Genomic DNA, 72,089 nt, shown 5'->3' with positions numbered 1-72,089 from the left:
GGCAAATGCAAAATGAAGAACATTATCAGGCTTCTATTAGTGATTTTCTCTTTTTTGCCATCTTCCATATGTTGCTCTGTGTAAATCGAAACACATTTCACTCACAATTTGTTCTGTATTTTCCCCCCTCCCTTTTGAACAGAGTATGTTTTTTGCCTACTTTCTCTTACACCAGCGGTGATGGGATTCTGCCTGCAAAGTGAGACTTATAAGTTCCCCTGAATGAATTGCAAAATTGAAAAATATATTTTGTGTAAAACTCCCTCTCCTCACAAAAGCCAACATTTCTAAGTGTCACTTTACCTACCTTCGTGAAACGACTTATACATTCGTAAAAACTTCACTGAAGGCAGCTCTGCAGTTTTATGGAAAACAACATTCCAGGGATGCAAAGATCTTGCCAGTTCTGTGAAAAATGACACCAATTAAAGCTTAAATTGCTTGTTTTCTCATAAGGTACATATTTTCATAACTTTGAAATCAAATAATTGCTGCTTTTATATTAAATACAATAAAACAAAAAAGATGCTAGTTTAGAGGAACTGCTACAAGCATTTTAATATAATTTTCCCACCATTTAAAGTCACAAAATATGGAAAGCAAGTCAAGTATGCAAAGTTTCAAGGAGGTGAAGAAACTCCTTCAGATTATTACATCATTTGTCTTTCGTGTCAGAAAATGTGCATGTGATTTCACTGTTTGATTAAATGCCAGAAAAGGCATATTGTGCTTATCAAAGTGATTACAGATTTTATTCATCTGAAAAAAGGTATTTGCTAATACTTTGACAGTTGATTATTCCAAAATGTGCCAAATTATTTTAAAAACCACAGAAGTGTAGTATGTAGCAACAAAGATACCCATAACAACAACAATTTTTTATTGAAACACCATATTAATTGATTTATAGGCTATAAACTAATTAAACAGCCCTTTTCTTACTGAGTGCCTCTGTAAGAACCTCTTGTCTCTGAAATCTATCATATTAATTCTCCATAAATCTATATTATTTTTTTCTTCACCTCTTATACATGGGTATAACTTGCTGATGGCAGTCACAACAAAAGTGCCCCGGTTTATTAGCCAGTTGGAATAATGTGTTTCATTTTTATTCTGTTTTATTTAAAATATTGACTGCGATGCAGACTTATTTTATTTTATGTTTAGATGTGCATGCTGTAAGAATAGAAAAATCCAAAGCATAACATATTTTCAATTAGCATATTTTGGATTGTACAAATGTAATTTTTATATCAAAATTCTTATTTGATATATCAAAGCTCTTTTAAATTGGGCGTATGCAGGTGCCTCTGAAATAAATGAGTGATTTTAGCTCTCCAGGAGCTCATTCACAAAATACAAATTTAAAGGTCTGTTTGCATGGGACGAGATTTGTTTATGAATTGCCATGAGAGTATTGTACAATTCAGATGTGATACATACATTCCATATTTCTATTCCAAGTAGTATCCTACAGAAATACCTGTAAATGTACATATACTTATATATATTTCTTAATTTTGAAGCACACAGGAGATCCAAATCAATGAAGCAATGGTTTATCATTCCGGGGCAATGATAAACATGATGGGAAGTTACTAAGCTATTAAAAGAGCTTATACCACCTTGTTATGGTGAACTGCCATTTATTTTCCCCTCTAGAAAACATATTTTCTTTACTGCATTTCAATTGAAATAGGATTTAAAAAATTGGGGCATAACAAAATTGACAAAGATGCTATCGTTTAAAAAAGATGGTTTTAGCTTCTCTATTCTGTCAATTTGAGGAAAGGCAAAGGAATGCATTAAATTACGAATATATTGAATACTAAGATATCAAACGCATTTTCAGTCACTGGGGGGACATAAACTTATATGTTATAATGAGATCCCCACAGTCCTGTGATCAACTCAGAGTAAATAGAATGAAATGCCAACGGGTGTGCTAATTATAAGTATCAGTTTTAAAAGCAACTCAGTGATCTGTGGAGCTGTGAAAAGTATCAGTTGTGTACTTGATTATTAACCCATTAGTGATGATTCCATGGATTATGAATTGTTTTTTTAAATGATGATTATTAATGGGAGGAGAGAAAAAAAAGTGTGGCATTAAAATACAATGTTAAAGTGGATTTTTTGATCAGTTTGAGCTGATCATCATTTTAGTACTATTTAAACTAACATTGTAATTCAACATCTTACTTTTTAGACATAGTCTAGTAATGCAAGTAACTGTGTCTCTCTGCAAAGGGACAAAAATTAATGCCATGTGTACCGAGGATTCCCTACCACAATTTAGAATTCTGATGGCGCCATGACGCCCCTGTTTTATATGGTGGCTTGCCAAAAGAAAATTACATAAGCCAATTCTGAATGCATTCCTGCTGTACTTAAAATAATAATAATAATACAGTCACATTGATGCAAGTAAATAAATAGCTTGATGAATGTTTCTGAAATGATCTCTTAATCTGAATTCACCTAATATGCAATATACTTGGACTTAGGTGTGTTTATTTTCTTTAAATAATGAAGGAAACAAAGTTATCTCAGGGGTAGATTTTCCTCCCTCCCTCCCTCCCTCCCTCCCATCTTCCTTCCTTCCTTCCTTCCTTCCTTCCTTCCTTCCTTCCTTCCTTCCTTCCTTCCTTCCTTCCTTCTTTTTCTCTCTCTTGTTCTCTCTCTTTCTTTTCTTTCTTCCTTCTCTCTCTTCCTTCTTTCTTTCTCTTTCTCTCTCTTGTTCTCTTTCTTTCTCTTTCTTTCTCTCTTTCTTACCCTCTCTTTCCTTCCTTGCTTCCTTCCTTGCTTGCTTCCTTCCTTCCTTCCTTCCTTCCTTTTCTCTCTCTCTCATTCTTTTTCTTTCTTCCTTCTCTCTTCTTCTTCTTCTTCTTCTTTCTCTTTCTCTCTCTTCATCTCTTTCTTTCTCTCTCATTCCTCTCTTTCTTACCCTCTCTTCCTTCCTTCCTTCCTTCCTTCCTTCCTTCCTTCCTTCCTTCCTTCCTTCCTTCCTTCCTTCCTTTCTTTCTTTCTTTCTTTCTTTCTTTCCTTCCTTCCTTTCTTACTTTCTAGGCAACTAACCACAACAGAAATAGGTCCCTTTTAACATATTGTAATGGGAGAATTCCTTTCAGCTGGCAGGCATCTTATTATTTAAATTGGAAGCTGTTGTTTCTCAAGCACATGCACCGTTATAGCCTATGATGTGTGATATACTCCCCATACACATTCATTGTGTGCTTAAATACAGACTGGAAATGTTTACATACATTGTAGCATATAATATGAACTTATAAAGTCATACAATATTTGTGGCTTCATGTTATTGCCATTGAATGCACATGGATTGTTAGCATCTGGAGACAGTTACGTAGACCATCAATGTTAGTCAGTGTGATTATTCTCCAGGCTTACATGGGTACAGCATGCATTTATGGCACAACTTCTGCTAAAGAATTCTCTCTCAAGTATTTCAGAACAAAAAATGTTGTCCATTGTAGCAAAACCAAAACTAAACAGGGTTAGGGAAGCTGGCCCTTCATGGCCAGTGAAATTTGTCACATTACAATCATAGTTCCACCAGTGGTGGTATTCTACTGGTTCGGCCTTGTTTGAGTGAACTGGTAGTAAAAAAAAATGCTACCATTCAGCTGAACCGGTAGTAAAAAAAAAAACAGCTCTTGGCTCAGGTGAACTGGTATTTCTTTTTCTTTTCTCCTCCTGATGATCAGCTTTGCCCCCCTCCCTATCTTACTGCTTTGCCCAGGAGGCTTCCCTGAGGCAAAAAAATGGAGTGCAGGGGGGGGAAGCCACACCCACCCAGTCACATAGCCACTCTCACCTAGCCACACCCACAGAACCAGTAGTAAAAATATTTGCATCCCACCCCTGAGTTCCACTCTGGGTCATGTGAGCAGGAGAGAAGGGGATTAGAATGGAATTGAGCCACTACCCCTTTGCCTCTCTAACAGGGAAGTATTGGTGATTTTTATTCCTAGATTTTTTTTTTTTCTTTTGGAGGCCCAAGTTGGATTTTGCTTCATTTTTCAACTTCATTTTACTTAGCCAGTTTTTCTTACCAAAATAATATTTGGTCCTATGTTGAGTAATCCTGCTGATGGGTCCAGTAGAGAGTGAACCCCTTCATGACCGATTTCCAAAAATCCATTGGGTTGGAAAGAATGAACACTTTATGGTAAGCGTCTATGGAGATTGTCTATCAACCAGATCATTTCCAAAAAGCAACTGAGCTTTCTTGGCTTTTCTTTTCTTTCTGTGTTCTTGAGTTAGAACTGAAGAAGCTTCTTGGATGAGAAGCGATGTTTTCAAAGGAAAAACAACAACAAGAAAATCCAGTTGCCTTTTGCATGGGGGAAAATAGCCTCTTTGGGACTTTACAGATAAGAGATAGTCAGAGTTGGAAGGGACCTTGTAGGTCATCCAGTCCAAACCCCCGCCCAAGCGGGAGAACCTACACCATTTCTGACAAATGGCAGTCCAATCTCTTCCAGGAGTTTGCCTATAGCTCTGTAGGCTTTTTAAGGAAAACCTACAGAGCACAGCTTCTAAAATTCTTCCCTACCTTTTCATCATCAGCAACCCAAGGAAGGATCTGTAATTTCTTCCATGTGACAAAGTCAGGCTGATTGCGTTTTTGTGTATGTGCATGTTTCTAGTTTCCTCTTGTGTCATGTCTTGGCGCATTCGCGTGTATGTGTGTATTAGAAAGTTCAAGGCGATATGAATATACTCCACTCTGGAGGGAGGGCAGAAAGACTTAGAATAGAGTAGTCAATAGCATTCTGAAGAGTTGGCAGCTGTTTCTCCCATAGGGGTGCATTTTTCCCCACCTGACTTGATCGGAGTTATTTTTCAGAACATGACCATTTGGTTGCCACCATCTCCACCACGACCTCCACCATCACCATCAAATTTGGTCCTATATTGTCCATGTTTGGGGGGACATCTCCTACTTATAGACAGAGAGCTAGCTAACAATTGAGCCTCTCAATTCCTTTTCCTTCCTTTTTTTTTGCACTGGAAAGAATGAAAAATAAAGAGTTGAATAGTATGTTAATAGAACAATTTATGCTGGAATCCATCACATATTATGACCTATAAAACATCTATCACTTTTAAGATCTAAAGATGTTTGTGGATAGAATGTCTGTTTGTGTTTCCAACTTTCTTCCTGCTTTCTTTGTTACTGTTTCTCCCACCTTCATTTCAGCCCATAAGATCAAGAAGAGTCATTCTACGTACAGGTAATCCTCAACTTACGACCACAATTGAGTCCAAAATTTCTGTTGCCAAGCGAAACATTTGTCAAGTGAGTTTTGCCCTCCTTTACTCTCTTTGTTGCTATAGTTGTTAAGTGAATCTTTGCAGTTGTTAAGTTAGAAACATGGCTGTTCAGTCAATCTGGCTTTCTCGCTGACCTTGCTTGTCCGAAGGTCGCAAAAGGTGATCGCACGACACTGGGATACTGCAACCGTCATAAATGCGAGCCAGTTGCCAAGCGTCTGAATTTTGATCACATGACTATAGGACTGCTGCACTGGTCCTAAGTGTGGAAAATGATCATGTCACATTTTAGTGCCATTGTAACTTTCAACTGTCACTAAATGAACTATAGTAAGCTGAGAACCACCTATGTTAGGATTACAATTTAACTCTCTGAAATGAAAAGTATATATATCCATCTAATCATTTGAAATATTCAACCATAAGCTCAGTTGGTTCTTTTTCATGTCTGGATACGTTGCTTAGCTTCCTTTAAAAAAAGGAAGGTCTACGGAGAGTGTCATATTTTACATGGATGCAGAATCTTTTCAAGCATTGCTCAGGAACAGGTTACTTGGAACAACATCAATCAAATCTCTCCTTCTGAATGAAGGAGCATCATGATATCTGACTGACAAGCCCAGCCTCTAAAACCAGAGTCGCTTGAGAAATCGGTCCAATAAAGGATGTGAAACTGTGAGAACACAAATATGGAAAAAATACATGGGGTGGAATTCTTTGTAGGCATTCTTGGGATCCTGGCTGTGTTTCATACATAAAAGCTAAAGTTGTTGGTTTTTTTAATAATATAAGAAACATTTATAATAACAAATTATGAATTGAATTAAAGTGGTTGCAACAAAAACCCTATCCACAAAGCAGGATGCAATAATCCAGTTGCTATTTAATTACATATTTTTCCAGTTGCTATTTAATTACGTGTTATTCTATTTTCTTTAAAAAATATTTCTATGAACTTTGAAGCCCTATCAGTATAATTAATTTATGTCAATTTAAGATGACATTTCTGCTGTCTCACAAAATGTGATTTTTCTTAGAGAATTATAGGAACTGGAGCTACTGTAAATGAATATTCCTTGAAAAGGCAAAATGTCACTTTTTCCCTACCAACTCTGCTTGCCTTTACAATTCTATTGAGCTGATTTATAATATCTTGTTTATTTATTTAAAATAAGTATAAATTTAAGTATTTCCATTTATTAATTACATTTATGAGAATTTTAATTTAATTATTTATCAATCATTTACTCCTAACTTGTTACGTTCCCTTTCCATTTTGGATGGCATTGTAGGAAGAGAATTCCAGCTTATAAAGTGCTAAGTCAAGAAATATTGAAATATAATAACAATTCTTTCAAAAAGAATTGAACATTTGAATTTACTGGGAAGAAATATTTTTTTGAAGGAATATAATTCTTAATTGCCATGTATTGTGTTTATTCAAAAGGTAATCCGCATTCTAATAAGTCAAATATCAGGATTCTTTTGGATATATTTATTTTACTATTGCTATAGTTTAAAATGGGTTTGGGACTTATTTATATACATGTGCCTAGAATAGGCATACTTTTGGCAATTTGCCCTAAATTCTGGTAAATGTTGGCATCCCTTGAGACAAAAGTCTGTCGGAATAAAGAGTTTAGCAATTGAAGGAGAAAAAAGGGGGACTCCTGGCAACCTTGATCAAGTAAATGGCCATGGAAATTGTGAAGACAACAAAGGAGACAAGACTTTTGCAAGAGAGATTTTGGCCAAGTTTACAAGAGAGAAAGAGGCCAAGAAGAAGACTAGCAAGGGAGCCAAGAAGTTGGCCTCCAGAGAGACAAAGAAAGAAAAAAGTTTTTAAAATAGAAACATTTAGAGAGGATCATCAAAGAATTCGGCTGTGGGAAACCTGTCCAGCAAGAGAGGATAAAAAGCTGAGATGTTTATTATTTTAATTTTTTGGAATGTTACAAATGCATGTACCAGAGGACGTCATTAGAAAAACATGCTTCTATCCAGGTTATGAATTTCAAAGTTTCTTTTGAGATAGCCTATCATTCTTCTCCTCTTCCAAAACCAAACCAAGAGATGTTCATCTCTTGTTTGCCTGCAGTATCACTGATTAGATACAGAAAACAGTGTTTTTCATTTCATTTCTACTCCTACGTGACACACTTATAATAATTAGGGACAGGGTGTGATCTATTGAAGAATAATATTTTATCTTCGGTGGAAGAGTCTCTAATGCCTGGAAGGTAATTTAATTAGAAACATTGCATATACAGAGAAATGTAAACAACACCCATACACAGATGCACAAATTTGCCAAAATATCTACGCATATTTCTGTGCATACTTTTCCAAATATACATTTTCCTCTATTTTATCCAACACAATCCATTCTGACAGCAGGGTTTTTTTTTTTTTTGACTTGCATCCTTTTTCTCTCTGTGATTTTAGGCAAAATGATACTACGTATATGCACATTTAGTTTTACTTGTAACTTTTACTTTAAGGAAAGCAAGATTTTTACACACATGTACATTCTGATTCTCCTATGCATTTGGGATTTAGGAATATTTTGAAAAGTATACAAAAATCTAATTCATCTTTTTTTTTGAGCATAGCTAACCACAATAGATAGAAATGAAAGCTAAATGACAAGAAATGTTTTGTTTTATTGCTTTCATACATAAACTTTGCATTATAAGTGAAGAATTATTTCAGACATTGTATATTTGATATTAAAAAACTGAATGAATGATCTAAAACTATAATTTAAAGGGCTTAGAAATAATATTTGAGATTGTACCATTGAAATTTACTGGTACTAAAAGTCAAATGCAACCCAGCATTAATGGTTCCTTTGTTCAATTAATTGATCGATCAATCGATCGATCTTGAAGAAGGTGTGTTCGTCAATTCCCAGAATTCCGGGAACTTTGCTGACAGGGGAATTCTGGGAATTGAAGTCCACACCTTTTCAAGTGGTCAAGGTTGAGAAACACTGATCCAGATCTTCCAGTACATGTCTCTGTAATAGAATAGTGATAAGAGATACCCAGTGCTAGTTTTCCCCTCTCGTATATAGTGTATATATAGTGGTCATGATTATTTAAGAACCCATTTAAATAAGGGAATAAATAAACCACCCTCCCTAAGGCCTCAAGGATGCTCCTGATTCTGGTTTTCTATCATGTTGAGGTAACTGTAAATTAAAATATTGTGCAGGCTTGATACATTAAACAAATTCACAGAAAATTGTTCCCCCAAATTTGGGAACAGAAAAAAAAAATCAGGATCACCCCGATTTTATGTCTACTATGCAAAATGGTTGCAAACAGAAATAAGGCACTTACAAGTGTGAGAGCTTTTATTCATGTGTTGTAAATCTTCTTTTGCCAGCCAAGGTAGAAGTAAGGGTCAGTAATTTGGAGTAACAAAGACTTGGGAGTTTGAAGAGAGGTTGCTTACTTTGTAAATTATGAGGCTTCTGCAAGCTGTTTGCCTGGAGTTTGGAGGCAGGGATTTTGAGAGAAATCCAATCAAGGCTGTAGGCTGACGGCCAGAGAATTCCACAGAAGCCAGTCCAAAAGTCAAGTCAAAGACCTGATGGCAGGCAAAAGGCAAGAGGAAGAAACTTGCAAGGGGACATTTCAGAAAGAGAGGTCAAGAAACAGGAGAAATGTTCCCAAGGAGAAGAGATCTGAAACATGCTTTGATATGACCAGAGCTTCTGGCCTTGCTTAATTAGAGGAGTTAATTTCTACTTCCTTCAAGAAGCTGAGCCAGCCGCTACCATTCAGCCTACTTTAGCTGGTGCATGTTCCAGGCTTGGTACTGGATAGATTATAATGCCTTGTGGTCAGAATCTGTGGCCATTCATTCTGAATCAGAACCCACTTTCAAGTTACATATTGCTTCAGCCTCAAAATCAGAGGAATTCAAATAATAAGATGGCCCTTCTCATTTTGAATCGTTCATTTCCTCCCCACTTCATCCCAGCCCCTGTGGGGGTCTCAGTCTTCTCCTAAATACAAGGACAAACACGCAACAAGCTTATAAAACCAAACCAAATTATTAACTCATCATTAGTACTTAAGGGGTATTGCATCTTGATGAGTTATAATTGACTATTCTGTCTCAATTATTTTGGACATGCACTAGGCCAGGGATATCACAGAGGCATCACATGTTGTATCATGACTCCCCCCCTTTGCTAAATTGGATGTGGGTGTGGTCAGCAGGTGACATATCTGGCCTGCGAGCCACAAGTTTGACACGCTGCACTAGGCTAAACCAAGTGGCACATCCTTTTCTCTCCATTGCAATTCTTTTGGGTGGGGTGTTTCACTCACATTTTCTTTGTCGCAAAATTTCAGTTTGAAGGTTCTGTGAAGTCCAACTAAAGGGGATCTTTGCATGCATGGTATACAGCTTTAGTACCACTAGTAGTATTTGGGTGTGAAGTGCAGCAGTGTGTTGTATACACACAAATGCACATCTCTGAATTTGCATTCTTTTATCTTTATCTTCTTTCTTCTGAAAAATGCGCAAGCACAATGTTCAAAAAACAGCCTGGAAAATTCAAAACAATGCTGATAAAAATGGCCAAGCATTTAATTCCAAGCCCAAAATAAAATGCTTGGATCATGTGTATTTTTGAGTGCCAAACTCTCAAAAACAACTGTTTCAAGTTTGGAAAGTTTTGATGTTTTACACACTCTCTAAAGTCTAGTATGCTGTCTGTAATAATGTTTTTATGTTTTTAATTTTATCCCTGAGCAATAGCATCTTAACCCACAATGCAGTGTAAATGCCATGCTACCCCATTATGAGGAATGAGAGAGAAAGAGATTCTCCAGTGATGGTGGGGGGAGGGGGTGGCAGGAGAATAACCCAATATCCAAAGCTATAGCTGCAGTAATTGTAGATTTGTGTGTATGATATGTATGCTATTTTTCTGCATATTTATGTATGTGTGTTTTGAAAGCCACCTTAGGCTGAGGAAGCTTAAATATAAACAGGCAAATAAGTCTAAATGCCTTCAAGATCCAAAAAAGATAAATAAATCTGCACATTGCTTCCTCTCCTATATTTATTTCCATCTTCAACACTGAACAGATCCTAAGTAAGGATAGATTTTTGTCCCTAAAACGGTTAAACGTTTACAGAACTCAGACTCTTTTTAGCTCAGGCTTATGAGTATCTCAGCATCCCAAAGCAATGTTTAGGTGGGTGAATGGACAAGGAAGGAAAGTCATGGAGGAACGGACTGGAAGATTTCTTTGACAATATTTATACCTTTTAATATTTGAACATTAAACCTGGTGTTTTGAGGATTCTATAAGTGGATTTCATAGAGGGATGAGATTGCTGGGTTTGAATGACAGTGCTGGGAGGGAGACAGATGTTTTGAAAGGAGGCAAATTCTGTATCTTTCAAATAACTGGCAACATACCCATGTTTGCATTTTGAAAGCAATGGTTTTTATTTGTATTTTGCAGAAAGCACATATTGGAATTGATGACACAATATGGAATAAACTGAAGGATTAACTAATTGCTGTACCTGAATGTGTAACTATAACTTAAATTTAGCTTTATAAGGAAACAATTGGTAAAAGTTGCTAACTTGTCTCCACCTATTATTCTCCATTCGAGCTCCTACCTTCATCGGACTTTCTTTTCGCTGGATCTCCAACATATATGAGAACCAGAAGTGGCATTCAGCAGGAAATTTTGAGTAGTTCGCAAAACTGGCAAATACCACCTCTAACTGGCCCCACCCTCATCTATTCTCTGCCTCCTGAGTCCCAGCTGATCGGCTGGGTCTTCTTTTGTTGCCCTGCACAGGAGAATGGAGCTGGAAAGCAGGTTGGGGGGGGGGTTGGTTAGGGTTAGGGTTAGGGTGTGGGGTGGGAATGGAGATTTTACAGTATCCTTCCCCTGCCACGCCCACCAAGCCATACCCTCCAAACCAAGCCAAGCCCAACAAGCCACGCCCACAGAACCAGAAGTAAAAAAAATTGAATCCCACCACTGATGAGAACCCATATATAGGATAAGGAAGGTGACTGAGACTCTGGATAGGATTGCACCCTCGCAACCTCTCCTCACCCATAGACCTCTCTGTGCCCTGTGGTATACAGAGGAACTGAGAGGGATGAAATGCATGAGGAGACATCTAGAGCGCTGCTGACGGAAGACAGGAGATGAACTCGATTGAACATGGGTAAAAACTGCTACTAAGGCCCACCTCGTGGCAATTCGTGAGGCGAAGTGTAAATACTTCTCCACACTAATTGCATCTACAGATAATTGCCCAGCCACCCTCTTTAAGGTGAGCTGTCTCCTCCTAGGGAAGAGGGAGATTGAGGTCCACCTGAAGGGATGCGCTGAGGAATTTGCAGATTTTTCTGGAAGACAAAATCGCTCAACTTCATTCCCAGTTAGATGACGGCGTGGTTGCTGGTCCGGTGGAAACTCCTGAAGCAGGTTCTTGGCCTGTTCTCTGGGAATGGTTTGACCCTGTTGCTCCTGAGGAAATGGACAGGATCCTAGGGAGAATGTGCATAAGCACTTGTATTTTAGAACCATGCCCCTCCTGGCTTGTGAAAGCTTCCCAGGAAGTAACAGGTGGGTGGACTCTGGTGGTGATTATCTACAGGAGGGGATGGTGCCCCAGCATTTTAAGGAGGCTGTAGTCTGTCCTCTTCTTAAGAAACCATTGCTGGACTCCACCTGGTTGGATAATTTCCAACCTGTCTCCGATCTTCCCTTTTTGGGCAAGGTTATTGAGAAGGTGGTCACACAGCAGCTCCAGAGGTTTCTGGATGAAATGGATTATCTTGACCCCTACCCCTACCAGTCAGGATTCAGGCCTGGATTTGGGACAGAAACGGCATTGGTCGCACTTTTGGATGAACTCTGGTGGGAGTGGGATGGGGGTACTACATCCATCCTTGCTCTACTTGACTCTCAGCGGCTTTTGATACCATTGACTAGGGGGTTCTCCTGGGATGGCTTCGGGGGATGGGAATGGAAGGCCTTATGCTGTCTTGGTTCACTTCCTTCCTCTGAGGCCACTCTCTGTTGATAGAAGGGGAGAGATCCAGCCCTCACCCACTTCTTTAAGGGGTTCTGCAGGGCTCGGTACTCTCTCCACTCCTGTTCAACATTTATATGAAGCTGCTGGGTGAGATCATCAGTCACCATAGACTGAGGTATCACCAATATGCTGATGATACTCAGCTGTATGTCTTGGCCCATGGTGAGTTAAAGTCAATGGCGGGGAGGGAAGCTAGATTTGCTTAATGATCATGTGATTCATTTAAGCAAAAGAAGATTGTAAAATCAAGTACAATTTGCTTAACGATTGCATCACTTAGTGATGGACGTTTGTACCCAATTGTGATTGTAAATTGAAGAGTACCTGTATGTGGCATCCTCAACTCTTATTTGCTTATAGCAACAGCACTTAGACTTATGTATTGCTTCACAGCACTTTATAGCCTTTTCTAAGTGGTTTTACAGAGTCAGCATATTACCCCCAACAATCTGGATCCTCATTTTACAGATTTCGGAAGGATGGAAGGCTGTGTCAACCTTGAGCCAGTGAGACTTGAACTGCCAAACTGCTGGCAATCAGCAGTCAACAGAATTAGCCTGCAATACTGCATTCTAACCACTGCGCCACTGCAGCTCTTATCAGACTTATCAGATGCTAGCTACTGAGAGAGAACAAAAGATGCTTGATTGAATTAAAAAAGTTCTTCCAGACACAACTCTGTATTTTGAGTAAATTGCAGCATGGGATGAGAACTGTAACGCCTCAAACATCCAAACACTCAAACCTAATTTTGATTCCTGGTGACTGCATACACAAGTCCATGTAGATTTCTTGACAATATTGGTTTTAGGGGAGAAGTGGTTTGTCCTTGCCTTCTACTTGGGACTGAGAAAGAATGACTGGCTCAAAGTCACTCAGCTGGCTTTCTGCCTCCAGCAGGATTACAGCTTGCTGTTTTCTGGTCTCTAGCTTCGTGCCTTTAACCACCGCACCAAACTGGTTTTAAAATGTACTGCTACAAATAAACCATTGCTGCCATATTCGATGTTTTTAATCTTCATATATTGTCCATTTGTGTTGTGTGTTTGTGTTTGCATGTGTGCACAGTTTTCATTTTAAAACAATCCCCAATCTCTTCCATTCACAAAGGCTGGCAGAAAAGATAGAAGAAAGGCACCCAGCCTGGTTATGTCAGAAACATAATTTTAACAGAACAAGACAAATATAACCAGGAATGGCATGTTGGCAAATGCTGACATATCAGGCTGTGTATTTAAAACCAGAGTAATTTTTTGGAAAATAATCTAGTTCATTTTCCCCCACCAACATGTTTATTTTTTGAAATACACAGAACAGTCTTCTACATGCCTATTGATGTACCAGTTTGGACAGTGGTGGGATTCAATTTTTTTTTACTGCCAGTTCTGTGGGCATGTCTTGGTGGGCGTGGCATGGCTGGGTGGGTGTGGCTTGGTGGGTGTGGCAGGGGAAGGATACTGTAAAATCCCCATTCCCTCCCCACCCCACTAACCTGCTTTCCAGCTCTGTTCTCCTGTGCAAGGCAACAAAAGAAGACCCAGCCGATTAGCTGGGACTCGGGAGGCAGAGAATAGATGGGAGCAGGGCCAGTCAGAGGTAGTATTCCGAACTACTCAAAATTTCTGATAGTTGTTCTCTGAACTACTCAAAATTTCCACTACCAGTTCTCTAAAACTGGTCAGAACCTGCTTACCACCTCTGAGTTTGGATCCAAAATTTTGTGCATTTATTCTGAATCAAACGGATGGGGACTTCAATAACATGGGATGGTAGCAGGGTTCCAATGTATAATTTTACCACATCTTCTCCTTCTAGTCACTCAGGTATTTTATTCCTCTCTTAAATATTCATACATTTACACCGGGAACATGATTTAAGTCCAAGAGTAAGGATGCAAAATTAATAAATATAGTATTTATATTTTAAATTTGATTTTTGCCCATGAGTCCAAATTGAGGGAAGATTTTTGAAATATTGACTTAAATCAAATAATGGTTCCACCACACATCTCATTGCATACAACTGATAACAAGCCTCTCTGGATCAAAGAAAACCAAGTTAAAAACTGTCCACACCATGAAGCTTCCAGTCTAATTCATCTCCAAGTGGTGTGAGGCCAAACAGCCACATTTCTGACCTACTAGAATCATGATGGCGAACCTATGGCACACATGCCATAAGTGGCATGTAGAGCCACTTGTGCTGGCACAGGCAAACTTACCTCACTGTGCTTGTCCTCACCTCACAGCTGATTTTTTTCCCCCCGGTTGGTTTGAGGCCTTTTTTGGCTTCCCAGAGGCTTGGAAAATGCCTCTGCAAGGTTTTTCAGGCCAAATTATAGTCCTGTTTCATCACTTCCAGTACTACAGGAAGTGATGAAACAGGCCTATAATTCGTCCTAAAAAGCCTTGCAGAGGCATGTTCCAAGCTTTGGGATGCCAAAAAGGCCTCAAACCAACCGGGAAAAAATCAGCTGTGAGGCGCAGTGCAGGTAAGGAGGTGGGGATTGTGCACACATGCGCAGGGGGTGTGGGGAGGGGGGCCCATGCATTGCATTCTGGGTGATGGCATGTGATTGCGTGTGCGCTGGTGCATGCACATTTTTTGGCACAGGAGCCCAAAAAGGTTAGCCACCACTGTACTAGAAGAAAATATAATGAATAGATGTAGGCCTCAGTTGTTGCTTGCTTTCAGTTGTGCAGCAAAGTAGAAGCTTCACGTAGAATATCATGAACTTAAGAATTCTGGGCATGGAGAACCTGCTGCTGTAAGATTATGTAACCCTCATCAGTTTCAAAGTTTTTGGAAAACTGATATGAAAATCTGAAAGATCACCAATATAAGGGAAGGTTAATGAAAAACCTTAAGTTGTCATCCCTAAATGATAGTGCAGATTTTCACAGTCCAGTTATAATAGCCCTGTCAAAGGATGACTAGCACTGTGAGGTCCTTGGTGCTTTCTGATCTTTGTTGTTTTCTCGCAGGTGTTTCATTGTGTCTAGCAGATTGGCTTTTTCTTACATCCTCTTGTATTATTTTAGTTGAGCAGGGAATCTCAGTCTTTGGGGGCTGGTGGGCATAATTAGAATTTTGAGAATATATGGTGGTGATTCTCTTAAAACAGCTTCTCAAATGATCACAAAGGACAGGTTTGGCTGAATACAATCAACCAATTTTTTTTTTCGATTCTCCCCTTAGTATTTTTCCTACTTCCTTGTATACATTTTGTCTACCCTGTGTTCTGGCTAGGTGGCCACATAGTGGTAAATAAAGTTGAGATTTCCACTGTATTCTGCAATATGCAAAGTGAATAATAGGTGCATCATACATTTTAAGGAGATACTTGGTTGATACCTAGCTTGCTGACAGAACCCGTATCAACCATCACCACCAGTCAATGATATTTGTGATACATTTTTAAATGTTCAGTTGACTGAGTTTCAAGTTTAATGAATAAAATATAATAATAGTAGAATAAAGTCTTAGAAAATCTGTGCATTGACAATTTTTTCATCTGTCAGTTACAAAAGGCTGCACTTCTTGGATCCATGCAATATGCTGATGTTCTGTCTCACCTGTGACCACGAGGTGAGAGTCCAAATTTCCAAAGGAATATAAATAAACAGACAGGACCAGGAATGACAGAGTTAAACTCCTTTGGCTGGAGAAGTCCTTGGCAGTCTTCCAAAAGCTGCCTGCCAAGTCCGATAACAAGACAAGACCATAAATCAAAGGCAAACGCTGCACGGAGAATTTGTCAAAGCTTCTATCCCAAATAAACAAGTTGTCCCGAATGAGAATTCAGAGCTAACATGCCCCCTTTTATTTCCTGAGGGGCGTGTCAGTCTCTCATCTCAGTCCCTGATTTGACATTTCCTTTTATGTTGCATTTCACGTCTATGTCTACGTCTTTGCCTTGCATCAAACCAACATTCCTCAGTCAGAGGCTCCGCTATGCTCTCCTGATTATCTGCTGACACCTGAGGCACAACCAGGGAGGAAGGTCCTGGGGAGGAAGATGATTCCGAATCCTCCAGCAAAGCAGGCTCAAACCTCAGAGCCAAATCCTCCTCTTCCTCCTGGTTCAAGTCTCTGTCCTCCAGCAAAGCAGGCTCAAACCTTGAGGCCAAATCCCTCTCTTCCTCATTGCTTAAGTCTGTATCTTCTAACAAGGCAGGCTCAGACCTCCGAGTCACAACATGCTGATATATTACAAAATCCTAGATTTCTGAAAACAACTCAATGCACATGGAAGCCAAAACCAGCTAAAGAACCGGCAGCTATGATTTCAGATTTTTGTGTATGTAATAATAAAAATCAACAAAATACAGAAATCTGTAAATAGAAGTAGGATGACTGTGGCGAGACTAAAGTAAAACTAGTACCAATAATAATAATAGGTGCCTTGGGGATCCTGTCTCTGGAGCACCACTTGAGTACCATTGGCATTAACAAAATCATCATCAATCAGTTGAAAAAAGTAGATTTCTTTGGAACAGCTTACATCCTACAGTGGTTACCTTCATCACTGTCAAACAAGAAAATCTGTCTATCCCATTTCCTTGGGAAAAACTTGATAAAAGTATAAAAACACCAAATCCAGTGTAAACTTCTGTCTGACTGTGTGACCAAGCATAATAACAGTAGCAATGAAGGCAGGAATTCTGTTGAGTTCCAAGAAGTTGTCCACAGAAGTATAAGCACCCAGAGGCCCCTTTGATAATCCCAGTATTTGAAAGAAGGAGAAGACGTGGCTAATTGCAATATCCCATCCCCAATATATCCTCATAATTAAATATTTAGATTTGCTAATGCCTAGTGGTAGCTTAACTAGTTTTGAATTTGTCTCCACAAAGAAGATGCACTATTGATTTTCCCCCACTGTGTCATTCTCATGTTTTTTACTACATAAAAATGAAAATGACAAAAAAAGCGGAAACTAATAAGTGATTAAAGAGATTACTTAGAGGCAATTAATAAACTACATGTCCTTAATTCCTTTGCTCTACCCTAGAGGAAGAAATAAAAGAGGAAAAACAATGTACTCAGTTAGAATTTCTTCTGGGTAAATGATATAGAAGGATCATGGCTGATGTTAATACATTGTTAGATATGGAAATGTTATTTTAATTCTACTTTTAAATGATTGCAGAAATGCAGAACCTCAGCATTGCTATATTGTTACAGTTTTAACTTAAATATAACGAAATTGTTTGCTAAGATTTAAAAATAAGTATTGGGTGGAATAATAATGAGTAAGAGAAAGCTATGCACATGGTAACTTTGCAGATGTTTGCAGATGGATATTCTGAGAAATCCCATTTATTTTCAAAGAAGAGCTATGGTAATTCGACTGCAACAATCCAGAAAACCACTAGAGAGCATCAAAGAGGCTAGAGGCTTTCTGAATCTCTTTTATCTTCTCTAGTACTCATCCAGTTGTTTGCTGGCTAGATATACCTTATTGGAAGCTCTAGCCAACATCATAATAATATTACAAATGAATTTCCAAATATCATTGAACATAGAAGCACTAGATTTTTATTTAATGTTAAATGGAGAGATATTTCAAAGAAAATCTTTCTCTCCTCCCTGCCTCTGAACTGAAGAGTTGTACAAGTCTGAATTGAAGCCAGAAGGTGGATACACCGAAACCAAAACCTTTTGAGACAAGTATAGACTTCCTATACACATGATTACATACTTTTAACTTTCCACTTGACTGAGTGATGGAAATAGTTATGTGGAAAGATCTTTCCCTTAAAAAAAAAATCAAAGTAAATTGACTCTTTCTTGGAAAGATCCCACTACACATGCAGTATTTATTAATGCAGGATTATTTCTTTAAAAATCTGATTCTGATTACATGTTTTTCAAACACGGACAGATATAACAGTATGTGCACGTCATGTGTTGAAAATTGTTTTAGATGTCTATGATTCATTTGTAAAATCTACTTCTATGGCACATCCCATGATATTAATTTCATATTGTATTGGCTGCCATTCAATGCTTTTAAGAGGATTCATTGTGTTAGCTACTTAGCATTTAACAAGTCAAATGCTTGGGGATTGTACCTTTGGTATACACCATGTTTTGATCAAATCACAAGCCCTGCCTGGTGCTAGGAGTAGGAGGGGTTCATGGGCACATTCACAGATCTTCACCACCCTCTTAGCCCTGGACCTCTTTTATGGAAGGGTAGCTCAAAACTCCATTAATGATCTACAGCCCACAAAGATGTTCATGGAGATTCTTAATCATCCTTCCAGGTCATGGTTGTCCCAAAAGTGCTTCTTCCTTGGTTTTTTTTTTCCCCTTTAAAAGGGTTTCATTTCTAATCCAAGAAGCTTCTTTAGAATTTTCAGAAATGAAAGATGTTTCCATTTACAAACCTTGGTGGGCAGGTCTACATTCCCTGTCAAAATGGGACAAATATGTAAATAACTTCTAGCATGAACAAATGTACATCTCAAGAAGATACAAGGATGAAATCTTGCAGCAGATCTAGACACCAGCTATGTCCCCAAGTTATCCTGCCAATGCTACTAAAAGACAAAATGCCATTATTTATAATGGTCCTGTATTTGTGTCTCCCCCCCCCGCCCCCCAGTGTAAAATATGTCATCGTTAGTCTGCAAGGACATAGATAAGACAAATCAGCCTATTCCTATACAAATGATTAGTTAGAGAGAAATTAGATTTCAAAAATAACAGAAGTGGGAAAAAAACCTGGGAAATATTTCATCCCCAGAAGACACTGCCACTGACTGCAGGATGGCTATTCTTAAATAAGAGAATCACAAAAATAATGAAAGGGCTGAATGTTTATTAATTAGGAGATTTTATATCATTTCCAATGGATTTGTTTTAATGTTAATAACTGGTATGTCCAAAGTGGCTTTATGGTATCTCACAAGTATTAGTGTTTGGACACATTTCCTCTCCTTTCTCATCTATGGATCTGATGCAGTGAATTGTCCATAAAATCTCTGCTATAATCCATCTGCTAATGTGCTAGAAATAAACTTTATGATGTCTCCTGATTCTTAGCTACAGAGGGCTTTCCATGAAAGGGTGTTGTACAGACAGACCAGAAACTTTGCCAAACATCTAAGCTTGATATGCTGTATTTCTCTTTCAGTGTGACACTGAATCATTACTACTGTGACTACTGCGTCACAGAACAGCGTCTTTCTGAAGCTTTGTTTGTATCCCCTCTGCTATTTTCTCACTTTTCAAGAAAATGTGTATTTGTATTTTTTATTTTTTAAAAAATATATTATATTGATTTTACAATTAAAATAGACCAACAACACATACATAAATGCAAGAGAGAAAAAGAAAACAAGAAAAAAAAGAATAGAAAGAAAAAGATAGAAAACAGTTAAAAACATTTTCATCTCCAACAGTTTGTGAGTTTTTTTATCCTTATTTTATGCCATATACACAATTAATCCTTACATATATCTGTATATCACTACTATGATTCTATCATATCTTCTTTTGCCTTTTAGTGTGAAACCTATCTTTGGTCTATCCATTTGTACCAGCAGTTCCAGCTGTTGTAATATATTGAAGTAATAATAGTGGCAATAGATAACGCCAAGGTTAATTTGTCCATTTCTGCACAACTTGAAATTTTTTGAATAATCATCTCCTCTGATGGAACAAGAGGCTGTTTCCAACATTGAGCAAAAGCCAATCTGGCCACTGTCAAAATATGTATTATTAGATATTTCATTTTTTTTTGGTAGTTCTTTATCAAAGATCCCTAATAGAAAGGACTCTGGTTTAAATGCGACCTGTTCTCTTGTCATTTCCTAGAAAATGTGTATTTGCAAACTAATGTTGACCATTAGCATAATGATGACAAGAGAGATTTTGTACACCAGGTGCTGATCATATTTTGTGACATTTTACTTCTGGGTGCTGGGGACTTGTAGTTTATCATACACACCTGTACAGTTCACTGAACCAGAAGTCATAGGAAACTGCAGTAGCAAATCATGAAGTGTGGTAGTACTTTATTCTCCTGCTGCTGAGACTGTTCAAAAGCCAAACAAAACAAAACAAAACAAAAAACAGTGGTAAGGAGACCACCTGGTATAATAGGACCATGCAATAGGACCATCCATCTGACTAATTGGTATATCTTAATAATTTAGGAAAGAACAAGCTCATTTGGTAAATTTGCTCAAAGCAACAAGCAGAGATATTATATCACACCTCTCTCAGTAAAATTGGTTACTCATCTGGGGATTGCTTCATTGCATCCCAGGTCTATGACTTTGAATTCCAGGATTAAAACCATAATCCCTTTTTAAATTCGATACTTTCATTTTTTTATTTTTTATTTTGGAAAACCATTCACACATTAATTGTAGATTGCAAAGCAAAGCATTATCAGGTCAGTAATACAGATGGTACATATACTGTATAGGCTCTAGATTCAGGGCTGTTAAACTCACGGCCCCTGGGTTGGATGCGGCAAATGCCAGCCACAGCCACGCCCGGTTTAGTGAAGGGGGAAAAAGTCATGATATGTCACATGAAATTATCTTGATGAAATTGGTAACTCGACTAAGTCAATTGTTCTGGATTAACACCAGTTTTGTGATGACACGAGTTTGACACCTCTAACCTAGATCAACTCTGAGAAGGTAGTAATTACACTGCATTTGCAGGAAGATATAACAGAGTGGAATTTGGCACAACACATAATGTGATTTTTTTTGTTTGAGGCTGCTTAATTAAATTATTCTTTGTTTGCAGTCTATTCTGAGACTTGTATAGTAAGCTATGTGATGGTCATCGCACTGCATGGATGTAAATTGAAACGAAGGAAGAGATTAGTTTCATGTGACTGCTGCAACCTACCACAATCCCCAGGATTCTATAAATGAAAACAAAAAGTTAAGGAAAAAAAAGGCATTGGAATAAAACCTGCTTGTTAATAGAACAATATAAAACCATAAACTTCCCTGCTGTTAATATCGGCTGATTCTTGATATTGGTCTGGGATTCAAAACAGACTATAACTCCCAGGTGCAGGGCAGGGGGGAGAAGATTGCCTTAAGACATCTACACTATCAAAAAATTATTCATATTTGGAAATAATTTTAGTTTAGCCTCTAGAAGTCCTAAAACTTTTAGGGCACATTTAGAGGCCAGGGGTTCATATCTTTTCTCCAATCGCTAAAAATAAAGTTGCTTCTAATAATTTTATTCAAAAACTTTTTTTCTCGCTTTCTCATGTAAAGTTGTACATTATCTTGATGAAATTGGTAACTGGCCTAGGTCAGTTGTTCTGGATTAATACCAGTTTTATTAGTTTATCAAAATGTGAAATGGAAAGAAAAGTGAAAATAATGGGAAAACAGGGGAGGAAAAAGGGAAGAGGAAAAAGTGTAGGGTAAAATGGAAAAGAAAAAGAAAAGCATTAACTTCTGACTCTTTTTAGCCAATACAACAAGGTAATATCATACAATCTCAGTTTTTTACTATCACATAGTAATATATACTAGGCATTTTTATAACGGTAAGCCTAGCTAATCAGCAAAACCCAAAATCAAATTTTCATTTTTTTTCTCCCGTCTCAAAGTCTAGAAGCAGTTTCCATGTGGAAACAAAGTTAGTTGTATTCTTCTCTTTCATTAGAGCAATCAGTTTAGCCATCTCTGCTAACTTCATCAGCTTTTGCAGCCAATTGCCCATTGTGGGATGACTTAAAGCAGGGGTCTTCAAACTTGACAGCTTTAAGATTTGTGGACTTCAACTCCCAGAATTCCTCCTCCAACTCAGGAATTTTGGGAGTTGAAGTCCACAAGTCTTAAACTTGCCAAGTTTGAAGACCCTTGGCTTAAGGTATCTTTCCATTTTTGTGCATAGAGCATTCTTGCTGCTGTCGGCATCTATAACAGTTGTTCTTCAAGAACATCAAGTGCCACGGTAGCACAGAGATTAGAGTGCAGTACTGCAGGCTACTTCTGCTTACTGCCGGCTGACTGCAATTTGGCAGTTCGAATCTCACCAGGCTCAAGGTTAACTCATCCTTCCATCCTTCCGAGGTGGGTAAAATGAGGACGCAGATTGTTGGGGGGCAATAGGCTGACTCTGTAAACCGCTTAAAGAGGGCTGTAAAAGGCTGTAAACTGCTTAGAGAAGGCTGCACTGTGAAATGGTACATACGTCTAAGTGCTATTGCTATTTCTGTTTGCTTGTTCTTCATAATAGAACTCCTTATAGTGTGTCTCTCATGTAAAAAGATATTTGAAAGCTTTTAAACTGAGGCTTCATGTTTGTCCTCAATGGAATATCTTAATCCAAGTATGGAGGTGGGGACGGTGGGAAAAAAACACATGTAAGCGTGAGGAGTCCCAAACCAGCTGAAAGTTTTGATCATTCACTGAGTCACTAAGTCAGACACTTGGTCCATCCAACTCACGGTCTTCTCCAGTCGGCAGCAGTTTTTCAAGAGAGTATTTTCATTTTTTTGGTTCCCCACTGTTATGATTTTTTTTTATTTACAGATGCAAAATGAAAAACTGTGTCCTTGTGGATAGAAAATATGCGTTTCAAGTCCTTCCAGTTTATTTTTTTAAAATCACATTTCTTTTTGTTCAGTGAAGTCTGAATGAACTGGTCTGTAAACAGATTTCAGAACATGAATTAAATGATATCTACATTAAATGCAAATCACCTTCATGTGGCTGTCACTTTTCTTTCTCCAACAATTTTTTCTCTCTCTTAAAATACCATGGGAAAGAAAACAGCCTTGTTTAATTCCTTAAGTGCAATAAGTGATATGTCCAGCAAAGAGTAAAGACATCAAAGGAAGATGGGATGGCTTTTCATTAAGGCCTTCAAGATCACCTTAAAATGTTAGCTAGATTGAATCGTATGAACTTATCTGGATACATTTTTCTTTCACCTCTCTGAGCAAAGAGTTGGCAGATAGTTTCTTCGCCTTTGAATTAGTGTCAAAGGGAAATTTCTCTTAGAAAGGTAAGCAGCTTTGCTCACTGCTTCGACTTACCCTTTAATTTGTTCCCTAATGAAGATTTTATTTAAGAGCCATGCTGTAAAAAAAGAAAAAAAAGAAAGAAAGAAGATGATAATAATGAAGATGATGACTTGGGCTGAGCTCCACTAAATCTATCAGCGAAGTCTTGCTTTCATAAAACGCATCTTTGAAATGGAAACATTTTGTCGTGAATAAAAAAAAAAAAAGGCAATATTTTTATACTATGCTCCATTCACAGACCACATCAGAGGTAGTCTAAGAATAGAATAGATCAAGTATATTTTATGGAAATATAATGAGAAAAGGATGTGTTCCCAAAACTCACTCTGAACAAAGGAATGCAACATAGTCAGGGATACTTTAATGTGCTTAACAATTTTCTCATGTGAAAGGCTGAAGGAATGGCCTTTGGTATGAATCTTCTCAATTCTCCCCTGGCATCCACAAGCTCTGAAATCAGAAATAGTAAAGCAATACGTTACAGGGTGGTGGGGAGCAAGAGAGAGTGAAGAAGAAAGAAAACAATAACAAAAAGAAAAGAAAAAAAAAGTATGGATAAGCCAGCCTAGAGTATCATATTAAAAAGGCACTGAAAAAAATAAAATAAAAAATAAAACAGAGGACAAATGAATCATCTTGACGTTTTGTTGATCAAGAGACCGTTGATAAATTCCAAAATCTCAACGTGGAGATGTTTCAAAAACATATTATGTTTGCTTTTCAGTTTGCATTTGACAAAATATTCTGAGATGTTCTGACTAGTTAAAGATGGGCAGGTCTGCTAGGTGAGTCAAACGGCTGACTTGAAATCATAGTCCAGGAATGTTCTTCCGTGGGTCCTCACCAAACTAGAGGAGGGTATTAAAGGGATTGTGAGGAGTTTGGGACATTTCCATTACTTATAGAGAGGGAGAGCACAGGTTCTGGTTGTTTTTTAGGCATGGAAGCCAGCTGGGGTGGCCTTGAGCCAGTCACTTTCTCTCAGTGTCAGATTCTGCAAAAAAAGCCAGCTGATAAATAAACCTCTCCTTGCATCATGCATTGGTAAGCTTTACTTTTGGAATTCGGGCGAGCACAGTGCAAAAAATAAGCGGACCCTGCAAACATGCGGAACAAATGCTAAGAAGAACAACAGCATGTGGTTGAGGAGCTGGAGGGAACGCTTATCAAAATAGCAGTTGACACAAAACTGGATGGCATCGCTAAAATCTGGAAGATAAACAAAATTCAATATTATCTTGAGAGGTTAGAGAAATGCGCTTGAAAATAAGAGGAATTGAGACAAATAGGAGACTCATTCAGTTATGACAAGAAATGGAGTGAACAGGTATGAGACACCTGGCTTGGGGATTCTATGTGGGGGAAAAATATATTGTATTATAATTTCTTATAAGCTGAAGATGAAGCAGTAGTTTTCAGAGAGACTGTTTCAGTATGTTTTGTAGTGGATAGCCCCCATTTTGAAGATTACATGTAGCTCTGGAACCCACACTTTAAGCAAGGTTCACAGAATCCCAAATATCTTTAAAAAAAGGGGGGCGGTGAAAATGACCAGAGTACTGGAAACTAAATCATACTAGAAAACAATGAGAGAACTGGATTTGGAGCTTGAGGAGAAACAAGACATAGTTCAAGTGCCTGAAATTGTATCTTACAGAAGAAAGTAAAGATCTATTTCCTGTTGGTGTCGAGTGTACAATGAGAAAGGAAAATAGATTACAGTTTAATAGTATGAAGTGAACCCTAATGGTACTAGTAGTCTGATAAAAGAGTCAATTACCCACAGAAGTGGTGGATGCCCCTTCAGTTGACATGTTAAAGCAGAATCTGGTCAGCCATCTATTGGTTTCTTATATACCATTTTATGGTGGGCACATCCAGGTGTCTGCTTCAAAAACTTACCTACTAATAAAGGAGAATATTTAAGCTCAGGATTTAAATGAGGGGGTCCTTGGTACTCTCTGAGTTTGCTTATATTCTTGCAGATGTTTCATTACCCAAACTAGGTAACATCATCGATGATGTTATCTAGTTTGGGTAATGAAATGTCTCAGAAAGCACCAAGGACCTGTTACTTATCTACCACTCCTTAAGATAGCTGAAAAATATGGCTGATGTGAAATTTGATGTCCAATTGCCAAGCCATCTGTTGCCTTAGTAATATGGCCAGCAACAGGTTGTGCCTTTACTGTTTTAAAGAGAGGAAGTTAAAAAAAATGGAGTGTTCCTCCTCCCTCCATCACTGATTCCAAAACTGGAGCAAATACAGGGAGGTACTTGGAATGACCTGTTCACCTACCTGGCAGTGGCCCAACTTACATGCTACAGGAAGGAAGGTTTTCTGCCCCTGTGACCTGACAGTCAGACTATTTCTGAATATTAATAAGAACATTAGACCAGTATCAGAATTAGACCCCTGGCATGGGCTGGCAGGGAGGGACTGGTAATAAGTAAGCTCCATCCTCAACTGAATACCAAAAAGGAATAGCAGTGCTAGTAGGAGCCCATTCATGGCTAGCAGTAGTCCTCAGTCAAAATAGCAATAGCAGTAGTACTTAGACATATGTAGAGTTCGATCATGTTTTACAGCTCTGTCTAAGCAGGTTACATAGTCAGTATCTTGCCCCCAACAATCTGAGTCCTCATTTTACCGATCTCGAAAGGATGGAAGGCTGAGTCAAGCATCAGCCGGTCAGGATCGAACTGCTGGCAGTGGAGTGCAGAGTTTGCCTGCAATGCTGCATCTAACTACTGCGCCATCATGGCTCTTAAATACCACTAACTTTCTAACCCAACATTTTTAAAGAAGGCGAAAGTAAAGCTACCTACAATCATTAGTCAGCAAGCAGCAAACCTGTAAAGGCAGTGATGGCAGAACCAGCAGCATAGAGTTGGCAGAAGCCAGCTCACTTATTGAATTTAAGTCAACCAACTAAGCAGCACAGGATGAATGCTCTCCCATAACAGTGCTAGTCCCCCCTTCTCTCTCGCTCTCTCCCTCCCTCTCTCTCTTGTTTACAACACAAATCAAGCATTCTTTCAAAAGAACACATGTTTAATAATCCAGCACTCTTTCAAAAACACATTCAATACATGTCATAAATAAACCATGTATTGTACACCCATCAAATTATCTGATCAGGCATTAGGTGGGTAGATTCCTCTCTCATATTTAGATTCAGTGGAGATGGTACCTTGACTTTTAAGGGCAGACTTTTCAAACAAGATATTATCTTCCATATTACATCATTCTGGAAAAAATAATAATCACATAGGTACTTGTAAATCTAAAACTCCTGATGTTGATTAAATAAACTCTGTAGGAAGGTTATGTTTATGTACTGCATAATTAAATTTGTTTTAGTCAATTGAATTTGTACAGATCTAAAGTTTTCAGTATAATAAGGTTTCCTAGTGCCTGTATATAAATAATATTAAAGCTAGTAAGTAAATAAAATAAATAAAGCAACTATATTGCAAGTAGGGGAAAGGAAGAAAAAGAAGTGTGTGTGGATCCCTGTATTATGTCTTTTTGCAGAGGCAGTGCCTATGAAACTGAGATCCATTGAACACTACAAAATAGATTAAGGACAGCAGCATGTTTAGTAGAAAGCAGTAAATTCATTCGCATTATGAATTAACCATTAATGTGTGCTTCTTATAGGAATTGGACATCAGTTGGATACACAGAATGCGCTCAGCCACCTACCAAGCATCTGTCTTTGTGTGTTTTGTTAATTCAGCAAAGGGAGACAGTTTAAGATTTAGCATATCATGTGAACTCCAAACACCAGGTTGAATAAATTGTGGGTAAATGAAACATCAGCAAATATGTCGTGCAGGTGGAGCTATTTTCATACAATCTGCTTTGAACTCCAGAAAACTTTTTAATGGTGATCATCTAGATCTTTAACTTAGTCGACAGACTGAAATTCTTTGGGATACTGTCTTTGCTTTATTGCATCCTTACTCCTGGATTCACTGTATTTAGACTGACCTAAAGGCAATAATAGAAATAGTAATAGCACTTAGACTTATATATCACTTCGTAGTGCTTTATGTATACCATTTTGTAGTACTGCATGGCCCTCTCTAAGTGGTTTACAGAGTTAACATATTTCCCTCAGTGATCTGGATCCTCATTTTACTGACCTCAGAAAGATGGAAGACTGAATCAACCTTGAGCCAGTCAGGATCCAACTCCTGGCTGTGGCCCAGGAGAATAAGTGGTTAGAATGAAGTATTCTAACCTGCTCCACCAGGGCCCAGTGCTTTCTGTTATATGATTTCAGTAACTAATTTATACCTCATGGGTTTTTAAAAAAGAATCATACTTTTTCCCCAAAAGATATAGAGGTAAAGCCTAATAATTTGTTAAATGTTTGCAATTGTAGGACACAACTAGTGCGCTACTGAAATGGCATAGCAGAAATATGCCTCTCATTCCCATTGTCCATTCTTACATTTCACAGAATATACCTCACTATGTTGCATGAGAGTACTTACTAGCAGTTACCTTCCACACCACTGTGCTCTCAAAATCTAAATGAGAAACATAATTAATTCTACAATAGACTACTGTAGTCTATCAATCAATCTCAATTTTTAATTCATGAAATGTTAGGCTGTATTATACATTATTAAGCAGATCAGTTTGGAATATATGAATCTGTTGTGTTTAACTACTGTTACTTTAACTACTTTTAGCACAGCTAAAAGGTGTCCTTTGAAGGTGTCCTTCAGCTGCCATGTGCAGAGAAACTGGTGAGTCTAAACTGTTTTTCCTTCTTCATTTAATTTGGAAAACTTCAACCAGAAAATGAAGTTATTAGCAGGTTGCCACTTTCAGAGATGAGATGATGTCACAGGAAAGCAATCAAGTGGGATGAGGCCAGAACATAATATATGTATCTGTCAGGATCAAATAATAGATCAGGAAATAAGACAGAAAGAACAATACAAATGTTGAAAGTAGTCATTTGGAATTATATGTTCTTAGCTTAGACTTGTCTTTTAGGAATACTGAGTATGAAACACTTTCATTTTTAGCTTTGTCAACATTCTACATTTATGTAATATTCAGAACATTAAAAAGACGGAATTCAGGGACAATTCCTTGCACAATAGAACATAGAACAGGATAATATACAGCATCTAGAATTATCCAAGAATTCTGATTCTTTAATAGGGAAACGAAAATGCAATTGTTGTAAATTGTCATGTAACAATTTTGAAAACAGCTGATTGATTGATTACATACTATCAGTTTAATGTCCAACCACATAGATAGACTTCCTCCAGGAAAATCCTCAAATCTGTCCCTTTAAGAGTCTCAGTGGTACGTTAATCACTGTTATTCTTAGTCCCATCCACCTTGCTGTTAGACACCTCTTCTTTTTTTTTTTTTCACTTCCCAAACATTAAGGACTTCTCAAGGAGCTGGGTCTAATGTGTCAAAGTATAAGATAATGTGTCAAAGATAATTTGAGCCTGGTCATTGTTGCTCAAGTGAGAACCCAAAATGTATTTGTTTCATGGTCCATTTGGTTTTCTTGACTATCTGTAGCATTCTCAAAATAGTTTCCAACACCAAAATTCAAAAGCATTAATTCTCTTTCCCTCCTGCTTCTTCAAAGTCCAACTTTTTCTTCCATAGAGTGTCACAAGGAAAACCAAACCCTGCACAATTCTAAGATAGAAGCTATCTAACAGTTATCATTTCTAAGGTTGATTGCCATACCTGTTGCCTTTAATTTTGCCTTCTTCATATTTTATCATATAATTCCAGTTTTTTCACTGATCTGAAGTTTCCTTGTTTTTCTGTGTTGGTTTCTTTTTTTTTACTTCAGTGTTTGTAGACATGTCACCAGAATACTGCTTCTTGTCTCTTTTAACAGCTCTTTGAAATTTGTTATTAATTTCCTTTTCAAGATTGTCTTTCTTGGACTTGACTTCTCTCATATTTTTGGTAATTGTAAGCATTTGTCCTGACACCCAGCCCATTTTTTTATATCTTGGTCTTTGGCAGTGTCTATTTATACTTATCCTTAACAATTTCTCTGATTGTGTTCTACAGTTTCTTTGGTTATTTGTCAATGAGATTTAGGACATAATATTCTGAAAGCAGTTCTTAATGTTTTCTTTGAAAATTGTGCTCAAGATTATATTGTGGAAAATGATTGGCTTTGTCCTTTTTACTGTAGCTTGACCTGGAATTTATACATGGACAATTCATAATCTGTTCTACAATCAGCCCTTACCCTTATTTTATTGTTATCTCTTCCATCTCCTTGTACTAGTATAGTTAGTTTGATATTATATGTTTCACCCAGTGATGTATAATTACATAGGAGTTGTTTCGGTTGTTCAAAGCATGAGTTAGCAATGAAGAAGTCATTGGATTGGAAGAAATGTATGTCATTCTCCTGCATCATTTCTGTTTCCTAGGCTATCCTGTTCAGTTATGTTTTTCTCCTTACTACTTCCAACTTTGACACACCAATCCAACCACAAAAAATACATCTTGCTTGGATCAGATTCAACCTGACTATAAAACCTGTCGATGTGCTTTCATCTGTATCAGTGGCTGTGGCATAAACTTGAATACTATCACATTGAAGAGCTGTCCGTGAAGACTAATTGATATAGGTTGCTGACTGCATTGTATCCATGCACTGTTTTGCTGTATCATTCTTGACTATAAAAGAAACACTGTTCTTTCTTCATTTCTCTTATCTACTATCTGTTTACTATACATGTTGTAGTAGGTAATATGATGTTCTGACTGAAAATCTGCAGTTCCAATTTCAATTCACTGAGATCCAAATGTCAATATATAGTTGATTCATTTCATCCATCACTGGGTTGAGCTTGTCCATATTCACGTCTCTTATAATTCTATGTTGTTACTGTAATTTTTCTTTGACAGCTTTGGATTTTCTTTTTCTACATGTCAACATCTGCAATTAGATGTCCATCACACTTTGTTTTAGCCACCATTGGTATTCCCAAAACATGTCCAGGTTTTCCCCAGTAGCAAAACACATAGAATAACATTCAATTTGAGGGGCTCATCATTTGGCAGTATATTTTCAATCACTTCACCCTGTCTACCATGTGGTTTTCTTGGTAAAATATAGGGGTGATTTATCTTTGTATTTTCTCACACAGTATGAAATTATGCCTTTCTCATTGTCACTAAAGTGATCGTATATCTCCAATGCTTTCCCATGTCACTTCCGCTAATGATGGCTATAGTTGGTAGCTAGGATGGTCTTCCTGCCTTGCATAACCCTACTGGGGTATATACATTCTTGGTATATGCTTCTGGTGAGCTTTTCTCATCTACCCAGGAAGACACTTTCCTCATAATGGGGGCAGCACATGATGATAAACCATAAACATGTTTAGAAAAAGAAGAGCAGAAGCTCATCTGTAACTCAAGTCAAAACATTGGAGCACCAAGATCATGCTCTCTTTTTCTGCTACTGTTTAGTATGCTCCAAACCTGAGAGAAGATCCAGATATGCAGATTCCTCAGGATCAGCTTTAATCATCTCTAGGGCATATTAGGGAAGATCCCCAAACTTTAGGGTAACTTGAAGAATGATTTCCCATCCAGAACTGTGGAGTTCTTCTTCATGAGGATTGGGGTGCACTAAAGATTAGTTGACTGACTAGCTTTTCTTTTTCTTTTTATTGTTAGTGTCCTTGACTGCATGAGATCCAGTGAGACTTGGTACAAGTACACTGCAATACCAGTGCAAGCAGGTGAGGGACTGTGTAGAAGTTTCCACAGGGCCAGGCAAGGGAAGAGCAAATGGTAAAAGTGGTTTGTCATTTAAAATACACGTCCTGCTCCTTTTGCACATGCATGATGACATTGAATTCACCTACCAAAAGGGCAGAGCTTGTCTCATGAAGGCAGGATGCTGCTTTATTATTCTGATAAATGCCTTCAATCCTGCAGATAATGGAACAGAGATTAGATAAATAGAAACTTGTGAACATGAAGCCAGGGAAAGTTTTCCTTCCTTCCTTCCTTCCTTCCTTCCTTCCTTCCTTCCTTCCTTCCTTCCTTCCTTCCTCTTTCTTTCTTTCTTTCTTTCTTTCTTTCTTTCTTTCTTTCTTTCTTTCTTTCTTTCTTTCTTTCTTTCTTTCTCTTGTTCTCTTTCTCTCTCTCTCTCTCTCTTTCCTTCTTTCTTTCTTTCCTTCCTTCTTTCTTTCTTTCCTTCTTTCTCTCTCTCTCTCTCCTTCTTCATTCCTTCCCTCTCTCCGTCTTCCTCTTTCCCTCCCTCTGTATGTCTATCCCCTTTTTTCCTCCATCCCTCCCTCCCTCCCTAACAGGGAGGAGAAAACATTCTTCCTTTTAATTAAGTAGTATATAGGCTGTGTACTATTGTACCTTGCCAGTAGTTCTTCTGGTCTTTCTACTGACTACATGTGTGACCATTTCTTACCTATTGGACTGTACTAAAAATAGCACAGTCACAAGCACAATGTAAATAAGCTTCTGCTTTACTAAAAAACAGTGATCCTAAATCAGTTTTATGACATGTTTAATTAACAATGCCTTCATTTCAGTGTCATTGAACTGCATGGAATCTTACCTGTGTGTAAACACAGTTGACTACAGTATGAATAATATATTGCCATGTTGCAAAGTATAGCTATATGACAACAGTCTGATCTTTTTTATCTACATAATGAAAATGGCTTGATCCTGGACTAGATGTTATCTAATAAATGCCAAGGGGAACAAGAATAAGTTTGGTGTATTGGTGAAAATGGAAGTCTAGAAACTGAAGACTTAAGAGTTCTAGTCATGCCTTAGCCATAAAAACCAGCTGGATAACTTTGGACCAGTCATTCTCTCTCTCAGCCCAATCTACCTCACAGGGTTGTTGTGGTAGGGAAAATAGGAGGAGGAAAGAATATTATGTATGTTCATCATTTTTAGTTATTTAAAAGATGGGATAAAAGCCTAAAAAATAAATAGTTATGAGCAGAAAGGAAAAAAGAATTCTGAATTTTCAATGGATGCAATATTGGGATTCAAAGTTGCTTCAGCTGATTTGGGGATAACTGCAAAATGAACATTTTACATAAATAGATATTAGAGAGGGGTCAAAACTCTCATGTATCTCCATTGCCTTCTCTTTCTCTCAAAGGAAACACTTTAAAAATGCCCTGAATAGATGTTTAAGCTTTAATAAAGCTAGAAAAAAAATAGTCAGGGGGGAAGAGACATTATTCTTATCCGTTCTGAGTCAGCAAAAAACACAACAGATTAAACTGAAACAAAGCAAAGTTCTTGTTCTCATTCTTGTTCTCTCTCTCTCTCATGTTACGATCATTTAAACAAATCATTTTTAATTTTAAGTAGCAAAACAGGACAGAGAAGAATTGTGGGTGGTTAATTAGTCCACATGAGGCTCCCCCTCCCATCTTTTAAGTACAAGCAAAATAGTGATTTTCTCAAGATGATAAATTGTTTTCTGCATATGTTTCATACCTTTTTCCAATTTTTTGTTGAACGTGTTATATGAGAGTTCAGTAATTTACATTGCTTTTTTTTCAAAGGAAGCATGTTGGCTTTATTTATATGACTGTTCCATGGATTAAGTAGATTGATTAAAAATGGCAGCAACTGATGCCATAGAATGCCAACTTATTCATGCCTGCACTTTAGCCTTTATCCTGAGGTACAGTGGACTGGCAGGTCACCAACCACAAAGAAGTTTTCATTAAAATAAGCAAAGTAACTAACTCAATATGTGAACATCATCATCGTTTTAAAATTCCAGAGAGTTGCTGAGCTAGACATTGGACAGAAGACAAGATATATTGTGAAAAGAAATAACCATTGTCTTTGTCTATTCTCGGTCATCCAAGTCATAACTGTCCCAAAGGTGCTTTTTCAAGAGGCAACTGGACTTTGAAGACATTTTGCTTCTCAGCCAAAAAACTGAAGAAGTTTCTTTGAGAAGCAAACCATCTTCAAGGAAAAACAAAGTCCAGTTGCCTTTTGCAAAAGCACCTTCGGGTCATAAATTCTCTTTGTTTTCATTACCATGGTCATCACCTTCACCACTATCATTGCCATCACATGTGCAGCTATAAATAAAAAAAAAGAAGGAGTATGTATGCAGGTCGCACATGTTTACCTGGCCAAAAACTAAAAGGCACACCTGCCTTCTTGATTTGTATAATTCAACCTCTGGTAGAAAAAACAGAATATCTGTGATCTATACATTCACTTTTTAAAAAAATCTGAACTTCCAGTTTTTGGAAAGTGGGAAATTAGGGAGAGAAGCCAAAGTCTAGCAACCACACAGATTTTTTTTTAAAAGTACTGCCTCTGGTGGCACCATCTCATGGCCAGAACTCTCCTCTTGGCAAAATGGAATATGAAGATCCAACTTCATGTTGAAGGGGAATTTTGTGAGGTGAGGCTCAAAGTGTATGGTCACTGAAAGTACAGTACCGCCCCTTTGGTTATCCCAATGTTGCGAGGGATTTTTTTAAATCTCAGCCTGACTGAAGAAAGGCAAAAAATATAGTTGGTGCAGCCCAGAATTGTGGAAGACATAAATACGTAGTTAGCTTTTCCTTGATGACTGATTTCTTGTTAGGCATAGTGTGTCCAATGCAAAGTGCCTAGCAATGGGAACTAGCTACAATTGAAAGAAAAAGAAAGAAAGAAGAAAGAAAAGAAAGAAAGAAGAAAGAAAAGAAAGAAAAGAAAGAAAAGAAGAAAAGAAAAGAAGAAAATAAAAATAAAAATTCAGTTTTAAAAACAAAATATCTATTTGGTTTGGTGTTGTTGCATAGATTATATAGAAATTTTTATTTTATTTGAATACATGTTTGAGGACAGAACAGGCTGATGCTTTTCCTTTCCCCTTATGAATAAAAAGGACTAGCTTTTAACTTCATTTTTTTCTTGGTATGAGAGTCAGGTTGATGTAGTAGTTAAGGCAACTGGGTTAAAAATGTTTTAGAAACGTTTTCAACAATTATATTCTCTTTTCCTTTCAGGCCAGTTGCCCTTGGTTGTTTTTGACAAGAGTTCCGACTGCCAGTGAAATGTCTGGTCTCATTGTGGTTGCTATGTAGAATAGCTTTATTATGGTCATGGTGATGTATTCTGAACCTCAGGGTCATCCTCCTGTTAATCCACTGCCATATAGGTCTTCGCATCCTTAGCTTCTTCCATTCCAAAGGGGATACCACTCACTAATCTTGCTTGTTTAATTGAGAATGAAACTTTAATCTTTTTCTCTCTGTCTATTTGTGCTCAGAAGTTGTATGTGATCTATCCTCGGTCTTTTGATCTCTCCGCTTTCACTGAGTTTCCTAATAATCTCATCACTATCCTCCTCTTGTTCATAGCATTGCAGGATATCATGTAAAAACAACAGTTTCTCTATTATCTTAGTGGGTAGGCATAGGTCTGCCTTATTATCTAAAATGTTTGTTTCTGTGAAAGCTAATTTTCTCATTCCAGGTTCCTTTAGTTCATAGATGATCTTTAGAATTTGCAAACTAAATCTCCCCTTTATGGATGCATAAAAATCTACAGCTGCTCAATTTGCCACGCTGCCACACAAGAAGAGCTGTCTTCACATCTGTTTCCTCACATTCCTTGCATTTGTTTACCTGATACAATACAAGGTAGTGCCCTCATGGCTGCATACTTAATTACCAGCATAAATACCTCATTGAACATCCCACCAGATTTCTGTGAGGGTGCCTTAGCTGCTAGAGTAGCTTTGTATCATTTGATTTCCCCTTCTGAACTGTTAAAATTAATATAAACTTCTATGTCCACTTGCATTTGATGGCCTTGTGGTAGATAGGTGAATGCCAGAGTTCCATTTTCTTGAAAAGGCTCGCCTCATCACACAGGAACTTGGGTCTTGAACTGCCAACCTTCTGGTCAACAAGCCCAGCATCTTAAATGCTAGGCCACCATGCTCCCCCCATGCCCCCACATACTGTAGTCTCTCTTTCTTGGGACTGACACACAGGCTTTGTGTTTGTATACTTTTAAATGGCCAGGCAGACTTTGTTCTTTTTTTTTTTGTTTCTCCCTTGGTTATTCGCTAGCTTTTAACTGCCTGCTTGAGTTCTTTCTCCTCTTCTGGTATTCATAATTCAGTTTGCATCTCACATGCTATAGTTTGAAAGCTCACATTTTGGTCTTGCCTTTAGGGCATTTAGAAGAGGACCTCTCGATAAAGCCAGAGCAGTAAACCAGCAGCATGGTTATGTCTCATTTCCTCTCTCATGCTTTTGAGTTGCTCTACAATATCCATCACGAAACTCCCATGTCCCTGCATTTCCTGGAATTTCTACAACTCGCTGCAGAGTTTCCAAAAAAAGATACACTTTGCTGTTTAAACTAGCCTGCTTCTATCAGTAATATTCGTAGGTCAGACTGATGAATACAGTGAGATCCTGAAGATTACACTGGATCATAAGCCTGTCCCATTTTATTTTAGTTGCGTTTCCTCTTTTTAGATTCATGAGCTACTCATCTTTTAAAGATAAGCTGATTAGAGCTGTTATCTCTCTTGGAGGTTTTTAAGAAGACATTAGACAACCATTTGTCTCAAATAGTATAGGGTCTCCTCAGGGGTGGGATTCAAAATTTTTAACAACCGGTTCTGTGGGTGTGGCTTAGTTGGTGGGTGTGGCTTGGTGGTCATGTGACTGGGTGGATATTGCTTGGTGGTCATGTTACTGGTTGGGCATGGCCAACTCAACATCACTTACATCGAGGCACGCATCTCCTCACCTGGTCTCTCGTGACTGTGGGGATGCAGCAACAGTTGTAAGTGTGAAAAACGGTCATAAGTCACTTTTTTCAATGGTCACTCCACACAAGAAAAGTACCAGCAAAGGAGGGAAAAAAAAACCTCCAGAGAAGTTCCTGAGACAGGAAGTCTAGTCCTGTCAAGAATGTAATAAAGGTTAAAGGAGAGGCAGTTTCTGTAAACAACACCAGAATGTTTCCTTCCTGCCTTCCTTACAGGATTAGGCCAGTAATTTCTTCGAACAACAGGTTCTCCAAACTGCTTAGAATGTTAACAACTGGTTCTAGCGAATAGGTGCGAACTGGTAGAATCCCACCCCTGGGTCTCCTGCTTAAGCAGGGGGTTGGACTAGAAGTCCAAAATCCCTTCTAACTCTTTTATTTCATCCCAAATACTGGCATTTCGTACCAACTATTTGTGATGATTACTTTCCAGAAAGAATCCTTTGAGAGCAATATTTCTATTTTAAATTTCCATAACAATTAGTTTTTAGCATTTAGTTTAACTATTACTGGGTTATAGATTTGACCACCATTAAGTTATTTTTAAAAAATGTTTCGGTATTTTTACCAGAAATTCTACTGAGTCATTTTACTGTTTAAATTTGCACTCTGGACAACAAAGTTTGTTGTCTTGACAGAGAGCTGACTATCTCGTCCCATAACCTGTTAGGCTGCAGATGCTTAGCAGTAGGACCTCGCTGTCTTCTGAGTTGTTTCATAGTTCAAAGGAAAATAGCTTTATCTGGTTCAGCATCATTGCAAAATTTCAGAGAAAGAGATTACTTCAATTTGCATCCTTGATGGAGCAGGATAGCAGTGAGCTGAAAAGGAGAATTTTCCATTACATTGTAATACACATGTCTGAGAGGAGAAGCAGACTCATTCTCCCTTTTCCTTTTCCTTTATGAATATACATGACCTAGAAATTAACCCCTTTCACTCTGTCTTGATCTGATGCTGCTACTATCCTCCCCCCCTCCCACTTACATAGGAATAGCCATTGTTTAAAAATTGTGGGTATTGCAGCCCAAGAATATATTTAGCCAATGGAGCATTTTATATATAACCCACCTCTCCCTCCCTCCCTCCCTCCCTCTCTCTCTTCTCTACACACACACACACACACACACACACTTTGAAGATGGTGATTCTAAGAACCTTAGGTTTACAACAATTGAAATGCTAACAGATGCATACAAGAATTTGGGCTTCAGCCAACAATACCACATTCAGATCCTACACTTCCAAGAAGTGTGTGTAAACATCTTTACAAGATCCTAGCATTATTTTTAAAGGGAAATATCATATCATAACTTGGCTCCCAGGAAACAGAGACCTTGGAGACAAGGCTGAGTTGAGGTTCTATCTTCTTGATCCCACCATCTCTTTTGTGCTCCTCCGTGGTCTAATCCCTCTTCTTCCCCCACCTCCTCTTGCAGAACCTGAGTGATTTTCATCTGGATCTTAGTCCTCTCAAAGAGTTTCATCAAACTTCTTGATTTGCTCTTTGCTGTGTTTGTGTTCGCTTCTTGTAGAGAATACAAAGGCATCACCACACAGTTTCCTGTCATGGTGTGGAAAATAAAACAGTAACAGCCTCTTTCAGTTGTCCTTTCAGGTTGAATACAGTTGTATTTACTTCTCTGGACTCTACCGAATGAAATGGGACTTGGACAGATGCAGGCAACCTTGTGGGCCACTTTTCCTTGGCCCAATTCTTTGTCACGTTTGGAGTCCTAATCTTCTATTGCATGATATTTTACCTTGGCTATATACAGAATGGCAGCAATTTCCCAATGATCGATTACATTTTCACTTTCTGTGCTGTCTTTTTGTGGCTAGTCAGTATGGCTGCCTGGGCAAAAGCCCTAGTGGACATCATTCCTCAAATATTTAGCTGTTGCAGTAAACATCTATTTTTGGGTATAGAACAATAATTGATTATAGCAGTTTGTTTCAATATTTTGCTCTCAACATTCCTCCCAACTTTTCAAAATTATGCTGCTATTGTTGTTCAGTGGCTAAGTCATGTATGATTCTTGTGACCCCATGGACCACAGTACAACTGGTCTCCTGTCCTCCACTGACTGCTGGAATTTGCCCAAATCCATTACCCCTGCATCACTGATGCTATCTAACCATCTCATCCTCTGCTGTCTAACCATCTCGTCCTTTTGCCTTCAATCTTTCCCCACCATCAAGATCTTTTCCAATGTGTCCTCTCTTCTCATTTGGTGGCCAAAGTATTTGAACTTCAGCTTCAGTAACTGTCCTTCCAAAGAACAGTCTGGGTTGATTTCCTTTAGTATTAACTGATTTGATCTCCTTGCAATCCAAGCAACTCTCAAAAGTCTTCTCCAACACCACAATTCAAAAGCATCATTTAAAAATTATGAAGGACCCCAAAAGAGATTTCGTTTGTATGGATCATATCTATTGATATTTACTGTATTAAACATTAAAATAGATGCATGGTAGAATATTCACTGAAAAAAATAATACTATTGAACTTATTAGATATCAACATAAATGAAATACTTTTCGTGAAACCACTATATTTTTTAACAAAGAAAAATAACAAAGAAAAGAGTGACATTGTTTAATATTTTTGCTAAAATGTTCAATATCTGGCAAATAATTTTGGCTTAGTCGTCTCCTGAGAAGATGTGGAATGACCCCCAGGGATCCATGGATCACATTTTAAGAAATATTGAGCTATAGATTATTGAGCTATAGATTGAGCTAAATATTGAGTTATAGGAGTACATAGCAAGAAACAGGTAGCATTCAGCCATATTCAGCTATTTAGGAGCAAAATATTAACATTACAGTCTGTATTGGGACACACTGAGTAGGTTCACAGGCATTAAGATTATGGCCTGGTAATCTTCTGAAGTGTATTGACTTGTTCTTCTGCATTTCTTCCCTATTCTGAAAATCCAAACCATCTGTAGACATTGTCAGTATATGTCTTCTCTTTATATTTTGGTGGAAATTAAACAGACTCTGTTTCTAAGGGGACTTCTTTGATCTTTCAATTTTCTCTCAACAAAATAATAATAATCATACATAGAAATTATCATTTTTCATCATCACCATTATCACCATCATTATCCCAAGTCCTTGGGAAGGACTTAATGGGTAGATTAAAAATGCCAGATTGAGACTAAACATCTAGAACATTGTGCAACCAACCATAATGCAGGTTATTATTATTATTATTATTATTATTATTATTATTATTATTATTATTGTTGTTGTTGTTGTTTTCACATTTACATATCTCATTCTCATCTTTAACAACACTGTGGCATCATTGTTACATATACAAATCTCCATATATTTATATTCATTTATATACATTTATATACATTTTTCTTATCTCTACTATTCTTATTCCTACTATTCAACCATTCATACCAATTATCCCATACCACATAATACTCTGATTCTTCTTTGCCTTTTAGTTCTAGAGTGAGTTTGTCCATCTCAGCCATAATACAAGTAATTCTTGCCTTATGACTAGTCAGTTAGTGATGGTTTGAAGTTACAACATGCAACATAGCTGAAAAGGGGGAGTTAACAGTCGAGTTCTGAAGCGCCTGCCAACATAAAATAGGTGCATTTGTGGCTGTTTGCAATGCCTCAGGGTTGTGTGACTGTGTTTTATGACAGTTTTGCTGAAAATGGAAAGTTATTTCTGGTTTTCAGCAAGATCAGGGCATAGTGAACAATGGGTTCATTTAACAACCGTGATGTTCATGTTATGACTGCCACATTCAATTAACAATGGCCATCACAAAAATATTGGGAAAAAAGGATTGTAAAATCAAGCATCAAAACATACAACTGTAACGAGTGGACTCCATTGTGGTCATATATTTCAAGGCTACCTGTTATTTCCATTCTCAAACATTTAGGTTCTGTCATGAGCAGTGGGGAAAAAAATGACACATTATTTGGGTCACTCTTTGAAACATCTGAAATATTCAACTAAAATATATACTGAATTATTGTAGAAAACTTAACTCCTCTTTTACAGATTAATATGTAGAAGATTTATATCACACTCATTTCCAGTAAGATATGATCAAAATTGCAACTTAAATTTAGCATTTTCCAAACAAATAAAGCTGTTTCTTATATATTGGATATATCAGCAAACATATACTTACATACACTGTGGTTATTGCAGAAAAATCAGAAAAACAAAATCTTTAGGCCTTTGTCGAATGTCTCATAATTATCTTAATGTTATTAATATGACACTGCCAATATTAGCTTAGTAAACTGACACTGTTCTTTCTCACAGTTAAATGATATTTCATAATATTCCCCTTATTTGTTTATAAAATGAAAGCTTTTCCTTCTTGCTCTTCCCTGTCCCTGAAAATCTTTACTTTTTTTGCTACAGCAATGTAGAACTTGAATACTAAATGGCTCCCTGGTTTAAGATTTGATGTTCCCTAGCTGAGAGGCAAAAACAATATTGCTACATTTATCTTTTTATGAAATGCATTACACAAAGTATAATTTGTGTCTCTATAATAATCTACTGTTTTCAATTAGAAATTAAGCCAGTTGCTATAAAGGTCTGAGGGAAATATAGCAACTCTTTTGTCTTTTTTTTTTTTTTTTGCTTTTATTTTCTTCCCTGAGAATGAAGGAAAACTGAATTGTATTAAACTGACAGCATAAGGCAGCTTTGCCGAGTTTGTATTCTGTTTACTGTAAATCAACTTCAGAAGCGCAACCTATGGTGGTGAGGCAAAGAAATGAGATTAGCAAGGAGAGAAAATAGAAACTAATTGTGTTAATGGAAGTTGATGAACCTCTTTCTTCATGCCCCCGGAAGGTCCTGGATCGAGTCACATCAACAGAAATCACTAGGATTTTTGTTCAGGCATCTTCCCTTTGCAAGGGCAGCTCAGCATTTCAGACAGACTTTAATCCACATGAATCAATGTAATCAATTGGAATGATTTGGATCGCCACAACTGTGTGGCCTTCCCGCACCAGAACCTCTTAAAGGAAAACCATGTATTTGGAGTTGCATACCCACTCTGCTTTTTCTTTGAACTGTTCTTATTAACTGCATTTTCAGGAGAACAGTCACTACCAACTGGGAGCCAGGAGGCAGGCATGGTCGACAGTCAGAATTTTCAATTAAGAAAGACAACATAAGGGAAACATACTGGAAAACAAATTAATTCCATGTTTTCCCACAGAACAGTTAAACTATCTCTTTTAAAAAGGTACATGTACATCTCTAAAATTAGCACAGGACCCCGCCCCCCGCAAGGCTGTCTGCTTTTTCCACTTCTCTTCTCCCTATATACCAATGACTGCATCTCAAACAATCCATCTGTTAAAATAGTGAAGTTTGCAGATGACACAACAGTGATTGTTCTCATTCAAGACAACAACGAATCCGCATACAGACAGGAGGTTGTACAACTTGCCTCATGGTGTAACTGGAACAATCTGGAACTGAACATACTCAAAACCATAGAAATGGTGGTAGACTTTAGAAGAAACCCTCCCATACTACCACTTCTTACAATACTAGACAACACAGTATCAACAGCAGAGACCTTCAAATTTCTAGGTTCCATTATATCACATGACCTAAAATGGACACAAAAACATCATCAAAAACGTCATCAAAAAAGCACAACAAAGAATGTTCTTTCTGCGCCAACTCAGAAAGCTCAAATTGCCCGAGGAGCTGCTAATACAGTTCTATAGAGGAATTATTGAGTCTGTCATCTGTACCTCTATAACTATCTGGTTTGGTTCTGCAACCCAACAAGACAGACACAGACTTCAGAGAGTAATTAGGGCTGCAGAAAAAACAATTACTACCAACCTGCCTTCAATCGAGGACCTGTATACTGCACAAGTCAAAAAGAGTGCTGTGAAAATATTTACAGACCCCTCACATCCCAGACATAAACTGTTTGAACTCCTTCCCTCAAAATGACGCTACAGACCACTGTACACCAGAACAACTAGACACAAGAACAGTTTTTTCCCGAATGCCATCACTCTGCTAAACAAATAAGTCCATCAACACTGTCCAACTATTTACAAAGTCTGTATTCCTATTACTATTAATCTTGTCATCACTCCTTATCACCCATCCCTCCCACTTGTGACTGTATGGCTGTAACTTTGTTGCTTGTATCCTTACGACTTATATGGACTGTTTCCTAGTATGATTTGATTGCTTATTGTACCCTATGACTATTATTAAGTGTTGTACCTTATGATCTTTGACTCTTGGTGAATGTATCTTTTCTTTTATGAATACAGAGAGCATTTGCACCAAGAAAAATTCCTTGTGTGTTCAATCACACTTGGCCAATAAAAGAATTCCAATTTTAATTCTAGTTGACTAACTTCTGATCGATAGGTTTCCAAAAACTGAATAATTTGTCTAGATAGCATATCATTTCAATTGAATAAAAATAAAACTAGCATGATGATGAAACAAAATTTTCCCCATCTTTCCAGCCTCCAATATTTCACCAAGGACGGTAGAATAAGTGTGTCAACTTATACAACCTTTCCTTATTTAGCGACCCCAATCTATTTCTTAAATCTATATACAGTATGTAAAAATGAAATACCATTCATGCATCACCACAAAGTCTCCAGAACCGTAAAGCCTATAAACTTGAAATTTGGCACCTATGTTCCTCTTGGCTTCTAGGTGCTCGCTAAGAAAGGATTTTTCGAAATGACCATCAGAGCATCAGTATTTCGTATATTATTATTAACACGCTCTGATGCTAAGGAGTTCTACTCCCCCTCCCCACCTGAAAGGAAATCAGTTCCAAATGCAAAACATAAGCAAAGGAGTTTCAGTTTTAGTTCCCCAGCACCAAGCAGTTTTAGGTATAGAACAGTTAAGCTAAGCCATGCCCAGGCTCCTTGCTGTCTTCTTCTTGCTCACACAGCAAATACTCTTTAAATTTCCAAACAGCTCTCAACTCTCTCACACGTTGACAGGACGCTAGCCAGATGAATACCGATGGATGCTGGTAGGCAGAGGCAGAATTTTTTCCCCTTATTTTCCTCCCCCAAAACTAAGCCCAACTGTTATGTCCTGAGGACTCAAGGAGTTCTCACTCAGGTCCACTCACTTGTGTGGGCGTTATTTCCCCCATTCCCATTGGTCAGTTCTCCCCAGCAGCCAGCTATAAAAGCAGGCTGCGGGGTCCAACTGGCTGCTGATTGCTGCGAGCCAGTTCCAGGCTTGGCAAGCACGGTCAGCCCTTTATTTGTAAATAAAGTACTGTTGCACTCATGCTCTGGTTCAGCCTCTCATTGCTCAAACTTAACACTGGCGACGAGGGTGGGATGGCTACCAGAAGCACCTTGCAACCGCTGAGTCACTAGCCACCGATCTACAGCCCAGAGAGAGCGATCGGCTGGCAACAAGGGAAACGCTGATCTGCAGCCTAGAGAGAGGGGTCAGCTAGCGAAACGAGCGATCAAAAGAGCAAACGCAGATCCGCAGCCAGAGAAAGCGGTCTGAGTCAAATAGTTAGAAGCGCTGTGTAGCCGCTTGTTAGCCTCGCTACGGGAAAGTGAAGCGCTGCGAGCCGCAGCCGCTCTGCACTTGGCGCGAAATTCAAACGGGTGTCATTTGAATTTCGGGCCAGTAGGAATCACAGCACAGCGCTGTAGAGAGTCACTAACGCCCACTTTTTTGGCGCGAATCAAGACACTCCAACGGCTAGCAGCCAACGTGGTAACCCAGAGAGAGAGAAAGAGAGGGTAGCAAAAAACCTCTCCAGAGCTGATATCACTTGTAACTCACGAGCGTCGTAGTCCCAGAGAGATTTCTCCCGCAGGTAGCCCAGCCGTTCCAGCACCATGAGTTCCAATCCAGTATTCCCGGCGTTAAACCAGACGAGGAGAAGTGGGAATCGTATAAGAACCGCTTTCAATCATTACATCGATGCGGTCGGCCTGTCGGATGCGGGAGAGCATCGGAAAAATCCTATTTCCTAATCTACTGCGGAGCCACCGCTTTTACGATACCGCTGCAGCACTCGTGGCGCCGAGAGAATTAAAAACGTTCCGTGGTCCGAGCTGCTTGAGATCCTCACAAACCACTACGCTCCCAGACCTTCACAAATCGCCAGGAGGTTCACGTTCCGAATGAGGAAGCAATCAAGTAAGGAGACCATCAACCAATATATGGCCGCCTCAGAACAGCAGCCCTGCACTGCGGGTTTGGAACATACCTGGAGGACATGCTCCTCGATCAATTGGTTTGTGGGGTCAAGGATCTCAACCTACAGAGGCGACTGCTAGCTAAAAAAGACCTCAACCTCGCGCAAGCGGTAGAGGAGGCCCTAGCAGCCGAGCTAGCTACGAACTCAGCCACCGAAATTCAGGGCCCAAGCGCCAAGCTAGCAGCGTTCCCAGTCCATTCCGAAGAGGTGGAAGCGGAGGAAGGCCACAGCGAGAGAACGATGTCCATCGCCTCACCAATGACAGACGGTCGCAGGTAGGGGCCAAACAAGAATACACCGGTCCACCCAAGCACATCACCCTGTGCCTAGCCTGTGGGGATCACATCAAAGGGCCACCTGCAAGTTTAAAAGAGCCGTTTGCAACAACTGCCATAAGAGGGGGCACATTGCGAGAGTCTGCCAAGCCCCCAAAGCGCTGCACAAAGACCCCGTCCTCGCACTCGGGACCACAGAGGCAAGTATTAAACTGTCGCACGCACCGCCTTGCCAGGCGCACTTGCCACTCTGTTAGTAAAATTTCTCTCTCCGTTTCCCTAGAAGGTAAACCGTGCCACATGGAGGTTGACACAGGGTCAGCGCTCTCAATAATCTCGTGGAACACCCTCAAGAGACTCCACCCCAGCCTATCTACTACCCGGCTTCAGAGATGCCAGTTCGGTCTGAAGGACTACCAGGGAAGGCCATTCCCGTGATCGGCAGAGGCAAGTTCTTTGTCAGTTTTAGAGCTTTTAAAGGCCACCTACCTCTAGTGGTAGTTAACGGCAATCTACCCACCTTATTGGGGCTCGATTGGTTTCCCCACCTCGGCCTAGGGTTAACAGGAGTCCATGCTGTCTCAACCTCAGACACTGACTCCTTATTCGCTGACTACGCAGATGTATTCAGCGAGGAGCTGGGGTGTTATAATGGAACCCCCATCTCGCTCACCGCTGACCCCCAGGCGGCCCCAATCAGATTAAAACCACGTAGAGTTCCATTTGCTATTCGACCAAAACTAGACGCTGAATTAGATAAACTACTAAAACAAGGGGTCATTGAGCCAACAGATTTCGCCAAGTGGGAGACGCCCATTGTCACACCCTAAAAAAGATGGTAGCCTGAGAATTTGCTCGGACTACAAGACAACAATCAATAAATATTTACAAGTTAGCGCCTATCCCGTGCCCGTCATTCAGCATTTATTGCATACATTCGAACCGGGCAGTATTTTTGCTAAATTGGACATGTCTCAAGCATATCAACAGTTCCCTGTTGATAACCAAACAGCGTGAACTTCAGACCATTGTCACTCACAGGGTGCCTTCCGATGCAAGCGTCTCCAATTTGGCGTAAGTGTTGCCCGGGCATTTTTCAATCCCTTATGGAGCGGATTTTACAGGGCCTCCCTGGTGTAGTACCCTACTTCGACGACATTTTGGTCTCGGCCAGGGACAGACCCCAACTCTTCCAGAGAGTGCGAGCAGTGTTAGAGAGGTTCAGACAGCATGGCCTCAAGTTAAAAAAAGAAAAATGCGCCATTGCCACTAGACAGGTGGACTTTCTGGGTTATAAAATTGACGCCTCTGGCATTCACCCCCTGGAGTCCAAGGTCAGGGCGATCCACGAAGCCCCCACACCGACCTCCAAAACGGAGCTACAAGCTTTCTTGGGACTCCTAAACTTTTATGCCTCCTTTTGCCCCATAAAGCCTCAATAGCCGAACCCCTACACCGATTACTAGACAAAAGTCACCGTGGCACTGGGGGCACAAAGAAGACCAGGCGTTTAACGCCGTCAAATCACTACTTACGCCAGAGGCAGTGCTCATCCAATTCGACCTCAACCTTCCTTTAGTACTGGCAGCAGACGATCCCTTTTGGAATTGGGGCGGTCCTTAGTCACCGACTCGCCAATGGCGCCGAGGCCCCCATCGCCTTTTTCTCCAGGACGCCTCGGCCACGGAGCGAAATTACAGCCAAATAGACAAGGAAGCCCTAGCAGCTGTTGCAGCCGTGAAAAAGTTTCACGAATTCCTTTTGGCCACTTCTTGAACTGGTCACCGACCATAAACCCCTCCTGGGCTTACTGGCCGGCGACAAACAGACACCTCAAGTCCTCTCCCCTCGGATGACACGGTGGACGCTTTTTCTCGCGGCCTACTCATACAAACTTATCCACCGCCCGGGCAAAAACTCTATCCCACGCTGACGCACTCAGTCGCTGCCCTTACCCGCTCCGGCTGAAGACCCAGCTCCTGTCAATGCCATTTTTGAAATCACCCAGTTGGACCTGCCCATCACCGCCCTTGACATCGCCGCCAAAACCAAGGCAGACCAAACGCTCGCCCAGGTGCTCGACTGGGTGAGGAGGGGGTGGCCGGGAGGCAATGTTGATAACAAATTCGCACCCTTTAAGACTCGCATGCAGGAGCTGTCCAGTTTGCAGGGTTGTCTACTGTGGGGCACTCGGTGATCATTCCGACCTCGCTGCACTACCCGAGTCCTGGAGGCGTTGCACGAGGACACCCCGGCATTGTGAGAATGAAGGCGTTGCACGCAGCTACGTGTGGTGGCCAGGTCTAGACGAGGACATTGTCAATTGGGTAAGTTCCTGCAGCATTTGCCAGGAATCCCGTCCTGCTCCCCCATCGCCACCCCTACCAGATGGGAGAGCGCCAGCGCCCTTGGTCTAGAATCCATATCGATCTGGCCGGCCCGTGCATGGAAAGATGTTCCTAGTGGTCGTGGACGCTTATTCCAAGTGGATAGACGTAGCGCAGCTATCCACGACAACCACACTAGCAATCACCAACGTGTTAACGCGCCTGTTCGTTACCCATGGACTACCCGACTCCTTGGTCTCCGATAATGGCCCACAGTTCGCATCAGTAGAATTCAGCCGTTTTGCAGCCAACCTAGGCATCCGCCACATTTTAACAGCCCCATTTCACCCTGCGAGTAATGGGTTGGCTGAAAGGGCCGCAGGACCACCAAAGAGGCCTCGCTAGGTTTGGCAGAGATGACTGGCACCACAAACTCTCACGGTTCCTGATGAGCCAGCACTCAACCCCTGTGCAGTCACCAATAAGTCCCCAGCGGAACTTCTGATGGGCGGCGCCTGAGGACTGTATTGGATAGACTGCACCCACAATACTGCCCTGACTCTCCCTCGCTTCCACTTCGGGGGTTAGACATTTTATGTTACAGGAGCCGATATTCGCAAGGAATTTCGCTGGGGACCCACTTTGATTCGGGCGGTCACCGCCGCCACCGGGCCGAGATCATATAGAGTCAGGCTGGGGGATGGTCGCGTCTGGAGGAGACACATAGACCAACTCAGAAGGCGCCTCAGCAACCTCGCAAACAAGGATCCAGAGTCTCCAGTCGAAGGGGAATCGTCCCATCCGCCACCCAGCCACATCGCACCCAGTGACCAGTCTACGCCAGCAGTCGCCCGGTCAGCCCAAACCCGGACAACAGCGCCCAGAGAGTTGATCAACCGGATCCAACCCACGAGAGTTTGACTCAGAAACCAACCCGTGGTTCCCGAGGATGCCCAGTCCAGAGAGGGTGTTGGCGACACTATGCCAGCTCAACCGTCACAGACTGATACCGAACAGTCAGACAATGTTCCCGAGTTGCGCCGCTCCGGCGCCAACACAAACCCCCATCTACCTCAAGGACTATGCGTGTTCGCATCTGGGGGAAGGGTGTTATGTCCTGAGGACTCAAGGAGTTCTCACTCAGGTCCACTCACTTGTGTGGGGCGTTATTTCCCCATTCCCATTGGTCAGTTCTCCCCAGCAGCCAGCTATAAAAGCAGGCTGCGGGGTCCAACTGGCTGCTGATTGCTGCGAGCCAGTTCCAGGCTTGGCAAGCACGGTCAGCCCTTTATTTGTAAATAAAGTACTGTTGCACTCATGCTCTGGTTCAGCCTCTCATTGCTCAAACTTAACACCAACCACATAGTTTCATAGCAGAGAGAGAGAAAGAGAGAGGAAGACAGAGACAAACAGACAGACAGACAGAGACTGCCATCTCATTTAGATAAAGTTTTCTCATTATACTAATTCTGGTATGTTGAGATGTTCTCAGGAGCATAAAATGTGGACATAAGTGCATGCATTGGTTGAAAAATAATTTTGTTTTATTACCATCATATTTTTGAGTAGTTGATAAATAAAAGAGCCACTAAATGAGGAGTGGCTGTAACTTTCTCATATTCATGTGTGTAACATGAATCATCATCATCATTTTAGCCATCATCTATCCACTGCAGAATGAAGGCCTTTTTGCATGTTTCCATGAATTTTTATGGGTTTCTTATATTCTTACCTATTTAGCACATTCGTAGGCAGCTACGAAAAGAAATGAAGAAAGGCTACAAAATCCTATATTTCCTTAAATATTGCTGAAAACTGCACCTGGAATACATTCCTATGGCCACAGTATAATTCCCAGTGTCTCTAGAGTGCCTTAAATTCCTACTCGATAGTCATGTATGATGGGAAATAATATTCTTAGAGCCCTTTGCTTACCTACATGAAGCTAAAAACATAGTTTACATTTAAAGTAAAGGGAAAAAATGGTTCTCAGACAAACTGTGCTTAAGTTGTAACTCAGCCAAGCATTATGAGCTAGAGAAATCCATACTTAAGAAATATAAACTTGTCAGACAATATAAAGATAGTAATTTACAAGAATAAGTAGCAAGTACTATGCTTGATAAATAGGGACAGTTAGAAGCTTGGAAAAGTACAGTTCATCTTTATCAGTTTTAAAAGTCCATTCTATACTGTTTCAGCTTCAATCTTAAAAACTAGCTGTACAAAGTAGTGCTATCTTTACACCCATTTTTCTGCATTGTTCAGTTCATTACATCCAGTATTTTTCCTAAAACAGATTTTTAATGTTTCGAACTAAAATGTGTATTTTTAAAGTATGTTCAGGACAGTTTAATGAATATTAGTTTTATTAATTGTGTTCTTTAAGAAAACCTGCATCACAACATTCAGAAAAATACAAAACCCAAAAGCTAAGTATGTTCTAATTCATTTGGGAATTGCAGATAGGGATGATTTGATTTAAATCATGGACCAAAAGAAAACCTGGAACATTCCCATCTGGAGACAGAGTTTTTTTTAAATAGGAAACTGGAGTTAAAAATGAAGACCATAGTACTTGTGCAAGAAAAGAGAAACAGAAAAAGTGCCATAACATATACCTATGTGGAAGCATCCTGGAATATAATGGCATATGGATTGTGCAGTTACCTATACAACTGTTATGTTGATTCACAGATTCTTTGAGTGTTATTTTCCTCATTCAATAACCTTATTATCATTCATGGAACATTCATGGAGTTATGAGCACTGTCATTCATTTCCTAGATTCAGTACTTACACTAGAAGAGATGGGGAATGAACTGACAACAGTTGCTTGCAAAGAATGTTCCAGATGCCCAGAGAATTCTCACATGTTGTAGCACTGAAGATGTTACCTAGTTGAGTAATGAAATGTCTTGCAAGAAAACAACCAAACTCAGAGAGCACCAAGGATCCATAATTTCAACCCTTAGCTGCAAATATTCTCCTTTATCAATTCTACACAATAGTTACTTTCTCAAAGAGTTGCATTGTACTTGTCATCAGGGTTGCCTCATTTCAGGATCCAGAGCAGAAGGGCTGGTCTGATAGTGATGAATATACTTACAACAGAGCTGGAAGAGAAACAAGAAAGAGCAGCCTTCATAGTATAGGAAATTTATCTGAAACACAAGTTGTCTTTCCTTAGGTATCAATTCATAAATGTTATTGGAATGAGAACAAATTGGAAAGTGATATAATCATTTTATGACCTTGCTAAAAGAAATAATTATTAATATTTTACATTTATATCCCGCCTTTTCATCAAGACATCTTGAGTCAACTCAAATTAGTTGGGGATTGGCCTCCATTTTATCTCTACAACAGCAATCTGTGATAGATAACACTGAAAGGGAGTGACTGGCTCAAAGCCATGGATTTCCATGTCTGAAGGTGGACTTGAATCGGCACTTCAGCCACTGTACCATGTTGGATCTCAATTTGTCAATGGTTTCTGTTGCTTTGGTGGTGGTATCTTGTGCTGAGTTGAGGAGAAAAGTAAAACAGCTGACTAGGCTTAAGTCACTTGTGGGGAGGAGTGGCTGAAGAGAGATCCTCCCTATTTATCTGCTATATATCTAGTAGATATAGAAAATGATTTAAACTGGTGTGATTCCTTTCAAGAGGTGAGCAACGATAAAGATATCACTCTGATAATCTCATTGAGTACATTGTACACCACCCAGAGCCCATCTCTGAGGGAGAGGGTTTATTAAGAAATAGTAAAAATAAATAAATTGTGTTGGTTCTGGTACCTTGTGCCTGCCACTTGCAGCTTCCCTGTTATGGAGCATCCTTCCCTGGAAATTAAATTAACCTCATTTTTGGTGTTCTGGAAAAGTGGTAGGATTCATTTTTTTTTACTACCAGTTGTGTAGGCATGGCTAGGTGGGCATGGCCAGTGGTCATGTGACTGGATAGGTGTGGCTAGGGGGTGATTTTTTCGCCCTTATGCAGCAACCCCACCCCACCCCAGTTTTTACCTACTGGGCCTCAGGAAAGCCTCCTTGGAGCAAAAACGGGGAAAGGGGGGGTGCAGCACCCCCGTGTCCCATTTTCTGCCTACTGGGTCACAGGGAAGCCTCCTGGGCACTGAAAAAAGAAGCATTTTGAAGCCTTCTGAGGTAAGTACAACAGCAAGGAGGGAAATCAGCTGTGCTGCACGATTTAGATAAGCTAGAAAGCAAGAAATCTGATGATTTCCTGATTTCTAGCTAATCTAAATTGCGTGGCACAGCTCATTGTTGCCCAGCTGATCATTGGAAATACCGGTTTGGCTGGCTGAACTGGTAGCAATTTTTACTATCGGTTTGCGTGAACCGGGCCGAACTGGTAGACTACCACCACTGTTCTGGAACCTGTTAAAAGGGGGAGTTGCTCTGGACAGTCTTTGAGGAATGGCTCATCACCATCATACTTACTATTTTAATAGTTGCTTGTTTATTAGCTTTTAGAATTTTAGTCTGTTTTTAGGTTATAAACTACTGGAAGTCATTTTGATTGAATGTGGTAAGGAATGAACACATTACATAAATAATTATCAAATGGAGTGAATTTTGGGATTTTTTTTAAAACAAAAGATGTAGAAACTTTTTTCTTTTTTCTTTTCATTTTTCCCAGCAGGTATCTGGGGGCTGCTCTGACTGTAACAAAACATTATAGGTGAATGCTAAATCAGAATTATGAACATGAAGCAATGAAGCTGAATCTTCTACTGAGAGAGGCTGTTGATTTGGAAGTGGAACCTTCAAAAGAGTTTTGAAACTGAGGAATGATATGAAGCTGACCCTGAGATGGAATGATTTGCTGTCTGGAGCCATTTCAGGGAGGGAGTTGATACAAGTCAAACCCATTGTTAACAAGCAAGGGGGAAAAAACATGAAAATGAAGCCATGGAATTTTACCACTGGCACCCTACCATTTCTCTTGACTGATGTCCCTATTTTAGGCTGCAAGAAAAGGACAACATTCCCTCTGCTTCAGAAAAGAACAGCAATGAGAAATGATAGTGTCTGGCAAGAAAATGATTGAAATACTACCACAGCTTTTAAACTATTAGTTGCTCTATCTTTATATTAAATGCCAGAGCCTTGTTTTTATCTTTCCCTGACAATCGGTTTGCCATAATTCAGTTTTTTGCCAGACCCATATAAACACTGTTTGTGTACCAAGATGCAGCTTGTCTAGTGTCTAACTGTGACTTCTATACTTATATATTGCTGTTATTGTTGTGTGCTGATGATCAAAGGGATTGCATAAAAGTGAAAAAACAAAAACAAAATAGAGAATAGAGTTCTCAGGAACACAGAACTGTACTGTACTTGTGACTGGTTATAGGTTGAGATTGCAAATGTTAAGATGGCTTTTCTTCACCTTTCAACCAGTGAATGTATAGGCCTGGTGGCTGAGTTTGATTTTAATTGTTTAGTTCACCTGAGGGTAGTAGTTATTCTAGGGCAGAGATAGGCAACTATGGCCTGTATATCTCCCCCTGTGAACTTCAACTCCCAGAATTCCTAAGCCAGCATGTTGAAGTTTACAGATCTTTAAAGGGGTCATAGTTGCCCATCCCTGTTCTAGGGGATGAGATCAGGCTCTGTACCCACACAGTTCACTCATCCAATTTGTTGCCAGTGGTTTATGCCTCCCAGTATCTGACGTCTGAGGCAGCAGCCACACCCTGTCTAATGAGAGGAATGTTCCAGTTTCTTGGAATGGAATTCCAATAGTGCTGAAAAGGCCAATTTGAAAACAAAATATTACATAATCTTAATAAAGAGGTACCTGTAGCTATACTTATGAACATAGGCAGCATCGAAAGGAATGTTGGAATTAATAGTGATGTGAATCCAGCTGCATTCTGCCTCTAAACATCATGGTGGAACGTTTTTGAATAATAGGACCTTAAAGAGGGCATGCATAAATGCACTAGCGTGCCCACTGTGCCTGTCTTACTGTCCCCATTTATCTGTCTTTACTCCCTTTGTTCTTGGTTATGTTCATACTTATACTTGTTATCTTGTTCATGTTTGACAAACAAACAATAAATAGTTTATTCCAGAATCTTGGAGCTTTGATCACTGTCAATGTTATGGTAGAACATAGCTGTTTATAGCAGAATTTCCGATTCTTACCTGCAGCAGCAAAACACACACACACACACAAATACACACACAAACACAAACACACATTTCGAAAAACCTTATACTTTTTTTACTCTACTGAAATTTGTATAAATTAATTCCATATATCATTAAATTTATCCATACCAATCTTGCTCATTCATTGCAAGTAAAATCAAGTCTTCAAACTATTGCGTAAATTTGGCCATGCATTTATTTATCCACAGTTGCAATATCAGTCTTTTAGTTATAATGAGGGCACAGATAATCCATTTATATGGAGCAGTTGTCAAGTTTTATAGTGCAAGCCACATTTATATAGTCCACTACTTTCTCCCAAAACTTAAAAAAAAAATAGGACATGGTAAAAACATACATCTTAAGAAAGCATTTTCTTTCTTACATTTTCAAACAGTTCTGCCCTAGCCAACTCTTTTCTATAAAAATGTAAGAGTCCAATAAATTCTAAATATTATTTTTTTTTGTTTTATAAGTTGTACTACAAGGTCCATTGACTCCCTTGCTATGGAAGTTCAGGTATTCTCCCATTGTTTAAGCTGTATCTCTAATTCTTTATTCCATCACCTCTAAGCTTTTGTATCTCAAATTGGTTTATTGATTAGAAATACCTATAAAAGGTAATATGAATATATATTTTCTCCCAATTTTTCTCCCAATTTTTGACATTGGATTTTCCCATAAAATCAATTTAGCATGAGAAAATGTTTTTTTTTAATGCATTGCATTCCATAGCTTTCCAACTGATATAATTGTTTCCAGAGATACTAGAATTCTATTATATGTAGATCTTAATATTGTCTATCCAAATAGGTTATTTCAAGGTTTAACATTTTTTTTGTGGGGGGGGGAGCAGAGGGGATCTACTCAATCTTCTCCTAATCTGTATTATGAACTTTTGAAACTTGTTTGAAACCTTTAGACAAAGAGTGGTAGTGGTAAAGAAACAGCTTTTTTCTTTTTCACCGGTTCCATTTTGCAAGTGCTATGAAGTTGGCGAGCAGAGGAAAAGTTATATCGTGCATTCTAAATGGTGTGATGCTAAGCAAACCCAGGAATGTCAGTAATAATGGGGCCCAATGTCCCTTCCAGCGGATACATCAGGATTTTATTGTGCAAGCATTAATTTCTACTATTAAAATGGGAGAGTGGTGTGGTTCTCAAAGAAGTTGCTCTGCTTTCTTTCAAGCAAAACTGGCAGGTAGCGCTAATAGTTCTGTTTCTTCTTTGGCCACCCCAAATCTTTGCATGTTTTCAGCTCCGTTTCTTCAACCGTCTCTGTGTGTGTTCAGAGATCCACCCAAGCAGGGAAATGCAGAATTAAGACCCTGTAATTATCTTAGGTAAAGTGCTTTCATTTATCCAAATTGCCTTCCAGAAATGTTAGAGCATTTACAGTATTATTTAATAAGGTATTAATTGACTTTTGCACATTTATTTTAAATGTCAAAGACAACAATGTAGGTCAGAGGAAAAAATGGGAGGGGGGATAGAGGGGAAAGCCAATTCATATGCCATGCATGTGTTTCTACTCTATTGGGTAGGGTTGCTTTGCTTTGCAACTACACGGATTTTGGGGGGCAGATCAGAGAAGGTAGGAAAAGAGAATGTCAACAGTTGGGAAAATTAGGGAAGGATAATCCAGGATGGACAGAATCCAGAATTGTGTATGCCCCAGCAAACTTGACAAATCTTGTAATCAGAATAAATGGCAAAAATTATGCAATTTTGCCTAATGCACTTATTACCATTGCAAACATTTGAAGCTTGAAGAATGTTGACATCTGTTCAAAAAGAAGAGATGACAACAATATGTAACATGCAGGAAAAATGAATGTTTGCAGAAGCAAAGAGAGGCAAGAGATGGTCATAAGTAAGGACCCTGAGTGAGTTCCAATAAAACCACCAAATGGCTAGCCTCACCTGTTATGTTTTTTTCCCCTCAAGCTCTTCTTCTAAATGCTTATTTAACACTTGGTAAGGATTGGGAGTCAGGATTTATTTCTGGGAGGGGGGGTGGGGGGAGGAACAAACCTAAATATAAATTTCTTCTTTTAAAAAGGATAAAGGATTCAAGATTTTACGGATGTTCCTGTACTGAGACCCATATCAGAATGCAAATGAAGTCATGTAATTTGTAAATTTCTTATTTATTCTTTTGTCATTTAGGGTTAAGGACAGGGCTGACCCTACTTTTAGCGTAATTAATTTGCCTGAGGGACAAATGGTTAGTTTCCTGAGCCCTTGATATTACTTGTTATTTTTAAAAAAACAACAACAGTGTATTTCATGCAGCTTACTGTTTTCACCTGCTCTTCTGTTAAGTCACTGTTAACTGTTAAGTTAAGTCACAATTCAGTTGTCCATTTTGCTTCTTAATATGGAATGGGGAATATTTTATTTTTTGCATCTTAGAAGAAAATTTTACTCCTGGTCATCACCCTTCTTAGCCTGGACCTCTGTTTTATGAGCTAAAATTGCTTTGAAACAGAACTGGATTTGTAGGTAGGTACAAATTAGGTAGTTGTAAAAAAAATGGCTTCCATGTTGTTTCAGTATAACAAAGAAATAATAGCAACTATCCTGACACTTTGCTTTTCCTTCTGTAGCACATGGCTTTAATACGAGCACTCCTTCTTAACATTTAAAATAACTTTGATAGCCAAATAATCCCTTCGTCATTTAAATATAACAAGATTTTACTGGTAAGTACAAGGGCTCGGAATGGAGTGCTTTTCATTCACATTATAAACAGTTATGGTGGATTTGTAAACCTGCTGTCATATTGTTCACTTTTGATATTAATCAGTAGGTTTATGAAGGTATGATAGACCACAGAAATGAACAGCAAAGAAGTTACAAATGTGGCCTCTATAAAAGAAGCAGCAACTATAATCTTGTGATACTTTTTTTTTGAACATTTCCATGGACTTCCTCCCTCTCTCCCTCCCTTCCTCCCTCCCTCCCTAATTATTAGATTCTCCTTTTAACATAATATTGAAGCTGTGCCCTTACAGAGAACCTCAGAATCAATGAGAGTGGTTTGGCCTGCAAGCAGTTTATAAAATATGAGTCATCTGTCCACATTCTTTGGCCATGTTTTGGCCATTCCACTTTTGCTCTTTTGACTGCCAAAAATCCCTTAATTTCAAGCCAGCAAACAAATAAAAAAGAAGTTGAGTTTTAAAAAAATATGTAAATGAAAGTCTGAAATTTCTATGCAGCTCACCATAGTTCTATAGAACTTTTAGTCATTTTAAACATTTCTTTCATTTGTTTTTTAGAGCTTTATTTTATTTTGGCTATAAAGGTAACTTTGTGAGGTGCTTATCTGACCAGAAATGATTCTAACATAATTGCTACCTAACTTACTACAGAAAGCTCCATAATAGCCTTAATTTAATCAGTCTACATTATTTATGAAATATTATGGAGGCAACTTTTTTGTAAAAAACAACAACAACCACACACCCCAGAAGTCTATTACCAACTCACAGATGTTCAAAACATTTCTCTAACATTATTTATGTATAACCACCTTCCAGCTCCTGGGAATCCTTGTAATATTTTGATACTTCAGTTCCCAATATGTGACTAGAAAACTGAGTAGAAACTCTGGCAGCTGCAATGCCAACACATCTCAACAGTCCTATGCTAAAGTAAGTGGCATACTAGCCTTTAACAGATGGTTAAAGGGTAGTATACCACTTACCTTAGTATATATCAGGCTAAGCTGAAGAATGACTGGAACAACTCACCCAAACTTCAGTTCTTTATTTGCTGACAGATGAGAGACAGAAATTTGCCAGATTAAACCCTTAATATTCCCTGCCTATGGATATATCTGGGAGATTCTAGGGAACATCTATTTTTTCTCCGTTTCTCCGTCTGCTATCCAGTTCTAGGCTGCGCTGTGCTGTCTCTTGTCACCCTTCTCTTTCTGTGTTCCCGCCTTCCTAGGAAACTGCTGTTTCATTATAGTCCATTAATCCAGCTTTCCCTTCGTGGACACTATGTATCACTGTCCTGCTACTTAACAGAATTCTTGACTGAATTGTCAGAACAGGTTGTGCAGTAAGTGTTGCAGACCCCCTAGCCTTGCAGTACTCAATAATCTCTTTAGGATTGGTTCAAAGTCCATCAAGGCCTGGATGACTATGGGTATGTTCCAGTGTCAACTATGGTTAGAAGGTCAACCCATAATATGGTTCCATGTTCAATTTCAGAGGTGGTATTCAGCAGGTTCTGACCAGTTCTCAAGAACCGGTAACAGAAATTTTGATAGTTCAGAGAATCAGCAAATACCACCTCTGACTGGAGATTTTACAATATCCTTCACCTGCCACGCCCACCAAGCCACGCCCACAGAACCAATACTAAAAAAGTTTGAATCCCACCACTGGTTCAATTTGGTATGTTCATGTTGGTCCATTATCATGGATGGATCAATGTCGGATTAAATTTGATTTGATCTGTTAAATTTATGGCTTCCACTGTAATAAAACAGGTCTCACAAAAACATGATTGAATCCAGTTGGGTTCCCATGAGACTCAAAAACAGTTTAGTGCTGTTTCATCTGTCAAAACCTGGATTGGTACCTGGAATGGAAAATTCATAATTTTTACTAAGTGCCGCCTCCTCCTCCTCCTCCTCCTCCTCCTCCTCCTCCTCCTCCTCCAAACTGCTTCAAAGCAGGCTTTGGGTAAATGGATGAATTGCAGGAGCAGCAAGAACAGAGTCTGGGTGAAAGAAGATCTAAGCTATCTCTGATCAGACCTATCATATTAGGTCTATGCTGTGATATGTGCAGCAAAGAAGTAGGTTGTTTTCCCACATGTACGAATTCCCAAGCTTATAACCTGTTGACTTTTTTCAAATTGTGAGGACGCTGACTCGTCATCCGCACTTCCTGTTCCAAAGTGCTATTACAGAACCTTCAGGGGAAATCTGGCAGCATTTTTTATGGTTCTTTTAGGCTTAAAAATCTCAGTTGGGTGACTCTGGATTCCTTCTTCAATGTACAGCCAACTACAAGAGTATCTTGTAAATCTTCATAAACAATTAGATTGTGACACCTGAGGCTGTTTGGGACAGCACAGGACATTCCCCTTGTCCTGTAGATCTTGACTAGTCTTGCTTGTAATATATGTCCTATTGAAGTCATAAATGCCTCTCAGAAAATAAAGAATGCTCCTTTTTTTAAGGAAGGCAAGCATTGGATCTCTTCTTAAGAAATTTGCCCTGGATTATCAGAGATGAGCAATTATAGGCAAAATATTGAAGAGAACTCTTTTTCCATATGAACTCAATTGTCTAAGAGATACATGCACCTTTGGGCACCTCCATATTTATTAAGATAACTTGATTCCTAAAATTGTGGTGATTTCATCTAATAGAGAAACTTTCTCTGGTCTACCTGAAAGTCCTGGGAATGCATTCCTTGAAAAATTGAGGAATCTATTTTATTTGCTTTTAATAAAACTATGGATTTCAGTGTCTTATATGAGGTTAAAATGCATTTTTCTTGCAGTTGTTTTACTATTGATTTTGACTGGTAATTATAATGTTTAGCTTTTCTTGTTTGTTTTACTTGTTATTTCAACTCGAGCTAATGTCTCAGTTTTTAATTTACTTTATACTGTATTTTTATTGTAAATAAAATTAAGTCAAGTAAAATAATCCTATAAATAAGGGAGAAAGGATCCTGGATTGGGCTTTTCCAATAAAGAAAATGTAGTAATGGAATTGTGCAGGTAGATTTGGCTCCAATTCTCATTTTATTTCATCTCATTTTATTATACATAGTGGAAATGGGTTTTCTACCTCCCCTCTTGTATTCTCAACTTCTTCCTGCTAATTAAGCACCATTGTATGTAAATGAGAGAAAATATGGGGAACTGTGATTCAATGCAAAGGATCCTAGTATTTGCCATGGAAGCAAAACAATTGTAAGCATGAGGCATATTGTGACATTGTGGGAACATTGCACAGACACTTGGCATATTCTTTCTTTAGATCATTGCCAACAATTGCATATTTGTTAAAGCAATAAATGTTATATATTATATGATTGGATTAATTTGAAAGGCCTAACTGACAAAAATTCTAGGGAGAGTACAATATAATTGAAAAACATTGCAAATAACGCAGGATCAATCACAATATGGCAGAGAATACAGGAAGGAAGGAAGGGAGGAAAGAAAGAAAGAAGGGAGGGAGAGAAGGAGAGAAGGAGGAAGCTCCTTCTCACTTTCAGGAAAGCATTAAAAATTGTTGAGAACAATTCAAAAATTGTCTTGGACCAAGACAATTTTTAATGCTTTCCTGAAGGTGGGAAGGGATAGTGGGAAATAGATCTCAGGGGTATCCTATTTTAGGGCAGGATTAGTGGCATGGAAGGCACACACCTATAGGAGTCCACAAAATGGCACTATATTGATGACTTTTGGTGGCTTTTGGCTGTCCTGCCTCAAGTACCACATTGTCTTGGGTCAATGTTGGCTTCCTTCTTTCAATACATGCCATTTTCTTCTCTGTTTCTCTCCATCTTCCCTTCTCCCATCCCTGAAAATCAACCTTTTCCAAATTCTGGTATAAATTAAGCCATTGGATTAATTCACATTTCTGTGAAGCCCATTTTACAGTGGACTGATTTCTTTCTTTTTCTCTCCCCCTCCCCACCCCCACTAAAAGAAACCTTAAACAGGAATAGATTTTTTAAATTATATGTTTTAAACATGAATGTTCATGTAAGATGAAAGGGTTATTGCCATCTAGTTGTTGAAATCCAATTCCCATCATCCTGTCTATTGGCTATAATGGCAGTGGGCAGATGGGAGTTGGAATCAAAAAGGGTTAAACATTTCTCTCACTATCTATATATGCCTACAGAATAGACAGTACATTATTCACTTAGCATTCCCCCACCTAAAATCTGGAGCGCAAGAACCTAAATAATAACTCCTTGCAGTAATGTATATAAATTTAAATAAATCTTAAATAACCCACAAAAATATAATATGGATGGACTGGGATTTACTTGGAAGGACAAGTTAAGGGGGGGGAGGGGGGGAAAACACAAGCAAAGGCAAACAAAACCATACCAGGAACTCTCTCCAGTAGAGACAGATTATATTAGTGCAGTTTTGCAATTTAATAATACACATGTTTTTAATTTAGTTTTTGAATGGACTTCACTTAATTCTTATCATGAAAAAGTTTCTAGAAATGAGCGTAATAACTAATACTTTGTTCCTCTGAAAACATCAAAGTTCCAATATTTTCAGGAAACATATGTGATCCACTTTAGAGAGCTTTGTGCTGGCATCAACAGACTCTCTCAAAAATCCAAATAAAATAGTTTGAAGATAACTCAGTGTATATGAGGCGGCTTTGCTACAGGTAAATAGAAAGATTATAGGCATCTTCAAAGATGACCAAAATCCTAACTGAAACACAATGCAGAAGCATTTTGGTTCAAATTTAGTCATGTTTAGAGAGGACATATTAAAGTTAGTGAGTCAAATCCTTTGGACTCTAACTTTGCGTCTGTGAACTGTTATAATATTATAATGCAATACTGACTTTATTTTTTTTTTTTAAACATAATGTATTGCAATTAAATTGCAATAAATTTGCATGCTGCTCAGAGTTGCTTGGTAAAGAGAAGGGAAGCATGCAAATTTAATAAATACATAAATATTTGTAATTTATTGAATAAATTAATGTTTATGTTAGCATGACCACAGTGATCAGTCTCTTCAGAATTTATCTTCCTTCCTTTTTTCCCTGACTTCCTTCAAAAAGAGAATCTGCTGACATTCAAAAAAGCTGTTAAGTAGTTGGTTTTAAAATAGATGTAATTTTTTTCATTATCTATCCACTAGCTTGATACCCATGCTTCACTATGAAACTATGTGGTTGGGCTTAGTCTTTGGGGAGGAAAATAAGGGGAGAAAATTCTTTCTTTGCCTGCCAGCTTCAATTGGTATTCATCTGGCTAGCATCCTGTCAGTATATGAGAGAATTGAAGGCTGTTTGGAAACTGAAAGAGTATTTGCTAAGTGAGCAAGAAGGAGACAGCAAGGAACCTGGCCATGGCTTAGCTCAACTGTTCTGTACTAAAGCTGCTTGGTGCTGTGAAACTAAAACTGAAATGGAAACTCCGCTGCTTGTATTTTGCATTTGGAGCAGATTTCTTTTCAGGTGGGGAGGGACAGTAGAACTCCTTATCATTAGAGCGTGTTAATAATAATATACAAAATGTTAATGCTCTGATAGTCATTTCAAAAAAAATCCTTTCTTAGTGAGCACCTAGAAGCCAAGAGGAACATATGTGCCAGATTTCAATTTTGTAGGCTTTATGTTTCTGGAGATTTTATGATGATGAGTGAGTGGTATTTTTATATATAATATGTGTGTGTGTGTTTTCTGAATATATATATTCAGAAACCCAGTTCTATATATTATATATTATATATTATATATATATCAGACGAAATGTGTGTGTATATATATATATATATGTAGTCTGAAAAGGGGGTGTCAGGTTGAGTTGCTGAGAGTGGAATATATATATATATATATATATATATATATATATATATATATTATATATTATATATTATATATTAGCTATATATATAAAATGTGTGTGTGTGTGTGTGTGTCAAATTTCTGAGCACAACCAAGCCCCACCTGAACAGAACACGCCTCCAACCAATCAGAACACGGCTAACCCCCAACCAATCAGAACACAGCCAAACCCCTACCAATGAGAACACACCCCCACCCAATCAGAACACAGCCAAGCCCCACCCAATCAAGTCCCACCCCACTAGCAGTTAAAAGGAAGAAGCAGCTGCAATCTCACATCAGTCTGAGAAGCAAGAGCCCAAGACAGAAGCCTGAAGATGATGAATGAGACTTCATCGAAACGCTGCCTCAGATACTTCGAATCTTACGCGGAGAAAACCCGAACAACCAAAGATCCATATATATATATACTCAATTCATGTTTATCTTCCTACACCATTTTTCTATCTCTTTTTCTATATGACATCCTCATTTATTGTGGCCTAATCCATCCTCAACTGAATTAAAACCAAGTTGTTATACTTTCAGTTTTACTATGTTTTCTACTGACATTTTCAGCAACTGTAGCATTTCAAATAGTAACATGTATTTTATAATTGAAAGAGACAATTTGGTATAGTTAAAGCATCAAGGTAGAAATCAGGAGACTGTGGAGTTCTAGTCTTGTTTTGGGCATGCAGCTAGTTGTTCTTTTTATCCCAGAGTGCAGGATTATGGTTTTAAATTATAAGATTATTAAAGATAAGATTATATATATTCCTTTTTAGTCAAATGAAAGAATGCATATATGTAAACGTGCCACAGAGTCATGCTGAAATTGTGCTGGGTTGTCCAGGAAACATTTTTTCCCGAGCAACTTGGAGACTCATTTTTAAACACACCAGTCTTCAAAACAACGTCTAGAACCGATGTCCTGAGGCAGTCTCTAGAAATTCATGCTTACATTGTTGCTTGAGGAATACACATTTCAGAACATTTTTTTTTTCAAAAAGAAACTCCGTCATCTCTTGTTTTAAAAAAAATGCATGAAAGAGCCATTTTGACTGACAATATAAAACATCTTCATGCCCAAACATAGATAGTGATGATTTGTCCTAAGGCATTATTATTCTTATTAGCATCTCTTGGCAGCTTGCCAGCCAATTAGCAGTTCCTATTTTCACTTCCTTTTCAGTCCTTCCTACCTCCTCCTTCCCTTCCAACTTCTTATTAATTTGATACCATTGCTGAATAAATAGTTCACAGTATATAGTTCAACCAAATGACTGCTTCCTCTCATCTTTATGCTTGAGATTGCCGTCAATCAGCATTATGCTGACTGTGCTTGTGTGGTTAATTCGATTTTCTGGTTCTGACCTGAGGAAGTCACTATTCCCTCAGATTCACTTTATTTTGAACTGGAGTGGATGCTCCTTTTATAACCTGACAGATTTGTGTTCATCCATGGTATAATATACACAGATGCTACCTTTAAAAAATTTAACATTCAAATCGTGGTTATTTTTTTAACGGAACTGTAAATGCAGCCTGATTTTATACTTTGGAGAATGAAATGGGACATTATGCTCATGCAGTTTTTTTTTTTTTTGCTCCTCAAAACATTACTGCTTCAAATGTAGACTTCTGTAATCAATACTCTTTAGTGATTGGCTACAGAGTTTAAATTTTCTCCTGTAATATTCTGAGTAACTTGGCCATTCTACATAGCTGTGCTACAGGTATCATGGCTTTACATCTGTGAGCAAAGAAAAGAGACTTTCTTACAATATTTTATACCTCTACTTATTTTAAAAGTTCACGGTTGATAAAAAATAATGACATTTCCATTCTATTCAGGGGTTACAGAAGGGGAATCCACTTTTTAAAGGACAGATTTATCTCAGTATCTCATAGTCTTAAAATTTGTACAGTTTTATCATGAAACCAACCAGCAAAAAGGCAATAAACTGGTAAGAAACAAGAACATCATAAAATGGGAGCCGTCATCTAAAACTAATTATTGACTCTTAAAAATGAATTATTAATCCCATGCAGCATTCAAGTGCATCATCATTTCTAGTTTTAGCCGGCAGTAGAAAATCACAGTGTCCAGAGGAAAAAAAAAATTATCTAGCAAAGTTATACAACCTTTTTGTTTGTTTTAAGTAGAGAAGAGGAGTTCTCTGGGGTTTAAAGATAATCTTTGGAAAGCTCAAGCCAGTGAGGTCATATAACAACCTCACAACAACAGCAACAACATTATGTCATCATGAGTTATGATCTCTGGGATATATGGATCACTACCTGGAAGACAGTTCTCAGTTCCTTCTTGAGAAAGAAAAAACAAGGTTGACTAAATGGGAATTTTTTAAATTCCTAGTAAATGACTTTAAAAAAAATATGATGGATATTTGTTTTTCTGCCCTGGGCAATGTTGGATTTCCCCACCCCAGCTTTCCTTTCTATGTTTTTCTTTTATCTCCTTTTTATTTTCTAGGTCCCTAGAGGTTTATCTTTACTAGCTTTGTGTATTACTACATGGAACAATTAACCCAAGTGTTCTGAACTTAGCTACTTCTACCTGAGGGCTCAGTGCTTTCTCAGCCTTACTCTGTCTTCTCCCATGGCCTCTATGTCTCTTCCTGGGCTCTCTTATGGTCAAGAAAAAGCAGCCAAAGAATCTATATGAGTGGGCTGGACAGAGAGAAGGGAAAGACTTATCTGATTCTTTTTTTCTTCCTTTAATAATGATTGCTGAGTTGAGATTCCTCAGGCTGTGCCTAATGAGCCAAACACAGAGATAACACTAAGCCAGTAACACAGCCAAGGAAAGAGACATGCATAAGAAGCCATGTGTGATACATAACAGGGCTTGTCAAAGCTTTGATTTGGGGATTCTGTTTGAAGGGGGTTCAATCAAATCTCTAAACTGACATGGCAAACTGAATTAACTAGTTGATTTAAATAATTAAATGAGATGCCTCTCAATCAAGTTGGACAAAGTAGACTTCAGTGAAGACATAAGGGGGGAAAACAGTTGAATTGATTTGGAGATCCAAATTCAATTGGGTGTTCAGATATTAGTTTGTTCAAACCATATCTTCCTAGTACATATCCCATCTCAAAGCTGGCTGAGTATGGAGCCAGGATTGCCTATGTCAATTTATCTTTAAGCCAACCATCTTCTTAGCATCTCTTTATCCACTCTGAGCTTAAAGTGTAGTATGGCTGCTTGCTTATGATCAAAATGGAGAATAAGGACATCTTCATTTTGCATATCCCGTACCTGCTTTAGATTAATTACAAGGCATTAAGCATCAGCAGGTGAACAGGCAAAACAGTTTTGTAACATTGTGCCAATCCAATTAACAAGGAGGGCATCAGGATGCCCCTGATATTTAATTTTATACTCAGAGATGCCAAATCATACTGCAGTGGGGAATTTGTAGTGCAATCATTCAGAAGAGTTTGAGGAATGCCTAATGTAAATATGGCAGGCAATGTGTCATTTAGAGATTTTTTTTAGAAACGATTTGTAGTGATGCAGGGAGAATTCAAGATACAGATTTACGTGTATAGGCAGTCCTCAACTCACAATAGTTCATTTAGTAACCATTCAAAGTTACAATGTCACTGAAAAAAAAGTGACTTACGGACATTTTTCACACCTGATTGTTGCAGCATCCCCATGGCCACATGATCAAAATTCAGTTGCTTGGCATATGTATGGCAGTTGTAGTGTCCCTGGGGTCCCTGGGGTCATATGACTACCGTAATCAATGGGGGAGGCCAAATTCACCTAACGACTCTATTAATAACTTAATAACTGCAATGATTTGCTTAACAACTGTGGCAAGAAAGATTGTAAAAATGGAGCAAAATTCACTTAAGCTGTCTCACTTATCAACATACATTTTGGGCTCAGTTGAGGACTACCTGTATATCCCCTGCTTCCTTTAGGAGCTCAGTGAGGTAAATATGGTTCTCCCACTCTATAGTTCTCAGAAGGTAGATTAGGCTGAAAACATGGAATTGCTCTTAGTTCGCCTAATAAACTTCATGACTCTGGAAGAATGTCAGAGGCATAGAATCAAAATCATGCGAAATATTAGTACCACTTTATAAAGCCTTAGTAACATCACACCTGGAATATTGTATTCGGTTTTGGTCACCACATTACAGAAAAGATGTTGAGACTTTGGAAAAAGTACAAAGAAGAGCAATTAAGATGATTAAAGGCTTGGGGACTAAAATTTATGAAGAACTGTTGCAGGATTTGGGTTGGCTAGTCCAGAGAAAAGAAGCACTAGGGTGGAATGTAATAGCAGTATTCCAGTATTTGAAGGGCTGCCACAAAGGAGAGAGTGTCAACTTCTTTTCCAAAGCACTTGAGGGCAGGACAAGCAACAATGGATGGAAGCTAATCAAGGAGAGAAGCAACCTAGAACTAAGGAGAAACTTCCTAACAGTGAGGACAATTAACCAGTGGAACAGCTTTCCTTCAGAAGTTGTGTGTTCTCCATCACTGGAGGTTTTCAAGAAGAAACTGGACAGCTACTTGTCTGAAATGGCACAGGGTCCTGCTTGAGAAGCGGGCTGGACTAGAAGACCTCCAAGGTCACTTCCAGATTTATTCTGATTCTAATTTATCTTAATCCTGCCTTTACCATAACAGTTCTTCAAAGATAAAAACTGGCAGAGCAGAAGCTTTGGAAGCCGAGGCACAGATAGCCTTTATTTTCCAGGACAGGATTTCTACCATCTTTTATGAAGACAGTATTGAAGAGAAAACTCAACTGACTTCAGGTTCCTTGCCTAATTTGCAAAGTGTTGAAGATTTGTGATTGTGTGTTTTGAAAAGGTCATTGTACCAACTTGCCAGCTCCTATTACATCATCTTTCAGACTGATCACACAGTTGAATTTGTGGTATCACATTAAATTTCACTACAGCAAACTGTGATATCATTAAAGGGCTGAGGCACTTTTTCCCTCTTCTATTTTCTGAAGCAGAAGATAAAGCTGAAGTGTTTGAGAGAAAATTCCCCTTCACATATTATCTGAAAGGCAGTTGTGAGGAAAGATGGCAAACTGTTGACCAGTTAGTTACATTTCTGTAGTATATTTTATTTCTTTAAATTTAATGTCAGTGCAACTTTTTCTATCATTATTTTGCATGCTGAAATGTTAGTGCAATAGAGATTAACTTTTGTTTCTACAAGAATATATTAAGAATATATTCTATTAAGAATATAAAGATAGATCAATGATTGGACGCATTTATTTAAAGGGTAGAAGCTACTCTGCCCTCTGGATTAGAGTAAATTTTATTTTAGGAGAAAACAAAACTACAAATAAATTGTAATCTCAGTATAATGTAGAATTAAGACTAATGAGGCAACATTAAATTAATTAATGTATAATGCATTTTATAAGCCTTACCATCAGAGCTGCAGAAAGCTGTTTATTTGAGCTACAAACTTTAGTGAACAAGTTCCTACTGTTTTTTCTTCAACAATTCAAGCTGAGAACTCTGTCAGACCTTGATAGAGCCCATATTTGAGATAGAGCTGCTGAATGAGAAAGGAGAATTGTGCAAATACATATGCTTCTTCCTGATCCTCTTTATTTATTATTATTTATTTATTTATTGAATTTATATTGCTGCCTATTCGCCCATGGCCACTCGAGGCAGCTTACAGAATGTAAAACCATATTTAAAATTAAAAAAAACAATAAAAACTAATAAAAAGAATCAAATAAATTAATAAAGTACAATAGAACAAAATCTGGGGGAAAAATAAATAAAAAATCACCCCCAACTCCTACCCCCCCACCCCGATGACAGCAGATCACACGAGCCATTTGATGGGCTCCATCCTGCTCTAAGTTCCCCAGGCCCACTGGCAGAACAGGTCTTCAGTGCATTCCAGAAGAGTATTACTGAGGGGGCCATTCTAATTTCTGAGGGAATGATGTTCTAGAGAGAATGAGCCATCACGGAGAAGACTCTTCTTCTGAGTCCCACCAGGTATATCTCCCTCAGGGATGGGACCTGCAACATTCCCTGCCTCCCAGCTCTAGTGGGACAGGTGGATGTGACTGGCAAGAGATGTTTCCTCAGATAACCTGGTCCCAAGCCATGAAGGGCTTTAAAGGTGACAACCGGTACCTTGAATTGCACCCGGAAGCAAATCAGAAACCAATGAAGAGGTGAAACATGTGCACACCAGGGTCTGCGCAAAACTACGCGGGCCACTGCATTTTGCACCAACTGGAGCTTCCGGATGTTCTTCAAGGGCAGCCCCACATGTAGAGCATGTTGCAATAGTCAAGATGGGATTTATACCCCAATGCAAGTATTTTTGGAGATGTCTAGTTGCCGTCTCAGAGGCAGATCTACTTTTTGCCGTTCAGGGTGTGGAACAGGCAGATCTTTTGAGTCTGAAGGCATTGACTCAATTCTTCTTTCTGCAGGATCTGCTGTTTTGCCTATTCATATGTTTCCAGTGTAGTTTGGGCAAATCATGACTGAATATACCATTAGGAAGCATCACAGACACAGGAGTTTCTGGAAACAGGAGTGAGACCAGTTTCAGGTCAGTGCTCTAAATCACCAATCCGTGGACCAGCACTAGTTTGCAGCATGCCAGCAACTGGTCCACACAAACAAGCAAAGCCCCATCTGTGGGATGCAGGCAGCATGCAAAGCCACTCTGCTTCCGGTCCTGGGAAAAAACCTTTTTTCCACAGAACCGATACCTGGTGCCCAAAAGGTTGGAGGCCACTGCTCTAAATTATTTCTGTATCTTCAAACAACACATAAGCAATCCACTAGGGCTTCTCGGGCCTTCCAATTTCCTCTCTTCAAGCTGCAACTGATATTGGGCAAAATTCAGTGGATAAGAGCAGTAGATAAGATCTTTATATTTACTTATTTATTACTGGATTTTTATCCCACCTTTATAAGCAACTCAAGGCAGTAAAGGTGCATAATACTCCTTCTTCATTTACATACTCCACCAACACCCCCCGCCCCAACAATCACCCTGTGAGGTGATTGGGCTGAAAGAGATTGATTAGCCTCAAATCACCCAGTCTAAAGTGGGATTAGAATTCATAGTCCCTTGATTTCTAGGCTGTCGCCATCACCACTACACCAAATTGGCTCTCTTGTTTCAAATATGTGTATACGTATATATATTATTTATTTCTTTATTTGTATCCCATTTTTATTATTTTTATAAGTAACTCAAGGTAGTGAACATATCTAATACCCCTCCTATTTTCCCCACAACATCCCTGCAAGGTGAGTTGGGCAGAGAGAGAGAGAGTGAGTGACTTGCCCAAAGTCACCCAACCAACTTTTATACCTGAGCCAGGACTAGAACTCAGGATAACCTGGTTTCTAGCCTGGTGCCTTAATCACTAGACCAAACATATATACATATTAACTCCAGGTATACTACGCACTGCCAAAGTGTAGTCCTGAACCTCAGAAAGCTTGCTTCCATCTCCTAAGTAAAGAGGAAAGCGATTGTTTCACCATCATTGGACATAACATTCAGTTGCCTTTCTAAATAACAGAATCGTGGTGCCAATGGTCAGGAAAGTACATTGAGGAGAAAAGAAAGGGGAACACATTGTGCATATGAAAAGCAGAACAGAAATAACTTGAGATTTTGATTTTAATTTCCACTCAAAGCAATCTTCTTTGTGTTTTTTAGGATGACAAGAACTTCTGAAAATTTCACCAACTTGTCCTGACAGGCAAATTGTAAATAATTCTGGCAATAATATTCCAGCGGATGATCTAGTTCATTTATAAAAGCAGCCTGCATTTTTGTTTGGGGTCTGAGGTGGGGGGAAGGCAACATGCTGATTGGGAAAGCTATCATTATCATGAGCTGTTGTGGTGACAACAGCTTCATGGGTTAAAACCTTTTGATGATATACAGTATTCAAGAATAGTAACTTTAAAAAAATGATTGGAACCAAAGCCAAATAAATTGATATGAGAAAAGGATAGCTGATGAATGTGAAGAAATTGTAATAGAGGCAGAAAGACTTGAACATTCATTACTTTTTGGGCAAGCCACCAATGCTATACTCTTCCAAGTCTCACAAATATTACAAAATGTTCACTTTTCCTGCTTCCCTAGGAAAGAAAACTCTGAATGTTGAAACAGTCTTGTAACATGTGACTCCAGCATTCTATCACTCATTGGGCTTGAAAGTTAAAGTTTTCAGTCACACACACACACACAATAATCTTTTTTGCTTTGCTCTCTGAAAACATGCAAATATAGAGACCAGTTTCATATAGCATGCTTAAACCATAATCAGGGCAAAGATGTTTACTGTGTGTAAATAACATGCTATATACCCAAAGATATAAATGATATCATGGCTTAACATGATGGTTTGCTTTATACAACAAGCTAATATAATGTCTGTCTGTCTTGTCTTGTCCCATCCCCCTTCACCCCACCTTAGCCTACCTTATCTTACTTTATCTTAGTTTATGCTGAACCACAAATGATCCAGATATATTTTTGCCTCGTCTAGGATGCTGTGTGAATGCAGAGACAGAGATGGGCTATATCTCTGTGAACTTTCAAATCACTTATATAGGTTTGGGGGAATTTGCATATAGAACTGTTTCTCTCTTGAATTCAGCCCTCTTCTGAATCAGTCCAAATTAGTCAAGTATTGATTACAATTTGTTCAAATACAGCTTACTACTCTAATACACAGGACTCAAACTGTTTAAGACTTCATATATTACCATAGCTATCATTTTGGATTCTGAAAGACACAACAGACAGTGAATCTTGTTAGGACAGGATTGTCATAACTCACTGGAAGAAGTTGTCAGTCTGCTGATAGCTTTCAGATCTTAAAGAGGAAAAGGTAAGAAAGTGGATCCAAAACTCCACTGGAAAAATCTTCCCTGCGTCTTGTTTGCTCAGATGTGATCATCTCCCACATGGTAATAAAATCATTGCCATTCTATAGAAATTCAAACTTGGGGCCTGTAGCTGTGCATGCCACTGTGTAAATGTGAGCATTTTGCCTAAGGCTTATTCTTGTTCTTCTGAGTTTCTTTCTTGTATCCACTAAGATTGTTTGTTTTGTTACAAACACTTCTAAGTGAGGTAAACATGTTTATCACTCACATATACCTCAGCCTACCCCAGTCATTTGTGCTCATTTTGCCTTAATCTGCTCCAGTCTGCTCCCATAAGAATCATAATATGTAGTATCATCCTCTCTGAGAATTAAGATTGACAGAAGTGTTCTTAAAGATGACCAGATTTCTATGGTGTGGGTAGAAAAGGGTCTCTATTGTTATCATTTAAAAAAAAATCTTTACTGAGCACTCTTCTTTTCCTTTTAGGAAAAAAGGAGGTTTTCCTCTTCAGTCACATTTTAACAATCAAAAATAGCTCAATAGCTGTACCCTTCGAGGATGAGTTGTTTCTGAAATAGATTTTAATCTATTTTTATTTCTATAATTTTAATAACTTGAGAAGGAACTTTCTTAGTTTCACTAGTTTTCTAGACAGGAATATTCATCAGCTTGAACACATAAGTTTGTTGTGTCTTTGTAGGTTCCTGTTTAGCTGCTTGTTTCCCAAACATGCAATTTTTAAAAAAAAAACTTGCTAGAAGGAACTTTTTTTCCAGTGGACTCATGCCATTAGAACTGTAAATCAGTCATCTAAGAATAGATGCTAGTGTCACAAGCACTAAAATGTTCCAGTTATCTGTTTTCATTTTATAAGTGTATCTTAGCTTGAGCACTAAACAAAATGAACTTTAGTTTATTTCCCTCCGTTGTGAGACTTTTGACAACTTTCTTTGCTGACTGAATGAGTTTTACAGAGGAACAAGCTGTGATCTCAAAATCCTTGTGGTTGATATAATAAAAGGTGAATAAGCTGATTTTAAATATCAAAGTAAGTGAATATACCTAATTTTTGACTGACATTTTTGTCTTCCCACCCACATCTCATTTTCCCCCTTCTTGTATCTCCAACTTTTCTGACAGACCTTGAAGTTCTTCTATCTATTGGCTCCTTCCTCCAGCTCCGTTCTATCAAAATATGTTTTCCTTCAAGCTGCAACATGTGGCTCTATCTATGGCTTCCTTTTATCCCATCAACTTGTCTTTCATCCTCCTATCTTGGATGATGCATCAGCCTTTGGGTTCCAAACTTTGGTCTTCCACCCA

The 72,089-nt window shown here is 38.7% G+C and overlaps 1 pseudogene; it reads left to right on the top strand.

Moving 5' to 3' along the window:
* The first annotated feature begins 37,675 nt into the window (after positions 1 to 37,675).
* On the top strand, positions 37,676 to 64,358 carry LOC148127993 (synaptophysin-like protein 1 pseudogene; annotated as a pseudogene).
* The last annotated feature ends 7,731 nt before the right edge of the window (positions 64,359 to 72,089 follow it).

Source organism: Pseudonaja textilis, chromosome 1, assembly GCF_049901715.1.
Source record: "Pseudonaja textilis isolate UNSWEBS1 chromosome 1, rPseTex1.2, whole genome shotgun sequence".
Lineage (NCBI taxonomy): Eukaryota > Metazoa > Chordata > Lepidosauria > Squamata > Elapidae > Pseudonaja > Pseudonaja textilis.
Note: the sequence above shows the minus strand (reverse complement) of the source record. Positions and strands in the feature narration are given on the sequence as shown.